This window comes from Mustela erminea, chromosome X, assembly GCF_009829155.1.
Source record: "Mustela erminea isolate mMusErm1 chromosome X, mMusErm1.Pri, whole genome shotgun sequence".
NCBI classification, from domain to species: Eukaryota; Metazoa; Chordata; class Mammalia; order Carnivora; family Mustelidae; genus Mustela; species Mustela erminea.
In genome coordinates this window covers 121,269,027-121,341,115 of record NC_045635.1, presented here as the reverse complement: position 1 = coordinate 121,341,115, position 72,089 = coordinate 121,269,027, and positions in this window count along the sequence as shown.

Genomic DNA, 72,089 nt, shown 5'->3' with positions numbered 1-72,089 from the left:
ATCTTGGTTCTTTCCACAGTTTGGCGACCATAGCCATTGCTGCTATAAACATTGGGGTACAAATGACCCTTCTTTTCACTACATCTGTATCTTTGGGGTAAATACCCAGTAGTGCAACTGCAGGGTCATAGGGAGGCTCTATTTTTAAATGCAAGACAACTCCTCCATCAGGTATTCAGCCAAAGAAATAGAGAACTGTTTCAGTAAGGGAGAAAGAGATGGCTATGATTTGGGCCTTATTAGCTTGCTTCAGAACTTAACTTATGCTGTAAGATGAAGTCTACTGTCTATCTGGTACTGAATGCTAACTCATGTTCTCATCATGGAATAATGCCTAGCAAGCCCACTATTCAGCCTATGATGAACTTTTCTTAGAAAACTATATTCATAAGTCAGACATTATTTAGGCCTAGAACTTAGCATATGAATATGTCCAAACATGGCTTCTGGATGGGAAATGCAGGGTCTGTGAAATCTAAAACTATTTTCCTTTTCTTAGTGATGACTACAACCATGGATTGAAGGAAAATCTCCTTGGTAAAAAAAAAAAAAGCAGTTTGCACAGAATATCAATCAACTATTATTTTTTTTAACTAGCTGGTTATCAAGTTAAGAAAACAAAACAATAATGAATAGGAAAAAAAAAACCTTCAGATGTTTTCTTTTTTGGGAATATAATTTTAAAAGTGAACTTTTTGAAGTAAAATAAATAAATTACAAAAGTAACACATGACTTTTAACCCCTCAAATGAAATCATAAGTCAGTAATATAGAGAGTTAGAAGGGAAAACACCCTTTGCCTTATCCCAAATCCAAATTCTCTCCTTAGATAACCACTTAAAACATGCTGGTTTGGAATATTCCAGATCTCTTCCCAGGCATCTACTTACACATACCTACATCTGATAACTATGTCTCTCTATAACTAAGCATCCTTTTTCCTATTTTAAACAAAAATGACATTGTATGACAAACAATATTCTGCGGGGATTAGTAAATGTTGTCCTCAGAGAGGTCCAAATGGTTTTCACTCTCGTATCACTACTCCATATTCAGATTCTTGGGAAATGATAGATCAGTGGGTCACAGGTTCTCCCCTTCCAGGAGATAGCAGACTACCTATATTGATCATTCCACCAAGACTTTCTGAAATGATAGAGAGGTACTTGTCCAAAAGAAAATTGAAGTATCAAAAGGTGGTAAAATAAACATCAAATGGGCAACAATGACAGAAGGCTACATCTCTGTACTAGACTTGTTCAACTGACTGGGGAGAACATAAAGAAAACAAAATAGACTGTAAGAGAGAGGGGGTTCCTGGTTGGCTCAGTTGGTTAAGCATCAGACTCTTGATCTCAGCTCAGGTCTTGATCTCAGGGTCATTAGTTCCAACCCCTTACTGGGCTCCATGCTGGGCATGGAGGCTACTTAAAAAAAAGAGAGGAGCATATTAAGTGTCATGGTGCAAACATGAAAAAGCAACTAACTTTCCCTGTAAATTTAGAGAAATATTAATGTGGCTTAAGGGATGATTAAGAATTTTCTAGTTAGTGATTGGAATTCCAGGCACTGAAGCATGAAGCTAGGATAAAGTGATTATGCAGAATGTATCCCTCCTTCAAAGTCCAAATCAATTCCCATAAATTGCTTGTTATTATCTGATATTCTAACTACTCATCATGTGACTTAGAATTTCATCAAATAATATGTTACATTTATCCTAAAGCTTTTCATGTGCATGTACCATGTTTTGGTATTAAGCAGAAATAGATGTTTCATTTGTTATAAAAACTAAGATAATTTAAGAGACTAAATGTCTAGTCTATATATGATCTGATATGTTTAAGACCTGAATTGCCACTGGTGTTACTAATTTGAACTCTTCCTTTTATGGTTAATGTTACTCTGAGGTCAAGAACAGAGACCTCTCTGATTAATTTTGTAACCCTTTAATTAATATTTCACTGTCTTATGACATGATTTTGTAGAAATATTAAATTGTCAATACAGTTGGTTAGTTTGTAGTTTTTCCCAAAATTGCCAGAGGAGAAGGATTTGGTTGCTGAAAATATCAGTGTCCCAACTATAGGATGATGAATTCTATTTCACTCACCTTTCCATCTCTGACCTAAGAAAATAATATTCTGTCACCTCTGATATCCTTGAGGCTTTTGAACAACTGTGCATTGCTTGCAGAGAGGGATTTGACATCTGAGATTAGGACAGGTGAATGGAATGGAAATAATATATACAGAAGCCCAATTAAGTTCTTCTCCCTTGACCTAATCTCAGAAAAAAGGGGTAGTGATGTTAAAAAGAGACACTAATAAATCCTACAGCTAATGGCAACATTTCCCAAGGCATAGTCCCTGAATTTTGACAGAATTTTTAAAGGGAAAAATAATAGTATCAATTATATGTTTATAATTTTTAAAGTGATTTAATATTTCTGATGCAAGGATAGTATATATTAGGGACTGAATGTTTGTGTCTTCTTTAAATTTATATGTTGAATCTATAATCCTTAATGTGATGGTATTTGCAGAGAGGTCTTTGAGCGGTGAATTGGTTTAGATAAGGGCATGAGAGTGAAACCCTTGAGGTGGAATGAGTGCCTGTATAATAAAAGGAAAAGACAGAAGAGCTTTCTCTTTCCCCTATGTGAAGATATAGCAGGAAAGCAGCAATCTGTGATCCAGAAAAGAGCCCTCAGCAGAACCTTACTGTGCTATGACCAAGGCTATGCACTGTGATCAGGGACTTCCAGCCTCCAGAACTATGAGATATAGATGTTTGTTGTTTATATCACCCAGTTTGTGGTATTTTGTTAAAGTAGCCAAAATGACTAAGATGTCATATTAAGGTACAAAATATAAGCTCTTCTCATATAAAGTTTATTTCAAGTCTTTGCAGATAGGGTTTGAGTAAAAATATCAGGACTTCCCATTTCAGCTCCAGTATGTAAAGAACATGGAAGTTGCCATTCCATCTTTATAATAAGAAAAAGCTGAACGTATTTAAAATCAATAAAATTCCTTGGAACTATTATGGAATTGAGCTATCAAGGCAAACTACTATCCTAAAACCTAGAGGGACAAGATAAATCCAAAGAGTTCTAGCCAATATTTTCTTACCTGGAGCACGCTACTGAAGCCATAACTGGTAACAATTAAATGGTAATTTGACAAGTTTCTGGAGGCTGGGTGTGGACTAGTTTGAGAATGAGAAACTCCTATTGGCCACAATCTCAGGGTATCACCCCCAACTTTGGTGGTTTTAATTCTTACCATGTTTTCATGATGTATTATTTTGTTCAGGCTTCTATAACAACAGACCACAGAATGGGTATGTTACACAGCAGAAATTCATTTTCTCCTAGTTCTGGAGTCTAGAAGTCCAAGATCAAGGTTCTAGCAGGTTTGGTTCTCTTAAGGCTCTCTCTTTGGTGTTTAGATGGACTGCCTTCTTCCTGTGTCCTTACATTGACTTTTCCTCTGTGTGCATGTGCCCCTGGTATGTTTTTGTGTGTCCTGATAATCTCTTATAAGGACACAAGTCAAGTTGGATTAAGGCCAACCCTAATGACTTCATTTTAACTTAATCAACTTTTTAAAGACTGTATCTCCAAACATAGTCACATTGTGAAGTACTGAGTGTGAAGGATTCAACAAAGGAATTTTGAAGTGGACACAATTGACCTATTACATATGGCAAACAACAAAGAAGAGGGGGGAAGAGGGGGGAGAGTAACCATTTTGAGATATATCCATAACAGAAGTCTACTATGCCGAGGAAAATTTTACCTATCCCATATCCCACCTTAGGAAGGGAATTTTTCCCACTGTATCCACCCCCCACCCCGGTTTCTGGTATCAGAAGATAGGGATTGAGGCAGGAATGGTAACTAAGAAATATTTGCAGAGTTTATAGCCCAGGGACACAAGATCTCTCAATGACTGAGATTTAACCAAAAGATTATAGAATGCTTCCCTTCTCCAACATCTTACCAGTACACCAATAGGGCTCCAGTATTATAACTTTGGTTTTAATGCTGGAAGAATTGCAAATTGCAGACACTCTTTTGAGGAGTACTTAGGGAAGTCAAAAGTCAACAGAGGAGACAAAAACAAGGACAATAAAAGAATTCAAAGGCTTTGGAATCTACATCTATCTATAGGAACTTTAACCATAGCCTAACTCCTGTCCATAATAACATAATACTTCACAGTAACGGTCCTTTTATCTCAGTTCCTATTCCAAGTACATCATGGCCACCTTTCAACATAAAAATTAAAATGTGTACTAAAAGGCAAGAGAAACACAGCCTGAAGAGACAAAGCAGGCATCAGAATCAGATATGACATATAATTAGGAATTATCATATGAGAAACTTAAATTAACTGTGATTAATATGATAAGGGCTCTAATGGCAAAAGTAGATAAAATGCAAAAACAGATGTTTAATGTAAACACAGAGATGGAAACTCCAAGAAAGAATCAGCAGGAAATTATAGAAATCACAAACACTATAACAGAAATGAAGAATGCCTTTGATGCCTTATCAGTAGGTTGGACATAGGCAAGAATCTCCCCAAACTGTAATTCAATAATAAAAAGAATGAAAAGAGAAAACAGAGAACCAAGAACTCTAAGGAAATTGTCAAAGGTGTAATATACATTTAATTGAAATACTGGGAGAAAGGAACATGTGGAAATGCAAAATGGTAGACTACCTTGGAAGAAACTTCGGTGGTTTCTTACAAAGCTAAATATTATGTCCATACAAAAACCTGTGCACAAATATTTATAGCAGCTTTGTTCATAATTGCTAAAACATGAATACAACCAAGATGTTCCTTAAATGGTAGGTGGATTAAAAAACTGGTATATTCATTAAATAGGATATTATTCAGCAATAAATGAAATGAACTAGAAAGCCATAAAAAGACACGTAACAACCTTAAATGCATATTACCAAATGAAAGAAGCCCATCTTAAAAGGCTACGTGCTGTATTGTAGGATCATAGACCTAATGCAAAATACGAACTTACAAAACTTTTAGAAGAAAGTTAGGAGAAAATCTAGATAACCTTGGGTTTGAAGGTCAGTTTCTAAAAACAGTTTCAGAAGCATAATCCATGAAAGAGAATACCGGTAAATTTGACTTTATTAAAATTAAAAACTTCTGCTCTGCAAAATACACTGTTAAGAATATGACAGACCAGCCACAGACAGGGAGAAAATATTTGCAAAATACATATCTGATAAAGTACTTCTTTTGAAAATATAAAAAAATTTAAAATATCAACTATAAGAAAGTAAGCACCCCAGTTAGAATATGGGCAAATATCTGAACATACATCTCACCAATGAAGAAAAACTGATGGTAAATAAGCATATGAGAAGGTGCTCGACATCCTTTTTATCACGGAATTGGCACTTAAAATAGCAATTAGATAACAGTACAATTATGGTTTAAATTGTGACTCCTCAAAGATATGTTGAAGTTATATTCCCCACTACTTGTGATTGTGATTTTATTTAGAAATAGGATCTTTCAGATTTAATCAAGTTGAGGTCATTAGAGTTGACCCTAATCCAGTATGACTTGGTGTCCTTAAAAGAAAGGAAATGTCAGGTAATCACAGAGGCATACAGGGAGAATGCTATGTGGTTGCAGTGGCAGAGACTGGAGTGATGCAGCTGTAAGCCAAGGAATACCAAGGATCAAAGCTAAGAAGAGGCAAGAAAGGATACGACTCATAAACTCAGTGATCATAGGCAGCTGACACCGTCATTTCAGACTTCCAGCCTTAAGAACTCTGAGAGAATGAGTTTATGCAAACTACCCAGTTTGTGATTTGTTACAGCAACCACAGGAAACTAATACAGATACACACCTATTAGAATGGCTAAAATTCAGAAAACTGACATTACCAGTTGTTTTGTTTCCAAGTTATTTTAATTCCAGTTAGTTAACATAGAATCTAATATTACACTAATGTTAACCAACTGGAATTAAGAACTTAAAAAAATGAATTTCATGTAATATTAGTTTCATGTATAGAATTTAGTGATTCACCACTTACGATACAACACCCCGTGCTCATCACAACAGGTGCACTCCTTAGTCCCCATCACCTATTTCACCCAACACCTCACCCACCTCCCCTCTGGTAACCAGCAGTTTGTTCTCTAGAATTAAGACTCTGTTTTATGATTTGCCTCTCTCTTTTTTCCTCCCATGTTCATCCTTTTGTATTTATAAAATTCCACATTTGAAATCATATGATATTTGCCATTCTCTAACTGACTTATTTTGCTTAGCATAGTACTAGCTCTATCCATGCCATTTCAAATGGCAAGATTTTATTCTTTTTTTATAGCTGAGTAATAGTCTCTCTCTCTCTCTTTCTCTCTCTCTCTCTCACACACACACACACATACACACACATACACACAAGCACATACCATATCTTCTTTATCCATTCATCAGTCAATGGACATTTGGGTTCTTTCCATAATTTGGCTATTTTTGATAATACTGTTGTAAACATTGGGGTGGATGTACCCTTCAAATTAGTATTTTTGTGTCCTTTGGAAGTATAATACACAAAGTATAATACCCACTACTGCAATTCCTGGAGCATAGGGTATTTCTATTTTTAACTTTTTGTGGTACCTCCATACTGCTTTCCAGAGAGGCTGCACAAGTTTGCGTTCCTGCCAGCAGTGTGAGAGGGTTCCCCTTTCTCCACATCCCTGCCAACACCTGTTGTTTCCTGTGTTGTTAATTTTTTTAGCCATTTTTTTGGGTATGAGGTGATATCTCATTGTAGTTTTGATTTGCATTTCACTGATTATTGAGCATCTTTTACAGTTTGGGGAGATTCTTGCCTATGTCCATCTGTATGTTTTCTTTGGAAAAACATCTGTTCATGTCTTCTGCCATTTTTAAGTTGGATTAATTGTTTGGGAGTGTTGAGTTGTATAAGTTTTTTACATATTTTGCATTCTAAACATTTATTACATATGTCATTTTCAAATATATTCTCCCATTCTGTTGTCTTTTAGTTTTGTTGATTGTTTCCTTTGCTGTGCTTGAGCTTTTTGTTTTGATGTAGTCCCAATAGTTTATTTTTGCTTTTGTTTCCTTTGCCTCAGGAGAAGGTGCTATAGCCAATGTCAAAGAGGTTACTGCCTGTGTTCTACTCTACGATTTTGGTGAGTTCCTGTCTCATATTTTGATCTTTAATCCATTTTGAATTTATTTTTGTATATGGTGTAAGAAAGTGGTCCAGTTTCATTCTTCCAAGTGTGGCTGTCCAATTTTCCCAACACCATTTGTTGAAGAGACTGTCTTTTTTCCATTGGACATTCTTTCCTGCTTTGTCAAAGATTAGTTGACCATAGAGTTTAGGGTCCACTTCTGGGTTCTCTGTTCTGTTCAATTGATCTATGTGTCTATTTTTCTGCCAGTACCATTCTGTTTTGATCACTACAGCTTTGTAATATAACTTGAAATCTATAATTATGATGCCTCTAGCTTTGCTTTGCTTTTTCAGGATTGCTTATGATAATTCCAGTTTTTAACTAAGTTACATAGGAACGACAACTCTCCTTAATTGCTACTGGGAATGAAAAATGATACAGCCACTTTGAAAACAGTATGGTAGTTTCTTACAAAACTAAACATTTTCTCACCATATAATCCAGCAATTATGCTCCTAAATATTTCTCCAAGTGGTATGGAAACTTGTACTCATCCAAAAGCTAGAAAATGAATGTTCACAGTAGCTTTATTCATAATAGCCCCAAACCAGGAACAATCAAGAAGTCTTTCTTTAGATGAATTGATAAATAATCTGTGGTTCATCCAGACAATGAACTATTATTCAGGGCCAAAAACAAGTGAGTTATCAAGCCACAAAAAGTCATGGCTGAATTTTAAATGCATATTGCTAGGTGAAGGAACCCAGTCTAAAAAGGCTATATACTGTGGTTCAAACTAGGTGACATTGGGGAAAAGGCTAACCTAGTCTGCAGACATATATTTCCTTGCACTGTTACCTGAGGAGGACTAGAAGCAATGATAACCCTAGCAGCAATTAGCAAACGCCCTGATCCTGGTTTCAAATGCTATTGTCCAATAAAAGGGCTCCTTGGAGAAATGGCTCATTCTAGGACTAGAGGAGGAAATACACAAAATGAATCTGGATCATCTTCTGGTTGCCAGAAAGTAAGTGTTTAAGACACACCACAATGCTGGGGTTATATTCAAGAAACAGAGAAGAAAACTGAAGACCTTTCAATGACCAAAGCTGAAATCTTTGACGAACAAATTTGGATTATAACCAAACATGCACAATAAATACCCATGACTTCATATTGGTATAAATGGTTGAATAAGTAAATAAATGAAGTGAATATGCAAATATCCCAAGCAGAATAATTCCCACAGATTTATGTAGATCTTCTGTCCTCAAGAAAGTCAGGCATAGTTCCCCACTTCCTAACTGTGAACTATGCATAGTGACTTACTTCCAAAGAGGACAGTATGGAAAGGGAAAAAAAGAGTGACTTTATAGTGGAGAATCCTGAAAAACACTATGTAGTCAGGTGATCAAAGTCAACATTAGCAGTAGTAACGACTGCAGATACGATGTAATGAGAATAGCTCCTTACCTTTCTGATCTTCCAAAAACACATAACCCCAGTCAAGTAGTCAGGAAATATATCGGACAAATCTCAGTAGAGTGTCATTGTACAAAGTGACTACTGTTCTCAAAACTGTCAAGGTCATCAAAAACAAAGAAGGTCTGGGAAACTGTCAGAGCAAGATGAGCCTAAGGAGATCTGATCTCTAAATGTAATGTGGTATCCCAGAGGGGATTCTGGAACAGAAAAGGGTAATTAGTTAAAAACTAAGGATATCTGAGTAAGGTATGGATTTTAATTAATAAAATGATTCAGTATTGGTTCATTAGTTATAGCAAATGAACCATACTAACAAAATATGTTAATAGCAGGGGTAAGTGGCTGTGGGGTGTTTGGGAACTCTGTACTATCTTTGCAGTTTTTCTGTAAATCTAAAATTGTCCAAAGTAAAGATCTTATTCTAAAAAAAAAAAGTATATCACACCAGAGTGGCAAGTTTAGAAAACTTAAAAATATCAATGGGAACAACATATATATGGCATCATCTCTAGAAGCCTTCTATTAACTCCACTTCTTCTCCACTAAAGCTAAACTAGATGTTTTTCTGTATAGTTGTATATTTCCCAGTAGTCATTTCTTTCATGACATCATGCATGGCAGTAAATGTATTACTTGATTCTAAGCTAATGAAAGGCATGGATTGTCTTAGTTATTTTTGTATCCCCGTCATTTACCATAGTGCACATAGTATGTCTTTCATAAATGTTTACTAATATATAAATAAATGAGAAGAACTATGATTCTCCTATAATAATTAAGACAACTTGATTCTTAAATTTGTCTAAATCGTTAGCATTCATAATATATACAGTACATACAATAAGTGGTGGCATTCAGAAGGGTTCTATAGCTAATAAAAATGAAAGTTCAAATAATTGTTGCTCAGTTGCTTTTTTATTAAAAGATTTTATTTATTTATTTATTTGACAGAGATCACAAGTAGGCAGAGAGGCAGGCAGAGGGGTGGGGAGGCAGGCTTCCTGCTGAGCAGAGAGCCTGATGTGGGGCTCGATCCCAGGACCCTGAGACCATGACCTGAGCCGAAAGCAGAAACTTAACCCATTGAGCCACCCAGGCACCCCTCTCCATTGCTTTTTATTGAAGAATTTTGATTATCCTCTTTGAGATCTTTCTCTCCACACTCTTCTACAAAAGCAAGGGGATATAGACATCCAGTCACTTGTTAAGGAAGAGAGGCCACTGAGGCTATCAAGGATTGCAACAAGACTCTTGACCCATTTCTATTTACAATCAACAAAAAGTTGATTAAAACCAACAAAAGTTGGTTTAAAATCAACTTCCTCTCTTTGGAATAGTTGTTCATTATCTTTTATTTATTATAAACCATGCCACTTAAAAAATATTTCAAATAAAATTATGGGTCTGTTCTTTTGAGATAATAGAGAACTAAATTTTCTAAACCATGACCTTTAGAAAGGTCTTTCTGTGCCATCAGCTTGTAATATTTAATTTGCTTTCAGCTTTGTACAGGGTCTCTCAAAACAAAAATCAAATCACTGTTATTATGATTCCTGTAAGTTTTGTTTTGATTTAGGCTTTTGATCTTGTTATTAAGCATTACTGATTATGTAGTCTCTTTATTGTACACTAGTCATTAATAGGCTACATTGTTGGGTGAGTACTAGTTTTGGCAAGTGAACAACAGATATTTTGTTTTAAAATAAATTGTTAAAGGGAACAGAGCAGAATAGTCACTTTCAATTTTTTTTCCTACCTGATATAAGCAGAACTCATGTCTTCTTCATTAAGTAAATATTAAATGTCATATAGAGTATTGTCTGGTTGCCTAGCACTGTGCTTTATAAGGTTGGTAATACAGAAGCTTTCAAGAGAACCATAAAATTGTTTTAACTGTTTATTAAGCATAATAAAGGATTTTTTATTAATTAACGTTATTCAGTTATACAATACATGATCGTGGTAAAAAATTGTAACAGTGAAGAAGGGTGGGTGGTGAAATGTCAGTCTCCCTTCTTGCTTTCCTGATACTGCCATCCTCCCTTCCTGGAGACAAATGCTAATCAGTGTCTTGCATATCCTTCTAGAAATCTTCTATGTATACACACACAGTTTCTACCATAAAAATAGAACCGTATTATGCATATTTTTCTACATTTAATTTTGCTTTTTTTTTTTTGCTTTCTAAATCAGTATTTAGGTGTTTACTTTATTCTTTTAAATGGACCTGTTCTGAGATTCTAAGAATATTAAATTTATGACAAATGCATTTCTATGACATATAAAATGAGATTTTTGTTCTAAACCAGACACACTGTGGAAAACTTATGTTTTGTTTATTCTCCTTAACAAATATAGCCCTTTACTATAACATGGGAAGAGACTTATAAAAATCTCTTGAAATTCTTTGTGTAGATTAATATTTATATATATTATTTATTAAGCACCCTTTATTGCCAGAACTCATGCTAGTTACTTAATACATATTATATTTAGTGGTCAGAAGAGGCATTATGACCAAGAAAATTTGGGTTTCATTCCCCAAGGGGCTTAATAGCTATATAATTTGGGGTATTACTGCCTCTATTTCCTAATCTTTAAGGTGAAAATAATGTTACATACTCAAGTGGGTGTATGTACTAATTAAATGATACACCTGTAGAAATGTAACTACCTTGAGGGTTGTAAGTTCCATGCAGGGTTACTAAATAATAGCAGACTATGTATTTAGCACATTACCCATAGCTCGTTTGATTAATAATGTGAGTCACTAATTATGCTAGAACTTAGATATATGATGGAATATTCTGGCCATTTGAAATTAATTTATATTTTACCAGTTGTATGTGCGTATAGTTTTTTTTTTAATTCTCAGCATAACAGTATTCATTGTTTTTGCACCACACCCAGTGCTCCATGCAATCCGTGCCCTTTCTAATACCCACCACCTGGTACCCCAACCTCCCACCCCCCGCCCCTTCAGACCCTTCAGATTGTTTTTCAGAGTCCATAGTCTCTCATGATTCACCTCCCCTTTCAATTTCCCTCAACTCCCTTCTCCTCTCCATCTCCCTATGTCCTCCATGCTATTTGTTATGCTCCACAAATAAGTGAAACCATATGATAATTGACTCTCTCTGCTTGACTTATTTCACTCAGCATAATCTCTTCCAGTCCCGTCCATGTTGCTACAAAAGTTGGGTATTCGTCCTTTCTGATGTGTATATGGACCACATCTTCCTTATCCATTCATCCGTTGAAGGGCATCTTGGTTCTTTCCACAGTTTGGCGACCGTGGCCATTGCTGCTATAAACATTGGGGTACAGATGGCCCTTCTTTTCATGACATCTGTATCTTTGGGGTAAATACCCAGTGGTGCAATCATGCCTGTAGTTTTTAAAAACAGAATACAAAATGCTTGTAGTAAGAATCTATCTCTGTCTATCCCCTCCTTCCCTGTCTCTTAGTTCTGCTTTTGAGAGGCAATCAATTCAACACTGTAGATGTTTCAGCTCGTATTAACTGCCATATATGCAAAGAATATACATGCATTGCTCTTTTTGGATACATCAGTTTCAGACATTATCTTCTGACTATTGAAAACACATTATGACTTTTTTAAAAAGTATTTTATTTATTTATTTGACAGACAGAGATCACAAGTAGGCAGAGAAGCAGGCAGAGAGACAGGAAGGGAAGAAGGCCCCCTGCTGAGCAGAGCCACCCAGGCTCCCTGCATTATGATCTTTTTATACTACATTTCTCCCCCCTTTTCCAAGCCAGTTTCTGCATGTGGATGTATCACTTTTTATTGTTGTTGCTGTTAAATCAATATTCAACAGTTGCATCAATGACATAAATACTGCTCATTGATGGTCCATATTTTGAACTATAATTATGTTTTCTTTTTCTTAAAACATTTCATTTGTCCTTGATCTCCACTATAGGATTGGCTTTTAAGAACCTGTTGCTCCTGGGGCGCCTGGGTGGCTCAGTGGGTTAAGCCTCTGCCTTCTGCTCAGGTCATAATCTCAGGGTCCTGGGATCAAGCTCCGCATTGGGCTCTCTGCTCAGTGGGGAGCCTGCTTCCTTCTCTCTCTCTGCCTGCCTCTCTGCCTATTTGTGATCCCTGTCTGTCAAATAAATAAATAAAATCTTAAAAAAAAAAAAAAAGAACCTGATGCTCCATTTTTCTCCACATACACCTGTTGGTGTAAAACACCTATTAACAGTATCTCCAAGTGTTCCAAAAACATCATATAACCCATAAACTTCCATTAAAAAAAAAACAAACTTAGCTTCCTCCCAGAGGTTTCAGTTCCCCCTTTCCTGACCAGGCTTAGTTGTCCTATGCCTGCTTCAAAAACTGTTATTCTAAGACTTCCCTTCACCATTCCCTAGGCTTGGATCTCCTATATCTAGAGTCCTATGTCTTCCTGTCTTAGTTTCTTCTTTTCTTTTCTGAAGTATATCCCCCAGTACTTTTCTCAATTAGAGTTCACAGTGTGCAAAATTTTGAGTCTTCCCAGGTCTAGAAGCATTTATCTTCCATTTGATTGATCACTGGATTGGTATAGGATGCAAAGTTGAAAATATTTAGTGTCTGAAAGTTTTCTTACTGGTTGTTCAGTGTCTTCAGAAAAGAATTTTTCAATGACCTGATTAAGGATATCTATGCCTGACTGCCTATATGCTGGGGTCAAGGTGGAAGATGATGGCACAGATATAATAGCTTAATTTTTACTTAATTTCCCTTTAGGTCTGTGTTACATTCAAGTTTTCTTTCTACTTGGCACCCCCAGGTTGAGAGACTCTTGGATTTATTAAGATTTAATTTATTTATTTGACAGAAAGAGGTCACAAGTAGGCAGAGAGGCAGGCAGAGAGAGAGGGGGAAGCCGGCTCCCCGCTGAGCAGAGACCCAATGTGGAGCTCTATCCCAGGACCTGGGATCATGACCTGAGCCAAAGGCAGAGGCTTTAACACACTGAGCCAACCCAGGTGCCCCAAGAGACTCTCAGATTTAATTTCACTCAGAAGTTGGAGGTCACCTACCTGACAGGTTAGGAGAGGAACTAATTTCTGATATTATCCATACAACTTACTTCTCCTTTTTGTATTACCTAAGAACTGTATCCCTAAAAACTGAGGCCCACAGGAGTCCTACAGGGTAAATTGTTCTGTTTTCATCAGTGCCCTCCTCTTTTGACACATTCTAGCTTCCTCTGTGATTTTTTTTTAAGATTTTATTTATTTATCTAAGAGAGGGAGAGACAGAGAGAAGAAGCAGAGGGTGAGGGGCAGAGGGAGAGAGAGAAGCAGACTCCCCACTGAGTAGGGAGCCCAATGTGGGGCTCAGACCCAGGACCCAGGGATCATGACCTGAGCTGAAGGCAGATGCTTAACTGACTGAGCCATCTAGGCACCGCACTTCCTCTGTCCTTGTAAATTAAGTATTAGGCCCCTGTCTTTGAAAAGAATTTAAATCTCTCATCTATTGTCTTTGTGTATGTGTGTGTGTGTGTGTGTGTGTGTGTGTGTGTGTGTGTGAGAAATATTTATGGGCTTATACCTTACAGTCCGTGGTAGGCAGAATAATAACCTCCCAAAAATATCCACATCTACTCCCAGCAACCTGTGTCTTTAGGTCACTTTCCATATTAAAAGGGATCTTGCAGATGGGATTGAATTAAGGATCTTGAGCTTGGGACATTGCAGCGGGTTATCTAAGTGAGCTCAATGTAATCACAGTGGTCTTTATATAAGGGCAGTAGGACGATCAGTCGGAACTAGTAAGAGTTAGGAGGGTGGAAGCAAGAGGATAGAATAATGGAATGAAGGGGCCAGGAGCCAAATAATACAGACCTCCTCTAGAAGCTGAAAAAGTCTAAAGTATTCTTCCCTGAAGCCTCCGGAAGTGTTAACACAGCCATGGATAACACCTTGACTTTAGGTTTCTGACTTCTAGAATTGTAACCAAATAAAGTTGTGTTGCTTTAAGCCACTAAACTTATGGTAATTTCTTATAGCATCAGTAGGAAGCAAATATAGATTTTGGCACCCACTGTGGGATTCTGTAACAAATATTTAAAAATGTGGAAGTAGGTTTGGAACTGAGTAATTGGCAGAGGAGGGAAGAATAAGAAAAGCCTCCTTTGCCTTGAATAGACTTTTAGAAATATGGACATTAAAGGTGTTGCTGGTGAGGACTCAGAAGGAAAGGAGAAGCATGATAGAGAAAACTTACATTGTCTGAGAGAAGACCTAAGTTGTCATAAAGAGACTTCTGGTGGAAGTATAGATGTTAATAAAGGTGCTACTGCTAAGGGCTTAGAAGGACATGATGAACATGTTATTGGAAACTGGAAGAAAGGGGACCTTTGTTATATCATTGCAGAAAGATTTGCTGAATTGTGACATACAGTTGCATGGAAGGTGAAACTTGTAAACAATAAATTTGGATATAGTCAAGATTTCCAGGCCAAGTGTTGAAAGTAAAGCCTAGTTTCTTCTTGCTTCCTATAATAAAATGCGAACCAAAGATTAAGGGAAGAACTATTATGCAAAATGGAACCAGACTTGATGATTTGTGAAATTCCCAGCCTATCCAGATTATAAAAGATGCTAAAAGTAGGAGATTCCCTGCCAGAAATTGTACTCTGGAGAGAATATGAAGGCTGTGGCTAGACACCTTTTTGCTTGTGCCTCCAAAGGCACAAGAGAACAGAGTATTTACTCAGAGGGCTCTTTGAAGAGATTAGTCATGTGATTCATGAATCCGGTCAGCCATCTCAGCAGGAGTCAAAAATAGATATGGGATTATCTAGGAAAGACCTTTGGAGAGGCCTCTTCTCTAACAGAGTAAATCCTCCCTGTTTTCAGTCTCTGGTCACTGGTTCTTTCTTTTTTTAAATTACTGAACTATAATTGACATACAATGTTATGCTGGTTTCAGATGTATAATTTATTTGGCAATTCTATGCATTACTCAATGCTGACTACAAAAAATGTAGTCAGCAAACAATATTACTATAATATTGTTGACTCTATTCCCTATGCTATGCTTTTCATACTCATGAGTACTTTATTTTATAACTGGAATTTTGTACCTCTTAGTTCCCTTCATCTATTTTACCCATCTCCTCACCAACTTCCCTTCTGGCAACCACCAGTTTGTTCTCTGTATTTAAGAGTCTGTTTTTGTTTTTTAGATTAGACATGTAAGTGAAATCATATGGTATTTGTCTTCCTCTGACTTATTTCACTTAGCACTGTACCCTCTAGGGTCTAGGTTTATCCATGTTATCACAAATGGTAAGATTTTATTCTTTTTATGGCCGAGTAGTATTCCATTGTATGTATATGACACATCTTACTTATCCATTCATCTATTGATAGACACTTGGATTCCTTCCATATCTTGGCTATTGTTAATAATGTTGCCATAAATGTAAGGGTGCATATATCTTTTCAAATTCATGTTTTTGTTTCCTTTGGGTAAATATGGAAATGGAATTATTGATCATATGGTATTTCTGTTTCTATTTCTTATTTTTTGAGAAAGTTTCATACTATTTTCCACAGTGGTTGTACCAATTTATATTCCTGCCAACAGTGCAGGATCTCCACATCCTTACCAGACTTGTTATTTCTTATCTTTTTGATATTAGCCATTCTGTCTGGTGTAAGATGGTATTTCATTATGGTTTTGATTTGCATTTCCCAGTGATGTTGAACCTCTTTTCATGTGTCTGTTGGCCATCTTTATGTCTTCTTTGGAAAAATGTTCAGGTCCTCTGCCCATTTTTTAATCATATTGCTTTTTCATGTTGAGTTGTGTAAGTTTTTAATATATTTTGAATATTAACCCCTTATCAGATTTATCATTCATAAATATCCTCTCCCGATCAGTAAGTTGCCTTTTTGTTTTGTTGATGGTTTCTTTGTTGTGCAAAAGCTTTTTTATTTTCATGTAGTCCCAATAGTTTATTTTTGCTTCTGCTTCCCCTGCCTGAGGATACATACCCATAAGTGGAGTGAATCCCCTTGACGTACAAAAGAGACTTTTTGTGATTTTTTGTGAATGTTATATCAGAAGAAATATTGCCATCTGTACTGAAAGGGACAGGGAGAAGATGAATTGAAAGACAGTTAGCAGTCTCCCCAAAATCTATAGGCAAAGAGCATAGTGGTAAAACTGCTTAGAGGCAAACGCATGCTATGATTCATAAAAAAAGAAGGATGATTCCAAAGCCCAAGCCGAGGGCCCTGAGGGTAGAGCTATAGGCTCAGAAGGAGGAACCAGGACTCACAGAGGATTAATTCCCAGGCCTCAAAATCTAGTGTAGTCTGCCCAGTTGGATTTTAAATTTTCTTGAGACCAGTGACTCCTTTTTTCCTTTCATTTTTTCCCATTTTGAATGGAAAGGTACATAACTGTTATCCTGTGTCTGCTCCATTATTGTATTTTGGAATCAGATGACCTGTTCCCTTAGTTTCAGAGATTCACAGATGAAGAGTAATTTTGCACCAGGATGGATTATTCTGATAGCCTTACTCATAACAAATTAGGTGATTTAGATGATGAGATTTGTGATTTTTAATATCATGAAGACAGTTGGATGAGATTTTGGACTTCAGTTGATACTGTAATAAGTAAAAAATTTGTGGGCCTTGATATAAGACAAATACAGTTTATATGTAAGTTAGATACGAATCTTTAGGGCCCAGAGGGAGGACTGTGGTAGGCTGAATAATGGGCCTCCAAAGATGTCCATGTGAACATGTGAATATGTTACCTTACATAGTAAGACTTTGCAATTGTAATTATATTTAGGAAATTATAACACAGGAATAATAACCCAGGAAATTATCCTGGGTTATTCAGGTGGATCCAGTGTAATCACAAGAGTCCCTATAAAAGGGAGGAAGGAGGATCAGATGCATTACTAATATATGTGAGGATGGAAAAAATAGGTTGAAATGAAATGAAGAAAAAGCCATGAGCCAAGGAATGCAGATAGCTTTTAGAAGATGAAAAAGGTAAATAAGAAGATTCTTCTGTGAAGCCTTCAGAAGTAATGTTGCTGACACCTAGATTTTAGAGTTTGCACCTCCAGTACTATAAGATAATAAACTTGAATTGTAGTAAACCACAAAATGTGTAGTAATTTGTTACAGCAGCAAAAGGAAAGTAGTAAATATTTTAACACATTTTAATGGAATTTTGTGAAGGATTAGAGAAAAGTTATATTTGTGTTTAATATCTCATATTTTAACTAGGATTATTTATGTTATTACTACTAAAAAATATTTAAGGGGTGCCTGGGCGGCTCAGTTGGTTAAGTGTCTGATTTCAGCTCAGGTCATGATCCAAGTGTCCTGGAATTGAGCCCTTTGTCTGGCTTGCTGCTTAGTGGGGAGTCTGCTTCTACTTTTCCCTCTGCCCCTCCCAACCCCCACTTGTGCTCACTCTCTCTCAAATAAATAAATAAAATCTCTAAAAATATTTAAAATATTTTCTTTTTGATAAAACCCTACCTGCCCTTTATAATCTAGCTAATGTCTCACCACATCTGTGAAAACCTTTTTTTTAAACTTCTTTAACACACAGTGGCTTATCTTTTTTGAATCTTTGTAGTATTTATTTCTTATTTTTATACTTGATCGTGTATGGTATTATCTTAGTGTCTAAAGACTTCATATATTATATTCCTTAACCATTATCAACATATTTTACCTATATTAATATTTCTTAGTGCCAGGCACCATGTTAAGTGTTAAGATGCAAGATTCAAAGAAGAATCAAAGAGACAAATCTTACCCTGAAAAGAACACATAATGTCCACTGTTCTCATTTTCTGTTAACTTGTAAGTCTGTTACTAGACTATAGACACCCTGAAGACAGGGCATTTTACATTCCTCTACTATGCTCAACATGATATTAGAACCTTAGTAAAAATTTATTCATGAAAGAAAGAGAGGAAGAAAAAAGGGAAAGGAAAGAAAATACTGTAACTTCTAGGATGGGATAGAATTCTTTCTCCTTCCCACAATCAAAATGCCATCTAAATACTATTTTCTAGGATAGGATAATCTATTAAAATAGTTTATTTTCTTTGTGGGAGACTCTAAACAATAACAAAATTAGCCTAAAATCTACTGTGTAGATTAAATTAGAATGAGTCTCCTTGATTCTTGATCTGTGAGTTAAAATTAAAACATTTGCAGCCATTTTGTACTCATGGTAATTTAGAATTTTTGATTTGGCCTTTTATAATAAAGGTGATGTGTTTAAAGTCAAATTGCCTAAAATATATTTTATGTTTCCTCCCTTAACCTTTAAGAAATTTAGTTAGGCTATTAGTGCCTGTAATTAATGAAGTTAGTGATTTTAGCACTTGTGCAGCAGAATTTCTAAGAAGATGCCTCATACCTATCCAGTTGTGGGGGGCGGAACATGTTTTAATTTTCAGTACATGCCTTTGGTTCCCATGGAAACAGTTCAGGTAAAAGAAGTTTGAAATGTTACATATTATTTAATATCTTATATTCATATAAATATTGCCAGAAGATATGTCATATCTATTCAGGTGTGAAGTATCATGGGAGTTAAGCAGAGGAATATATAAATTAGAACTCATTGTGGTCTATTGCTGTTGACATTGCTGGCCTGGAAGGAACTTCAATAAGAATCTCAAGGACTATCTTGAAAAAATAATCAATACCTTCAGTAGGAAGGTGTACTGATTTTGTTAGTGAGCATTCTTAAAATAACACCATACTTTTCTATTTTGCAGAGAAAGATTTCAGAACTTGAATTTAGCTTAGGTTTTGGGAAGATATCAATTTCAAATTTATTTACATTTATTCACTTAGATTTATGTGCAGACCATTAAAACTGGATGGATCCCAAATAAAAGAGGTTATTGTCTTTGCATTATAATGTAAAGTTTCAAAATGTGAACTATTCCAATGAATAAGTTTTTCACTTTCAAGCAGTTCCATATGGTATCGGCCAATCTCAGCTATTGAGCCTAAACATCTAGTTGGTTCAGATCACTAAGAATTCTCATTTTTTGACCCTACAAACCTTTTATATTATAATAACACTGCTGGAGGGAATTTTGGAAGATACTCAAACATTTTCTTTCATATTGGGTTTTTCAAAAGTCTTAGAACATTGAGGAAGTTGGACATGATGAAATCTATATGTCACACTTTTTTTCTGTAGCATCTTTATATTGAGCATCACATGCAACTTCTAGTTCTGGCTGCTACACATCAGCTTGACCATTCCCTAAGGAATGGCACCCCCCACCCCACTTTCCAGTAGTACCTTAAACTCTTATGTTTGCTTCTTTGTATGTCAGTCTTGTTACACTGTAAACTCCCTCAAGCTGGGGGTCACATCTTACTGGTTTTTAATGTATCCTTGTCTAGCCTTTCTGAGATGGAACTTGATAAATTAATATTAAATTAATAAATCTAGTCTGAAATATGCTTTGCTTAGAGAAATATATTCTTATATTTAACAATGTATATACTGGATAATTATTCTAAATAATTCATGAAATAATTCTTTGCATATATTTGAGTGTGTGGCACATGCGAAATTCCCAAACAGCAAATTAGCCTCTTGCTACCCACACAAAAATGCCTATGTGACTTTTCTGTGAGAATGATGTTTGACTTGGCTTTCAAACAGCTCAGAAGTTAAGAGATACCTGGTAGATTATTATTTTCTTAAAAATCCATGTGATTGGGCACCTGGGTGGCTCAGTGGGTTAAGCTGCTGCCTTCGGCTCAGGTCATGATCTCAGGGTCCTGGGATCGAGTCCCGCATCGGGCTTTCTGCTCAGCAGGGAGTGTGCTTCCTCCTCTCTCTCTCTCTGCCTGCCTCTCTGCCTACTTGTGATCTCTCTCTGTCAAATAGATAAATAAAATTTTTAAAAAATGATTGCATTGTCTAAGAAAGAGATAATTTCAAGATATCTCCTTAAGTAAATATTGCCAAGTTTTTTTTTTCCAATATAAAACACTGTGATTTGCAAGTGAAGTGGTATCGCTGACAAGATCTAATGGTACCCAGGACCCTTGATACTCTCTGACTCACTGCCTGACCTTGTCAGTAAACTTTTTGTGCCTGTCAGTATAGCAGTAAAACTAAAAAAAACTAAACAAAAAACAAAACAAAAATAAAAGACAGTCTCCCCTAGAAAAGACTCTTTACTGAGCTGTTCTGAGAAGTATATATCTTAAAAATGGGAGTAATTGTAAAGAAAATGCCGTAAGGAATACTGTTGATCTCAGTAGCAAAAATTGCCCAAATATATACTGAAATCCTTGAAACAAAGAATTTTTAAAACATTCTCTTTTTAAAAGATTTTATTTATTTATTTGACACAGAGACAGAGATCACAAGTAGGCAGAGAGGCAGGTAGAAAAAGAGGGGGAGGCAGGCTTCCTGCTGAGCAGAGAGCCAGATGTGGGGCTTGATCCTAGGACTATGAGACCATGACCCCAGCAAAGGCAGAGGCTCAACCCACTGAGCGACCCAGGCGCCCCTAAAACATTCTTGACTCACCTGTCTTCCTACCCCATTCCCTTAGAGTGTGGACTCACGAAATAGTTTATTGACACTGACTAAAGTCAGTTGAGTGATAAAATAGTATATGGTATCTAAACCATGCTCTCATATGCAGATTCAGTACAGTTCCTTTTATGTATAATTTAAATCTCTCTATGATCTTACAGTTTATTGAACAAGACCTTACCAATTTCCAAATTCCTTACCAAATTCCTTACCAATCTTTCCACGAAGGTGGAATGGATTATATTTTACTATAATTACTGATCAGCTTTTTGATTACTATTTACTTCATTTGAATAAACTATTCTTCACTATATTGTAAATATAAAAGCGGCAAGAAATAGCCAAGGCAAGTAGGGTGGGGTCCATGCAGTTCAGTCTTAGTTATAACTTCTGCTTAATTTGATCACACTCAGCTGTGTTGTTGACTTGCCTCACTTCTGTGGCTATAAAAATGCAAATGCTCTGCTATCTCTTCCTTTTCCTGTCTGCTCTTCTCCAGTATCTTACCTGTACATATGCCTAATTTCACTAATCTGACACATTCTATTTCTACTAGCTAAAGTGATGTATTTTCCTTATCCTATGCTAGAGGTATCTGTTCTGCTTGGAAAACCTGTCTAATTGTCTAACAACCATTAAATCAATTCTATGCTCTGGTGAGACTGTCTCAACTAGGCACTATAAGGAGGGTATTCAATACTGTTTCCAACTTCACCACACTCCTCACAAAGCAGCATCCAGTGTTTTATATCTCTCCCACTTTGGCATACCATTCAGTTGAAACTGCCTTATTCTGGAGAAATCTGAGTATCATTCTTCTGCATGTTGCTGTCCAGTTTTCCCAACACCATTTGTTGAAGAGACTATCTTCTTTCTTACACAGAACACAAAAATAAATTCAAAATGGATGAAAGACCTAAATATGAGATAGGAATCCATCAAAATCCTAGAGAACACAGGCAGCAACCTCTTTGACCTCAGCCACAGCAACTTCTTCCTAGACACATCGCCGAGGCAAGGGAAACAAAAGCAAAATGAACTATTGGGACTTCATCAAGATTAAAAGCTTCTGTTGAGTGAAGAAAACAAACCACAAAACTAAAAGGAAGCCTACAGAATGACAGAAGATATTTGTAAATGATATAACCAATAAGGGGTGAGTATCCAAAATCTATGAAGAACTTATCAAACTCAACACCCGAAGAACAAATAATCCAGTTAAGAAACAGACAGAAGGCGTGAACAGACATTTCTGCAAAGAAGACATCCATTTGGCCAACAGACACATGAAAAAGTGCTCAATGTCACTCATCGCCAGGGAAATAGAAATTAAAATGATGACAAATCAAAATCAAAACTACCTCATACCTGTCACAATGGCTAAAATTAACAACACAGGAAACAACAAATGTTGGTGAGTATGCAGAGAAAGGGGAACCCTCTTGTACTGTTGATGGAATATAAACTGGTAGAGCCACTCTGGAGAACAGTATGGGGTTTCCTTGAAAAGTTAAAAATAGAACTACCTTATGATCCAGCAATTACACTATTAGGAATTTACCCAAAGGATACAAAAATACAGATTCAAATGGGTACCTGCACCCCGATCTTTATAGCAGCATTAACAACAATAGCTGAACTATGGAAAGAGCCCAATGTCCATTGACTGATGAATGGGTAAAGAAGATGTGGTTTTTATATATACACAATGGAATACTACTCAGCCATCAAAAGGGATGAAATCTTCCCATTTGCAATGATGTAGATGGACTTAGAGTGTATTATGCTAAACAAAATAAGTCAGAGAGAGAAAAATACCATATGATTTCACTCATATGTGGAACATAAGAAGGAAAATGGATGGGCATTTGGGAGTGGGGGAAGAGAGGGAAACCATAAGAGACTCTATAAACGATAGAGAGCAAAAGTGAGGGAAGGAGGTGGGTGGGGGAAGGACTTGATGAGTATTAAGGGAGAGACTTGTTCTCATGAGCACTGGGTATTGTATATAAGTGATGAATCACTGAATTCTACTCCTGAAACCAATATTGCTCTGTATGTTCACTAAATAGAATTTAAATAAAAATTTAAAAAAGAAATCTAAGTATCATTGCATTTCTCATAGGTTATACTATAGACAGTTTTTGTTAACCTTACAAATGTTTTTAATAAAATGAATTGTCTCAGCTCTCATTGATTAAAATTTAGTTTAGTTGGCATGATAAAATATCTTTGATGTGAACATTCTGATGGTTATCTCACACTGTTCATAATTTGGAGGTAAGATTATTCACATATAGAGATATATTTTTAAAGTCATTATTGTTTAAAAACCAAAGTTGGCTCTAGCTCTATTATACATTCTGAAGAGAAACTAAGTGTGATTGAATAATGGAGGCTTTTCTTTCTTTAGGGAGTATGTCATGTTTGTTAAGTTTTAAAGTGTTCTTTTTGATGTAGAATAAAATTGAGAAATAAATTACCCAGAAAAAACACTAAGTATACCATTAGGTTATTCCAGGAATATTTTAACTCCAAAAAATGAGTCACAAAAGTTCACAGTAAAAGTATCATTAACACAAGGTATGTTTTAACACCATGTGCATTTATTTTAAAGGGTAAGTCTTTTATATCAAATGGCAAATATAGTCACCAAAATGAAATCTATCCATTAATGAACATTTAGTAAAAAGAAATTTAAGTACAGAAAATATTTTCCATCCATTTCAGAGTTTCTATGTCTTATAAATCATTTCAACAAAAATCCACAAATATAATTCAAAGTAACTATAATATAACCAAAGTATTTGAATTAAAATACAGTATTTTAACCATCAAAACATAATATTCTGGTATAATTAGATTTTCTCATATTGCTAGAGTCAGGAGGCATATTTTGTTTATTTTAGTATATCCTAAATCACTTAGTACAGCTCAATAAAATTGATTTAATGAAGTAATTCTCTTCCTTTTTCCTGTTAATTTTCTTTCTTGGTTTTGAAATTCAAAGGTCATCCTAAATGAGAAAAAATATAATGGCTTGGCAAACCCATTAAAATTCATCCTTTTCCTCTGAATAGTTTTGCTGAATTAATTAATCTATTCATTGATCAAACATATATTGAGTGGAAACTATGTGTTACAATATGCCAGGCACCATGCAGGAACTGGCAAAGATGAATAAAACACAAGACTTCTCAAAATACAAGCTAGTGTGGAAGTCACATAATCAGATAATTAAAATATAACAAAAATAATTTATGCATAACCAATATGATCTATTTTTATCAACTTTGGGTACAAATCAATAAAATCTCTCTTCTAAGTATCTATCATCTGATGTTAGCAGAAATTCCATAGTTTCTCCTTTAATCCCTGCCCATCCCTCTTGCTTTCATCTTAAAACCCAATAACCCGGGATAGTTACTCAGTACAAAGAGATCATTTTTGCTTCTAAATATTAGGAAGAGAGAGAACTGAGAAAAGGTATTTTAAGGCTATCAAGGTTTTCACTTTTGTTATTGCCACAGTGACCTGAATTTCCTGGATTTTATGGTTGAAGTCTTATTCTTTTGGTGTGTACTTACATGTTCAGCTATTAATCCAGAAACATTGGTGCAGACATTCTATGTCCCATTCTGCTGCACAGTTATTGTGTAAGCTCTGGTCATCAGTCTAGACAACTTCTAAACTCAAGTTAAGGTCTAATTTAGAAGTCTTGACATCCTTTCTTTTCAATGAATCTCAGGAAATTATCAGTGCAATCAACTAGATTTCAGATAATATTGAAACTCAAAAAGGGATAAGAAGGATATCTGGGTGGTTCGGTCAGTTAAACATCTGCCTTCAGCTCAGGTTGTGATCCCAGGGTTCTGAGTTTGAGCCCCACACTGCTTCTCCCTCTGCCTGCCACTCCCCCTGCTCATGCTCACTTGCTCTCTCTCTCTCTGACACATAAATAAGTAAAATCTTTAAAAAATAAGGGATAAGAATTATAGCAATTTCTTTCTTTTTTGGATTAAACTTGACTTTTTTATTTTTTTAATTTAATTTTAATTTTTCAGTGTTCCAAGATTCATTGTTTATGCACCACACCCAGTGCTCCATGCAATATATGGCCTCCTTAGTACGCACCACCTGGCTCACCCATCCCCTCACCCCCAAAACCCTGTTTGTTTAGCAATTTCTTAAGTGTCTACTTAATCTTTATGCAAATTTAATGTTTTTATTAGATTATTTTTATTTTTAAAGGGTATTATGATATTGGGAAGGGCTGCTTTTTCAAGATACACATAACACACCTTTCCTTTAAAGCATCAGGTACCTATAAGCCTTTTATTTCTATGACAGTGGTAGGGAACACACACACACACAAAATATGGGTTGTCTCCACCTCTAGACACAGGAAAACATCTCACTTATATTTAATATTTATTTTTATTTTGATTCCTGGAACATGAGGACATACTCTGTAATATATACAGAAAGTAATCTGGACATATTGGGGAAACCCCTTCAATTTAATGAGACCTAGAGTAATATATTAGTTCACCCAATAAATATGTATTGAGGTTCTACAGGTCTTTTTTAAAAGAATTATTTATTCATTTTAGAGAGCGAGAATGGATGTGTATAAGTGAGGGGAGAGGCAGAGGTAGAGGGAGAGAGAGAAACTCAAGCAAACTTGTGCTGACCTTGGAGTCCAATACAGGGCTTAATCTCACGACCCTGAAATCACAACCTGAGCTGAAACCAAGAATCCAATGCTTAACTGACTATGGAAACCTAGGCACCCCTGTGTCTACTATTTTCTAAGTGCTGGGGGCATAGCAGTGTATATAAAGCCCTAGTTCTTATGGAATAAGATTTCTGTAGTTCTTATGGAATAATATTTTAGTGGTTGGAGACAAAATTACGAACAAATACATGTAATATGGTAGATAGTGATGTGTTTGAAAATAAAAATTAGTGTAAAGGAACAGAGGCTGAAGGTGGAGAGGATACTATTTAGAAAGCATTTAAAATTTTTTTAAAAAATATTTTATTTATTTATTTGACAGAGATCACAAGTAGACAGAGAGGCAGGCAGAGAGAAGAAGGGAAGCAAGCTCCCTGCTGAGCAGAGAGCCTGATGCGGAGCTCGATCCTAGGACCCTGGGATCATGACCCGAGCTGAAGGCAGAGGCTTAACCCACTGAGCCACCCAGATGCCCCTAGAAAGCATTTTAATATAGCACTCAAGGAAGGCTTTTCTTCAAGGTGACCTTTGGACCACCGTAGAGTGAAGAGCAAACCATGACAATATCTATACTAAGAGCATTCTATGTAGAGAGAACAGTAAGATAGGAGCATGTTTTGTTTGAGTCAGGATAATTGGCCAGCTATGAAAAGGGTGAAGATGGGGAGAGGGTGTTTAAATATTTCTTTAAAGTTTTAGAAAATTGCATGATATATTAGTCTTCTACTGCAGCCGTAGTAAATTACCACAAATTTAGTGGCTTAAAACAGCACATATTTATTATATTAGAGTTCTGGAAGTCAGAAGTCTGAAAATGGATATTATGGAGGCTAAAATCAAGATGTCTGCAAGGCTGTATTCCTTTATGAAATCATTAGGGGAAACCTGTTTCCTTACCTTTTCCAGCTTTTGGAGTCTACCTGCATTCTTTAGTTCATAGTCACATTCCTTTATCTTCAAATCCATCAGTGTGGCATTTCTCTGATTGTTCTTCTGTAGTTGCATCTCTCTCTGACCTCCTCTTCTGCCTCCCTCTTCCATTTAAAAAAAAAATAATAATCTCTATACCCAACTTGAGGCTTGAAATCACAACACTGAGAACAAGAGTCAGATACTCTATTAACTGAGCCAGCCAGGTGCTCCCTCCTTCTTCCACTTTTTAAGGACACTTGTGAATTCATTAAGCCCACCTAGATAATCTAGGATAGCTTCTCTATTTGAAAGCCAACTGATTATCATTCTTAATGTGATCTGCAACCTTAATTTCCCTTTTGCCATGAACTATAAAAAAGTCACAGGTTCTGGGGATTAGGATATGGACATCCTTGAGGAGCCATTCTGCATATATATGTGTGTGTGTGTATATGAATATATGTGAATTTTCACACACATATACACATCAGAGAGTTGGGAAGAGCTTTCCACGCATGAGAAAAAACGCTGCTACCATATAAGAAAAGGTGCATTCTGTAATTAAAAATGAGAACTTTTGGGGCACCTGGGTGGCTCAGTTGGTTTAGCATCTACCTTTGGCTCAGGTCATGACCCAGAATCCTGGGATTGAGCCCAGTGTTGGGCTCCCTGCTTGGTGGGGAGCCTGCTTCTTCCTCTTCCTCTCCCTCTGCCTCCTCCACTCCTTATGCTATCTCAAATAAATAAAAATAAAATCTTTTTAAAAATGAAAACTTTTGGGTAAAAATACAATATGCAAAATTAAAATTAGAGGAAGAATTGCATCTTATATGACATATGAAGGACAGTTTTCTTACTAATATGTATTGAATATGTATTGAAGCAGCAATAACCTAAAAGAAAAATGGTCAAAGGACATGAACAGGCAGTTCTCAGAAAAAAGATATACAAATAGATGATAAATATATAAAGAGATGCTTAAACACTGCTCATAATTAGTGTTGCCAGATTTAGCAAATAAAAATACAGGATGCTTGTTAAATTAGAATTTCAAATAAGGAATGCATACTTCCCAAACATCACAAGGGCCATACTTACACTAAAAATTATTTGTTGGTAACAGAAATTCAAATTTGAGTACCTTTTATCTGACAACTGTACTTATAATGGAAGAAGTATAAATTAAGGAAGCAATGTGATTCCATTTTAATAGCACCTGGAAAAATTAAAAATGGTTGTACCCTGTATGTGTAACCTTGTCTGAATTCTGAGTCACAGTAGACCTAGTCAAGAAGTACCTCAGTTAACCCAGTGCCTAGCGGTCATGGCCCAGAATGTTTTGTTTCCTTAAATCTGAGTTACAGTCACAGATGAACGTTGAGGTACTATGTTGCACACCAAAATGCAATTTTTCTTGTTCACTTTGTCAGAACAACCAGGTTCTTCTTCTTTGGTATTCTACAGGTACTGTAATTCATTTGGAGCATAGATCCATGTTCTTTTTTTTTTTTAAGATTTTATTCATTTGAGAGAGAGATCATGCACAAGTTGGAGGCAGAGGCAGAGGGAGAGGGAGAAGCAGACATCTGCTGAGCAGGAACCCAACACAGTTCTCAATCTCAGGATCCCAGGAGCCTGAGATCATGACTTGAGCCAAAGGCAGACTCTTAAATGACAGCCACCCAGGCACCAGTAGAGCCACATTCTTAATCCCAGCCTGGGTGCTTGAGTTTTAAAAGCCCTTACCTAATCTTACCAGCTCTCTCATCTTTGGAGCTGAATTCTTTTCACTATGTCCCCAAGACTTATTACCATGTATTGCTCTACTTGAGACAGTATGACCTGGAACCAAAAAAAGCTGGAGTTTTTATTGCCTTACTGTCAAGCATTCTTATCAAGGGAACACAGGCTTAGTTTAAAATGAGTTTCTGAAGGGTCCCTGGGTGGCTCAGTCAGTTGGGCATTCAACTTTTGGTTTTGGCTCAGGTCATGATCTCAGGGTTATGAGAATGAGCCATTGCATGGGCTCAGTGGGGAGTCTGCTTGAGATTCTCTCTCTCCCAGAGTGCTGGGTGGCTTAGTTGGTTAAGCAACTGCTTTCATCTCAGGCATGATCTCAAGGTCCTAGGACTGAGCCCTGCATGGACTCTCTTCTCAGTGGGGAGTCTGCTTCTCCCTCTCCTTATGCCCCCCACCCCCAATTGTGCTCTGACTCTCTCCTTCTCTCAAATAAATTGTCGCCCTCACCCCGCAAGGACGACAAGACGCCCTGGTTCGGATGCATCTTCTCTCTCTTCTCTCTCTCTTTATTTCCCCAAGTCTACACACTTATATACGCGTATGTGACCAATCAGCGAGCAGGGTACAGGAGGGAGCGAATCAGGCTGTGCACCTAAACGAACAACTTCGCTAGCAACCAATGCTGTTTACTTCCCCTTTGGGCGTTTCGCTTAGTCTCACGAGGCAATCCTAACCTGGCAACTAGCCAGCCGCCATCTTTTAATGGCGGAGGCAGCCCTGGCCAGGGGCCTGCCTCTGATAATAAATAAATAAAATCTTAAAATAAATTCTCTCTCTGCTCCTCCATCCCCACATTCTCTCTTTCTCTTTCTCTCTCTAAGAAAAATAAAGTGAGCTGCTGAAATGAAAGTTATGCCCATTATTAGTAAATCCCCTTTTCAGTTAAAAAGATAAATAAACTCTAGAGAGCTGCTGTAGAATATTGTATCTGTAGTCAACAATAATGTACTGTACACTTAAGAAATTGTTAAGAGGGTAAATCTCATGTTAAGTGTTTTTACTACAATGAAATACAGTTAAAAATAATAAAGTGAGTTGTTGAGTGTTGTAGCCACTCAGACATTTTGCATGTCATGTTTAGCTGAAGAAGGACCCTTACAGGGGTGCTTGAGTAGCTCAGTTGGTTAAGTGACTGCCTTCATCTCAGGTCGTGATGCTGGAGCCTCGGGATCAAGTCCCACATTGGGCTCCCTGCTCAGCAGGGAGTCTGCTTCTCCCGCTAACCTCTCTCCTCTCATGGTCTCTCTCTCTCTCTCTCAAATAAATAAATAAAATCTTAAAAAAAAAAGAAAAAGTCTCTTACAGACTTATTACACAGGACAGGAAATATCCAGACCACTATGAGAACAGAGGCAAAAGTATAATCATAACCCTACAACTCACTGGGAAAATCACTACTACTGCTGGTAGTAGTAAAATCTTGCTATTGGGAAGGTGAATCTACTTTATTTAATTTTTTTAAAGATTTTATTTATTTGTCAGAGAGAGAGAGCAGCAGAGGGAGAGGGAGAAGCAGGCTCCCAAGTGGGTAAGGAGCCCAATGAGGGACTCAATCCAAAGACCTGAGCCAAAGGCAGACGCCTAACTGACTGAGCCACCATAGGTCCCTGGTGCATCTACTTTAAAAAGGAAAATGCATCGAGAGTAAACTGTAGGAGCTTCTGTCTTATTATATACTCAGAAGTGTTGTTAGCAGAGCCTCTCTGATTATGCAAAATATCTTGAGAGATAAGTGAATTGGGAGGTACAAGATGTTTCCAGGACCTTATTATCCAAAGCAATTGATGTTTAAAGAAGACTACTAATTTTTATGGAATAATCCTTGGCCTTTTCAAAGGCCAAGATAAGTTATCACAAAATGAAAAAATACATGTGATAAGGATAACAAAGTTGTAAGAGCCTTAGTAAATAAAGAGCTCTAAAAATCAAATGTTAACAGTTGAATACTTCTGTGTGTTGCTGTTTGCTACTTTACATCCATTCTTTTCTTTTTTCTGCTCTGCTTAGTATTCTGAGGTGCTAACCTATGAGAACCATATCATTAAGATTCCCTCAAAAGCTGGTTTCAGTTGAGTCCATCCAGTGGGACACAGTGGTACAAGAGCTGAGTGCACTGAAAGTGCACTCTCATTTTACCTTGGAGTAGCTGGGTCCCTAAAGAATTCCTTCAACAACTACATTTGGGAAACCATAACATGTTTTAGGCCAAGATGTATGAACACCCAGGGAAAACAACAGATTAGTAGGATATGTACTTGACTCTTCAGATTCTGCCTTCCTGAAAGTCACATTTTCTGTCCTCAGTAAAGAGAACAAATTCTACACATTTCACTAATCAAAACATAGTTGGGACAGTTCCTCATTTTGTAAATTCAATTTGTTAACTTTTCAGTTCTAAGGCTTTAGATATTTAGTTTCTACCATGTATTGAAAGGATTTATGGAGTTTTAAACTATTGTCACGTTTTCATGCACAGCATTATTTTTGCCATACTTTCTTTGTCCAAAACTTTTTCTTCCACTTAATAAAAATTATTTCTTAAAGATGAAGCATCCATGATCCAGGCTTCTCCTCCTTTAAAAAAATGAACATGATGAGGACTCTGTTAGTCTCAACAGGACAGGCATGTTCTCAGATGTAGAAAGGTGGCCCTCACAACAGCCCCTGCCCTCATGCCACCAGTGCAGCCCCCAAGTCTTTCTTGTGGAATTCGTCCATTTTACCGGAGGTGGCATTGGAGAGGGCTAGAGTAGTCAAGGAAAGGTGGTGATTGTTAATAACTTATATCCCATCTACTACTAATATTAATTAACATATATAAAACATGGATAAAAAAGAATGATAAACCATTAAGAGAGGGGAAAATAAGTGTACAAAAATTGGGAAAATTACTATAAGTATTACATTTAGTTCTGTACCTTTGGAGAGTTAAAAAATGGAAAGAGAAATATAACTCTCATCATCTGTTGAAAGGCAGGGAAGTTTTTCATAAATAAGGAAACCTGTATTTTGCTAATCTACCTCTGCTCCTCACCTGCTACAGATCTGGAACTAGTCACCTGACAATCTTTGCTTAATATTTGCATCAGAATAATGGATCACAGTAAAGGATCAATTTCTATGGACTGCAAAGGATTGTTGCAAGGGGAAAATAATCAAATGTAGAGAAAATATTTTGTGTATTGTAAAATCCTTTAGTGGGAATCATTAACCTAACTGTAGGTAGGAGTAACCAAGTGTTCTTTGACCTTCATTTCTAGGATAAAATTGTATTGCGTGAGTATTTTTACAAAGGACATTAAGTTAGTATTTTAACAGCAGTTTTGAAGCAGCTATACTAATGTTTTCAACTGATTGACTATATGTTGAGCAACATGTAAGCATAGTGCTTTTAAATCATGGATGTTTGGTGCAAATTTGAAAACTGTGACAAGGAATATATGAATATATTAATTAACTGTGTATACATGTATATGTGTGTATATCTACATGTATATTCATATTATGTGTATTTATAAGTATATATGAATAAATGATTATACATTGTAAGTGGGAACATATGGGCTTATTTGGATATTCCTCAATCAGAAGAAAAAGATGTGAGGGTGGTTATAAATCCTCAATGTGGGCAAGGAAGGTTATTTTGATTCTTCCTGGGTGTATCTTGATAACTTTGTTAAAGGACTCAACTTTCCAGAGATAAAGGGAGATTAAAACTTGTTTATATATAGGGGTAGTATTGATTAGGGAAAGAGGATTACCTTGAAGCTTATATCTATATGTGTATTTTTAAAAAATAGAAAAGAAAAAGGAAAATACAGGTATATGTATGAAAAAAGTTCAAGCTAAAAGGTTATTACGGAATATGTTGTATTCAACCTCTAGTTGTAATGGTAAGTAGGTTAAAAAAGATTAAACAGAACAATAATAGTGAGAATGAATTAAAAATAAAAGTTGTATCCATGAAATTTACAGGCTCTAGGGCAATACTGGGCACTTAATATCTTCTTTTCCCCTGATATTGGGGTTTTATGGTTTTATGGGGACCCTGTGGTGCTTGTCCTCTCGTTTCCCCCCCCCCCGCCCCGCCCCCGGCTTTCTGGGGGAGGGGCCTGTTGCATTGTTTTTCAGTTAGTCTTGCTTGGGTTGAGAGCTCCTGCCCCCTACCAAGGGGTAGGAGGGGTCTGGTCTCTGTGGAAACCAGTTTTTCAGGCTTTTGTTCTCTGGAGGTTTTTTTTTTTCTCCCCCTCCTCTTTAGGGGCTTTTTGCAGCTTTTTGGAAAGTAAACTGCACCCAGTCCTCTACCTCAGAGAGAAGCCTCAGTCTGCTACCCTCTCTGTGGTCCAGAGTACACAGACTCCCTCTCTACAAGTTCTGTTAAGTGGTGCAACCTCCTACAGGCAAAACATGTCCCCAGCCACCATCTCAGGGGTTGCCTTAAGCGCCCACTTGTCTCTGCACCTCCTTGCCAAAACTGCAAGTGAAATTGGTCCAGGGAGCCCGCTTCTGGTGGCTGCCTTTGCCTGGACTGCCAACCTCAGCTTGCCAGCTCCAGTGATTGCACTGAGGCTGGGAGAGTCCAGACCCTTGGCCAGTCCTAGAAATCACTGGTTAGCTCCAGGATGGAGCTTTCTCAGGGCCAGCGGGGAGTGGATCAGTTCCTGGTCGCACAGTGCAAAAAAGTTCTAGGTAGCACAGGCTGGCACTGTCATCGACTCTCATGCAGGGGCGTGAGTGGCCGTGATGGAAGCCACGCAACCCCGGGGGCTCAGTTGCACTCTGTCTGACACAGGTGGTCACTGGCGGTGGTTGTCCTGGGTCCGTGGGTTTAGGTTGGTGCCCCTGACCTCCCAATTCCACCAGTTGCCCATTAAGATCTTTTGCTCTTTTTGAGTGCTTTTAACCAGACTCCAAGATAATGCTGGTCCCCAATCACAGGGTGCTCTCATATTGGGGTATTACTTTCCAATGGGTCACTTCTGGTGGCTCCCCCCGCTTCTGATTATCCTCTAATATCAGTCCAATTGAGATCGTTCCCAGTATGCTTTACCTCTCGACTGACATCTTCTGCCCCCGTAGAGATCCAGAAGTGTATAATCCTACATCTTAGGCTGATATCATGGGTGTTTAGAGTGTTCTGGTAGATAATTAGCTCACTTTAGGGACTGGTTGAAACAGGCTCTTCTAATTCTTCACCATCTTGCCCCTCCTCCAAAAAAAAATGGGCAGAAGATATGAACAGACACTTCTCCAAAGAAGACATACAAATGGCTAACAGGCACATGAAAAAATGTTCATCATCATTAGCAATAAGGGAGAGTCAAATAAAAACCACATTGAGATACCACCTTACACCAGTTAGAATGGCCAAAATTAATAAGACAACAAGTGTTGGGGAGGATGTCGAGAAAGGGGAACCCTCTTACACTGGTGGTGGGAATGCAAGTTGGTGCAGCAACTTTGGAAAATTTTTATTTTCTTAATGTAAAATCTTTAATTTCTTAATTTCCTTAAGAAGTTAAAAATAAAGCTTCCCTATGACCCTGCAATTGCACTACTGGGTATTTACCCATCTGTACCCCAATATTCATAGCAGCAATGACCACAGTCACCAAACTGTGGAAAGAGCCAAGATGCCCTTCAGTGGATGAATGGATAAAAAGATATGGTTCATATATACAGTGGAGTATTATGCCTCCATCAGAAAGGATGAATACCCAATTTTTATATCAACATGGATGGGATTGGAAGAGATTATGCTGAGTGAATTAAGTCAAGCAGAAATAGTCAAGTATCATATGGTTTCACTTACTTGTGGAGCATAAGGAATAACATGGAGGACATTGTGAAATGGAGAGGAGAAGTGAGTTGGGGAAATCGGAGGGGGAGACAAACCATAAGAGACTGTGGACTCTGAGAAACAAACTGAAGGTTTTGGAGGGGAGGGGAGTGGGGGGTTGGGTGAGCCTGGTGGTGGGTATTAAGAAAGGCATGTATTGCATGGAGCACTGGGTGTGGTGCACAAACAATGAATTTTGGGACACTGAAAAGAAATACAATAAAATGGATATTCCTCAGTCAGCTAGATGCCTTGAAATGATTTTGGTTCTTTAGGCTAAAAAGTGCTGTGATACCTTCTTAAAGTTTGTTTCTTGTTGTGATTTATCCCCTCTAGGAAAATGTATTTGTGTAGAAGAGCAAATGCAGTGTTTTTCTTTTTTAAAAATATAGGTCAATGAAGTTCTGATGATGCTAAAATTAGACCTGACACTGTATGCGCCTATCACAATGTTTTAATTCTATTGAAATAAAGTTTGGCAGAGATTTCTAGAATGGCATTCTTTTCTTTGTAACAGCCAGATTATCAGCACCATTGTTAAAAGTTAATAATTTTTGCCTCTCCAGTGTGTCTGTGATATTGCCCTAGGTATTTGTGAAGAGGACACAGAGATTAATTAGAAAAGTCACATCCCTGTCCTTGCAACCTACATTTTTTAAGGCAACATCAATATAGTCTCACTAAGAATAAAAGAAACAAGATTGAACAAGATATGGACACATCGATTTCATTTCTTAGTGTCTAAAACATTCACTAAGAGTAATGAGGATTTTACGAAAGAGCATTAACTATTTCAAGCCACAGAGGAGATCTCATGGAAAATAGCTGATGGAATTATGTCCTGAGATGTCTAAATTATCCTGTTGTTTCATCATTTCTTCAACAAATATTTGTTTTTATGTTCCAGGCATTGTTACCAGCACTGGGAGTACAATAGTGGAAAAAAGAAAAGGCAAGGTTCCTGCTTACATGGAAGTTTATGTTATAAAGTAGAAACTAAAAATAAACAAACAAATGAAGGAGATTGTTTAAGATAGTGTTGTTACAAAGAAAACATATGTGAAGATGAGTTAGTAATGGTGAGCAAGTGAAAGTTTAAACATGAATGGAAGCATGAAACTTCACCTTAATAATTTGGAAATGCATTTAAATAAGCACACTGATAAGAATCAATATGCTAATATTAAATCTCATTGGTAAATGAACTTTTAAATGAGATATTATATTGTATCTATTATCTGAATAGAAAAAAATCAGTGTTTACTCAGGATTGGCAAGGATTCGGTGAAGCTGGGAACCCCCACATGCCTATTGGCAGATTTCTTGGCAGAAATCTACAAAAGAGTGGCATGATATATTCAGAGTGCTAAAAGGAAAAAAAACTGCCAACCAAGAATACTTTATCTGGCAAAGTTGTCCTTAAGAAATGAAATAAGGTAAAGATTGTCCCAAACAAAACAAAAGCTGAAAGGAGGGTCTGGCCTGCTTAGTTGGTAGAGCATATGATTCTTGATCTTGGGGTCATGAGTTCAAACTTCAGATTGGACATAGAGCTTACTAAAAAAAATATTGAGGGAGTGCCTCACCACTAGACTTGCCTTATAAGAAATGCTGTAAGGAGTTAATGCTGAAATGAAAGGAGGCTAATTAGTAACATGAAAACATATAAAAATGTACTTCACACTGAACCAGTAAGAATATAGTCAAACTCAGAATACTCTAACTGTGATATGGTGGTGTGTTAACCACTTATACTAATGTAAATGTTAAAGGACAAGACATTAAAAGTAACTATAGCTAAAATATTTTTAATGACTAAACAATATAAAAAGATGTAATTATGACATCAACAAAATAAAAGGGTGGGAGTAAAAGAGGAGAGTAGAAGGTAAGTTTTTGTATACAATCAATGTTAAGTTATCAGTTTAATGTAGAATACCTATACAATGCTTCATAGAAGACACAAAGCAAGAAACCTACAGTATATATACAAAAGGTCAAGGGAAGGTGATCAAAGCAGACCATGATGGAAAATTATCAATTCACAAAGAAAGACATCAAGAGAGGAATAAAGGAATAAGACAACTACATATAAACCAAAAAACAATGGGATGACCTTACCTATCAATAATTATTTTAAACATAAATGGGTTAAATTCTCCAATCAAAAGGCATAGATTATCTGGCTCAATTAAAAAAGTAAAACAAAACAAAACAAAACAAAAAAACAAAAAAACGGGACCGAGCTATATGTTACCTTTAAGAAAGTCACTTCAGCTTTAAGGACAGACATAGGCTCAAAGTGAAGGGATGGTAAAAGACATTTCATGCAAAGAGAGCAGGGATAGCAAAACTTTATTAGACAAAACATACTTTAATTCAAAAGCTGTAATGAGACAAAGAAGGTCATTGTGTGATATAAAAGCATCAATTCATCAAGGAGATATAACAATTATAAATACAGATGCACCCAACATCAGAGCACCAAAATATATTAAATAAATACTAACAGATCTGAAGGGAGAAAAAGACAAAAATACAGTAATAGTAGGAGATGTCAAAACTCCACTTTCCACAATTGATATATCATCCAGACAGTGTATCAATAAGGAAATGTTGGGTTCGAGTTACACTCTAGGCCAAATGGGTTGAACAGACATGTGCAGAACATTCCAGATAACAACTATAGAATTCATAGTCTACTCAAACACAACAGAACATTCTCCAGGAGAATATGTTAGGGCAAGTCTTAGCAAATATAAGAAATCTGAAATCATACCAAGTACCTTTTCCAAAAATAATGGTATGAAGCAAGAATTCAAAAATAAGTGCACTCCTGGGTATTTAGCCCAAAGATACAGATGTAGTGAAAAGAAGGGCCATCTGTACCTCAATGTTTATAGCAGCAATGGCCACGGTTGCCAAACTGTGGAAAGAACCAAGATGCCCTTCAACGGATGAATGGATAAGGAAGATGTGGTCCCTATACACTATGGAGTATTATGCCTTCATCAGAAAGGACGAATACCCAACTTTTGTAGCAACATGGACGGGACTGGAAGAGATTATGCTGAGTGAAATAAGTCAAGCTGAGAGAGTCAATTATCATGTGGTTTCACTTATTTGTGGAGCATAACAAAAAGCATGGAGGACATGGGGAGTTAGAGAGAAGGGGTTTGGGGTAAATTAGAAGGGGAGGTGAATCATGAGAGACTATGGTCTCTGAAAAACAATCTGAGGGGTTTGAAGTGGCGGAGGGGTGGGGGTTTGGGGTACCAGGTGGTGGGTATTATAGAGGGCACGGATTGCATGGAGCACTGGGTATGGTGAAAAAATAACGATACTGTTATGCTGAAAATAAATAAATGGGAAAAAAATAAGTGAACAATTGGAAAATTCACATATATGTGCAAATTAATCAGCACACTCCTGAACAAACAGAGTCAAAGGAGTCAAAAGGGAAATCTCATTGATCTCCTTGTAGCTTTGATTTGCATTTCCCTGATGATGAGTGATGTTGAGCATATTTTAGTGTGTCTGTTGGCTATCTGGATGTTTTCTTTGGAGAAATGGCTGTTCATGTCTTTTGCCCATTTTTAATTGGATTATTTATTTTGGGGGGGTTGAGTTGTATACGTTCTTTATATATTTTAGATACTAACCCTCTATCAGGTAAGTCTTTGCAAATATCTGCTCCCATTCTGTAGGTTGACTTTATTTCTGTTGATTGTTTCCTTCACTGTTCAGAAGCCTTTTATTTTGGTGTAGTTCCAATAGTTAATTTTTGCTTTTGTTTCCTTTGCCTCAGGAGACATACCTAGAAAGAAGTTGCTACGATTAATGTCAAAGAGGTTACTGGCTGTGTTCTCTTCTAGGATTTTTATGGTTTCAGGTTTCATATTTGTGTCTTTAATCCATTTCAAATTTATTTTTGTGTATAGTGTAAGAAAGTGGCCCAGTTTCATTCTTTTGCATGTAGCTGGCCAGTTTTCTCAACACCATTTGTTGAAGAGACTGTCTTTTTCCTATTGATAATCTTTCCTGCTTTGTCAAAGATTAATTGACCATATAGTCATGGGTTTATTTCTGGTTTTTCTATTGTATCCCATTGACCTGTGTGTCTATGTACCATTTGTACCTATGTGTCACAGGTCTATATACCATTCTTTTTTGATCACTACAGGTTTCTAATATAACTTGAAGTCTTGAATTGTGATACCTCCAGCTTTGCTTTTCTTTTTCAAGATTGCTTTAGCTATTTGTGGTCTTTTGTGGTTCCATGCAAATTTTAGAATTATTTGTTCAAACTCTGTGAAAACTGCTGGTAGTATTTTGATAGGGATTTCATTAAATGTGTAGACTTTGGGTAATATAGACATTTTAATAATACTTGTTTTTCCAATCTATGAGCATGGAATGTCTTTCCATTTCTTTGTGTCTTCAATTTCTTTCATCAGTGTTTATTTCAGAGTACAGGTCTTTTACCTCTTTGGCTATGTTTATTCCTAGGTATCTTACTGTTTTTGGTGCAGTTGTAAACGGGGTTGATTCCTTAATTTCTCTTTCTGCTGCTTCTTTATTGCTGTATAGAAATGCACCAGATTTCTGTATGTTGATTTTGTATTCTGTGACTACTGAATTCGTTTGTCAGTTCTAGCATGGTTTTGGTGGAGTCTTTCAGGTTTCCTTTATATGGTATCATGTCATCTGCAAATAGTGAAAGTTTCACTTCTTCCTTGTCAATCTGGATACCTTTTATTTCTTTCCAATGTCTGATTTTTGTGGCTAGGAATTCCAGTACTATTTTGAATAACAGTGGTGATAGTGGACATCCCTGTCTTGTTTCTGACCACAGAGTATGAAAAGCTCTCAGTTTTCTCCCCATTTAAGATGATACTAGCTGTGAGTTTTTCAAATATAGCCTTTATTATGTTGAGTTATGTTCACTCTAAATCTTTGTTGAGGGTTTTTATCATGAATGGATGTTGTACTTAAAATGCTTTTTCTGTGTCTATTGAAATGATCATATGATGATCATATGATCATATGATCTTTCTTTTAATAATGTGATATATCACATTGATTTGTGAATGTAGTATCACCCTTGAAACCCAGGAGTAAATCCTACTTGATCATGGTGAGTGATTTTTTAATGTATTGTTGGATTTGGTTTTGTAATATTTTGTTGAGGATTTTGCATCTCTGTTCATTCAGAGACATTGGCCTATAGTTCTCTAGTTCTCTCTCTCTCTCTTTTTTAAAATTGTGTCTTTTTCTGGTTTTGTTATCAGGGTAATGCTGGTCTCATAGAATGAATTTGGAAATTTTCTTTCCTTTTCTATTTTTTGGAATAGTTTGAGAAGTATAGGTATTAACATATACGTATTAACACTTCTTTAAATGTTTGGTAGAATTTTCCTATGAAACAATGTGGTCTTGGACTTTTGTTTGTGGGAAGTTATTTTTTTACTGATTCAATTTATTTCCTGGTTATCAGTCTTCTTAAATTTTCTGTTTCTTCCTGTTTCAGTTTTTGTAATTTATCCATTTCTAGGAATTTATCCATTTTTTCTAAGTTGTCCAGTTTGTTGGCATATAGTTTTTCATAATATACTTTAACTTTTTTTTTTTTGTATTTCTGTAGGTGTTGGTTGTTATTTCTTTTCTCTCATTTGTGATTTTATTTGGGTTCCTTCTTTTTTCTTTTTAATGAGTTTAGCTGGAAGTTTATCAATTTTATTTATTTATTTTTTCAAAGAACCAGGTTCTGGTTTCATTGATCTGTTTTATTGTTTTTTTTTAAGTTTCTATATTATTTATTTCTGCTGTAATCTTTATTATTTCCTTCTTTTTGCTAGCTTTAGACTTCATTTTTTTGTTCTTTTTCTAACTCCTTTAGGTATAAGGTTAGGTTGTTTATTTGAGAGATTTCTTGCTTCTTGAGATAGTCCTGTATTGCTATATACTTCCCTCTTGAAGCCACTTTTGCCACAGCAAAGGTTTTGGACCATTGTGTTTTCATTTTCATTTGTTTCTATGTATTTTTTATTTTCTTCTTTCTTTATTGATTGACCCACTCATTGTTTAGTAGCATGTATTCGTGGTCTTTCCGGATTTTTCTTGTGTTTGACTTTTAATTTCATAGTGCCATGCTGCATGATATGACTTTGATCTTCTTGAATTTGTTGAGGCCTGTTTTGCGGCCTAATGTGTGATCTATTCTGGAGAATGTTCCATGTGCCCTTGAAAAGAGTGTGTATTCTGCTGTTTTATGATGGAAAGTACTGAATATATCTGTTAAGTCCTGGTCTGGTGTGTCATTCAGAGCCATTGTTTTAAGAAGGAAGTTTATAGGTATAAATACCTGCCTTAAAGATGACCTCAAATAAACAATTTTATACCTCAGGGAAGTAGAGGGGCACCTGGGTAGCTCAGCTGTTAAGCATCTACCTTCAGCTCAGGTCATGATCTCCAGGTCCTGGGATTGAGCCCCACATTGGGCTCTCAGCTCAGCAAGAAGTCTGCTTCTCCCTCTCTTTCTGCCCCTCCTAGCCTGCTCATGTTTGCTCTCTCTCTAATAAATAAATAAATAAATAAATAAATAAATAAAATCTTTTTAAAAATTAGGAAAAGAAGAACATGCTAAGCCCAGAGTTAGCAGAAGGAAGGAAATAACAAAGATCAGAGAAGAAATAGAGGCCAGAAACAAAATAGACAAAGATCAACAAAATCCTACTATGTGTGACAACATGGATGGAGCTTGAGAACATTATGCTAACTGAAATAACTCAGAGAAAGACAAATATTGAATGATCTTATTGATATATGGAATCAATCCAAAAAAGCTGAACTCATAGAAACAGAGTAGAGTGGTAGTTATCAGAGACTGGGGAGTGGGGAATGTGGGGAGATGTTGGTCAAAGGGACAAACTTCCACTTATAAGATGCGTATGTTCTGGAGATCTAATATATAGCACAGCGACTACAATTAAGAATATTGTATTATATATTTGAGATTTGCTAAGAGTAAATCTTAAATGTTCTCAACACACACACACACAAAGATAATTATATGAGGTGATGGAAATGTTAACTAACCTTATCATGGTAATTATTCAGCAACATATACCTGTATCAAATCATCCTATTGTATACCTGAGACTTTTATAATGTTATATGTCTATTATATCTCAAGAAAGCTCGAAATAAAAAGAGAATTTAGTGAAACTGGTACTTTTAGTGGTGGTGGTATAAACTGATATAACTCTTTTGGGAACTAAATTGCCAATATTAATTAAGCCATAAAATATACATGCCTTTTGACCCAGTAATTTTGTTACTAATGTAATCTAAGTAAATCAAAAATAAAAAAGAAAATATCTAAGTCCAACTATGTATATTGGTACATTGTTTGTAACAGGAACAAATGGATCATGTCTGAGATGTCCAACCAGAAGAAAAAGGGTCAGTAAAAATTATAGCAAATCTCTACTGAATATTTGAATATTGTACAGTTATTAAGTATGGTGATTAATGACATTTTGGCACTAGGCCTGTAATTTAGAAAGTTTTAAATATGAACTGACCCAGTGACATTTTTTTAAGATTTTATTTATTTATTTGACACAGAGAGCGATATCACAAGTAGGCATAGAGACAGGCAGAGGGAGAGGAGGGGAAGCAGGCTCCCTGCTGAGCAGAGAGCCCGATGCCGGGCTCTATCCCAGGACCATGGGATCATGACCTGAGCCAAAGGCAGAGGCTTAACCCACTGAGCCACCCAGGTGCACCCCCCCGACATTTTAATGACATATAATATGTTCCAAATTCAGCACATGCAAATTATCTTCTCTAACTCCCATTTTAGTCATCCATAAGCAACATGTGTTCCCCCTTTGTTCCTTGTAATGATTAATGGCACCACTGTCCACTCAGGCACCTAAGCCAGAAACTTGAGAATTATTTTCAATTCTGTCTTTGTTGCTCATAATCGATCAGACATCTATACTTCTTACAATGCACACTTTTTTCTTTGCATCTACTTTGAATCAGGCTTTCATTGTCTCTCAACAAAACTTTTAAAAATAGTCTTTTGTTTTTTTTTAGTTTCCCAATCTAGGCTTTCATTCTCCAGTTCTTCAAAAAATCTGCTATCAATCTTTGTACCAAAATATAAACTTGATTATGCCATTCCCTAGTTCAAAATCCTTCAGTGACTTCTCATTCCCTGTAAGAGATTTTCTTAGTACATTATTCTGATCTCTGCACCTTTTGACTCAAATGCAGGAGCATGCTGAAACTGGATCATACCAGCTTTCGGGAGCCCATTATATGCATCTCTTCCCAACCCTGTGTTCACTGACAGATGTTGGAAGCTTGAAACTGGCCATAGTGAGAATATTCTATACCATATAAATTGCTCAATCTTATATATCAGGGCTTCCTAGAGAGCTGGTTGTTAATTTATGAGCACACCATTGCCCAACCTGTTTTCCCAGGTTTCTCTCTCATTCTACTTTTCCAGTGAAACCTCTTCCTTGTTCGTTCCAGTCTTTTTTCCTTTACTTATCTTTCCTAATTCTTGACCTTTCCTCAATTTGTTCATTTTGTTAGGAATGCTCTCCTCCTACCTCTGGTCCTTACCTATCTATGAAAATCATATCCAAGTCAAATCCTTCATCCATGAATATTATAATATATCCCTCCCAACAATCTCCTTCCATACTCACAGAGTATGGAAAGCAAGTAGAATTTTTGATATTATTTGATGCTTAATTGTCCACATAGCTGCTTCCTTTATAAGTGTGTGAATACTAGTTCAGCATAAACAGTTAGTTTTATACTTGTCTTGCTTTCTTCCAGCAATTCCAACAGAATGCTTTGTACCATAGAAAGTCATTAGTAATAATAATAATAATAATATAATAATAATTAAAATGGACTGAAACAGGATGGCTCATGATCTTGTGGTACAAGTGCTTGAAAATCTTCTAAATGACTTCTGGATCTTTAGAATTATTGAAATAGAACAAATATTCACTTACTAAAACTGTACATTGATTTCTGAATAGAGTCAAATAGCATATATTTCAACTTTTATGATGCAATGGAGTATTAAATATTTTTAGTGAACTTGTTAAAGACTTCTTTATATCACAAAATATTTTTTGTAAACAATTTGGCATTTATCCAGGCTTATATAATTTACTTGGGTCCCTTCCCATTTAAGTTATTATTGACATCTGCATGATATTTAAACAATTTATACTTACCTTTATTCATATTTCCATTTATCATTGTCAATTGTTCAATCAACTTGCCTCTTTTATGACAGTGTTGGCTTCAGAAGTACAGAAAATTGATTCATAAGTGGGTTACTAATACACTGACTTTTGGACTTAACTACTTTATTCACTTGAGAGTATGGTCTGTGAATTTTTTTTTTTTTACCTTCACATTCTCCTTTTTATTTTTTTTAAATTTTTTAAATTAACATATCATGTATTATTTGCCCCAGGTGTACAAGTCTGTGAATCATCAGGCTTACACATTTCACAGCACTTGCCATAGCACATACCCTCCCAAATGTCCATAACCCCACCACCCTCTCCCTACATCCCTCCTCCCGGCAACCCTCAGTTTGTTTTGTAAGATTAAGAGTCTCTTATGGTTTTTCTCCCTCCTGATCCCATCTTGTCTCAATTTTTCCTTCCCTACTCCCAAATCCCCCACTCTGCCTCTCAAATTCCTCATATCAGAGAGATCATATGATAATTGTCTTTCTCTGATTTACTTCTTTCACTCAGCATGATACCCTCTAGTTCCGTTCACATCATCGCAAATGGCAAGATTTCATTTCTTTTGATGGTTGCATAGTATTACATTGTATATATATACCACCTCTTCTTTATCCATTCATCTATTGATGGACATCTAGATTCTTTCCATAGTTTGGCTATTGTGGACATTGCTGCTATAAACATTCGGGTGGACGTACCCCTTCGGATCACAACATTTGTATCTTTATGGTAAATACCCAGTAGTGCAATTGCTGGGTCATAGGGTAGCTCTATTTTCAGCTATGTAAGGAACCTCCATGCTGTTTTCCAAGGTGGCTGCACCAGCATGCATTCCCACCAACAGTGGAGGAGGGTTCTCCTTTCTCCACATGCTCACCAGCATCTGGTGTTTCCTGACTGGTTAATTTTAGCCATTCTGACTGGTATGAGGTGGTATCTCACTGTGGCTTTGATTTGTATTTCCCTGATGCAAAGTGATGTTGAACAACTTTTTATGTGTCTGTTAGCCATTTGGATGCCTTCTTTGCAGAAATGTCTGTTCATGTCCTCTGCCCATTTCTTGATTGGGTTATTTGTTCTTTGGGTGTTGAGTTTGACAAGCTCTTCATAGATTTTGGATACTAGCTCTTTATCTGATATGTAGTTTGAAAATATCTTCTCCCATTCTGTCAGTTGGCTTTTGGTTTTGCGGACTGTTACATTTGCTATGCAAAAGCTTTTGATCTTTATGAAGTCCCAGTAGTTCATTTTTGCCCTTGCTTCCCTTGCCTTTGGCAATGTTTCTGGGAAGAAGTTGCTGCGGCTGAGGGCGAAGAGGTTGCTGCCTGTGTTCTTCTCAAGGATTTTGAATGGATTCCTCTCTCACATTGAGGTCTTCCATCCATTTTGAATCTATTTTTATGTGGTGTTAGGAAATGGTCCAGTTTCATTTTTCTGCATGTGGCTGTCCAATTTTCCCAACACCATTTGTTGAAGAAACTGCCTTTTTTTCATTGGACATTATTTTCTGTTTTGCCAAAGATTAGTTAACCATAGAGCTGAGGGTCCATTTCTGGGCTCTTTATTCTGTTCCACTGATCTATGTGTGTGTTTTTGTGCCAGTACCATACTGTCTTTTTTCATTTTTTTTTTTAGTACCATACTGTATTGATGATGACAGCTTTGTAATAGGGTTCAAAGTCTGGAATTGCGATGCCACTAACTTTGGCTTTCTTTTTCAACATTCCTCTGGCTATTTGAGGTCTTTCCTGGTTCCATATAAATTTTAGGATTATTTCTTCCATTTCATTGAAAAAAATGGATGGGATTTTGATAGGGATTGCATTAAACATGTAGATTGCTTTAGGTAGCATAGACATTTTCACAATATTTGTTTTTCCAATCCATGAGCATGGAACATTTTTCCATTTCTTTGTGTCTTCCTCAGTTTCTTTCATGAGTACTTTATAGTTTTCTGTGTACAGATTCTTTGCCTCTTTGGTTAGTTTGTTCCTAGGTATCTTATGGTTTGGGGAGCAATTGTAAATGACATTGACTCCTTAATTTCTCTTTCTTCTGTCTTGTTGTTGGTGTAGAGAAATGCAACTGATTTCTGTGCATTGATTTTATATCCTGACACTTTACTGAATTCCTGTATGAGTTCTAGCAGTTTTGGAGTTGAGTCTTTTGGGTTTTCCACATAAAGTATCATATCATTGGCAAAGAGTGAGAGTTTGACCTCTTCTTTGCTATTTTGGATGCCTTTAATTTCTTTTTGTTGTCTGATTGCTGAGGCTAGGACTTCTAGTACTATGTTGAATAGTGGTGATAATGGACATCCCTGCTGAGTTCCTGGCCTTAGGGGAAAAGCTCTCAGTTTTCCCCCATTAAGAATGATACTCGCTGTGGGTTTTTCATAGATGGCTTTGATGATTTTGAGGAACGTGTCCTGTATCCCTACACTTTGAAGATTTTTGATCAAGAAAGGTTGCTGTACTTTGTCAAATGCTTTTTCAGCATCTCTTGAGAGTATCATATGGTTCTTGTTCTTTCTTTTATTAATGTGTTGTATCACATTAGTTGATTTGTGGATGTTGAACCAACCTTGCAGTCCTGGAATAAATGCCACTTGGTTGTGGTGAATAATCCTTTTAATGAGCTGTTGGATCTTATTATTTTGGTGAGAATTTTTGAATCCATGTCATTAAGGATATTGGTCTATAATTCTCTTTTTCATGGGGTCTTTGTCTGCTATTGGGATCAAGGTAATGCTGGCCTCATGAAATGAGTTTGGAAGTTTTCCTTCCATTTCTATTTTTTGGAACAGTTTCAGGAAAATAGGTATTAATTGTTCTTTAAATGTTTGGTAGAATTCCCCTGGGATGCCGTCTGGCCCTGGGCTCTTGTTTATTGGGAGATCTTTGATGACTGCTTCAATTTCCTTACGGCTTATGGGTCTGTTCAGGTTTTCTATTTCTTCCTGGTTCAGTTTTGGTAGTTTATAGGTTTCTAGGAATGCATCCATTTCTTCCAGATTGTCAAATTTGTTGGCGTAGAGGTGCTCATAGTATGTTCTTATAATTGTTTGTATTTCTTTGGTGTTGGTTTTGATCTCTCCTCTTTCCTTCATGATTCTATTAATTTGGGTCCTTTCTTTTTCTTTTTGAGAATTCTGGCCCGGGCTTTATCAATCTTATTAATTCTTTCAAAGAACCAGCTCCTAGTTTCTTTGATTTGTTCTACTGTTCTTTTAATTTCTATTTTATTGATTTCTGCTCTGATCTTTATTATTTCTCTTCTCCTGCTGCATTTAGGCTTTCTTTGCTGTTTTTTCTCCAGCTCCTTTAGGTATAGGATTAGGTTGTGTACTTGAGACCTTTCTTGTTTCTTGAGAATGGTTTGTATGACTATATACTTTCCTCTCAGGACCACCTTTGCTGTGTCCCAAAGATTTTGAACAGTTGTGCTTTCATTTCACTTGTTTCCATGAATTTTTTCTATTCTTCAATTTCCTGGTTGACCCATTCATTCTTTAGAAGGATGCTGTTTTGTCTCCATGTATTTGGGTTCTTTCCAACTTTCCTCTTGTGATTGAGTTCTAGCTTCAGAGCATTGTGGTCTGAAAATATGCAGGGAATGATCCCAACCTTTGGTAGCAGGTAGCAGACCTGATTTGCGACCCAGGATGTGATCTATTCTGGAAAATGTTCCATGTGCACTAGAAAAGAATGTATATTCTGTTGCTTTGGGATGGAAATGTTCTGAATATATCTGTGATGTCCATCTGGTCCAGTGTGTCATTTAAGGCCTTTATTTCCTTGTTGATCTTTTGTTTGGATGATCTGTCCATTTCAGTGAAGGGGGTGTTAAAATCCCTTACTATTATTGTATCATTGTTGATGTGTTTCTTTGATTTTGTTATTAATTGGTTTACATAGTTGGCTGTTCCCATGTTAGGGGCATAGATAATTAAAATTGTTAGATCTTGTTGGACAGACCCTTTGAGTATGTTATAGTGTCCTTCCTCATCTATTATAGTCTTTGGCTTAAAATCTAATTTATTTGATATAAGGATTGCCACCCAAGCTTTCTTTTGATGTCCATTAGCATGGTAAATGGTTTTCCACCCCCTCACTTTAAATCTGGAGGTGTATTGCCTCTAAAATTAGTTTCTTGTAGACAGCATATTGATGAGTTTTGGTTTTTTACCCATTCTGATAACCCTGTGTCTTTTGATTGCGGCATTCAGCCCATTTACATTCAGGGTAGCTATGGAAAGATATGAATTTAGCCATTGTATTGCCTGTAAGGTGAATGTTACTGTATATTGTCTCCATTCCTTTTTGGTCTGTCACTTTCAGGCTTTCTTTTTACTTAGAGGACCTCTTTCAATATTTCCTGTAGGGCTGGTTTGGTATTTGCAAATTCTTTTAGTTTTTCTTTGTCCTGGAAGCTTTTTATCTCTCCTCCTATTTTCAATGACAGTCTAGCTGGATATAGTATTCTTGGCTGCATGTTTTTCTCATTTAATTCTCTGAATATATCATGCCAGTTCTTTCTGGCCTGCCAGGTTTCTGTGGATAAGTCTGCTGTCAATCTAATATTTCTACCATTGTATGTTACAGACTTCTTGCCCCGGGCTGCTTTCAGGATTCTCTCTTTGTCACTAAGACTCATAAGTTTCACTATTTGATGATGGGGTGTGGACCCATTTTCATTGATTTTGACGAGGTTTCTCTGTGCCTCCTGGATTTTGATCCTTGTTCCCTTTGCCATATTAGGGAAGTTCTCTACAATGATTTGTTCCAATATACCTTCTTCTCCCTCTTTCTTCTTCTTCTGGAATCCCAATTATGCTAATATTGTTTTGTCTTTTGGTATCACTTTTCTCTTGAATTCTCCCCTCATGGTCCAGTAGTTGTTTCTCTTTTGCTCAGCTTCTTTATTCTCCATCATTTTGTCTTCTATATCACTAATTTTCTGTTCTGCCCCATTTATCCTAGCAGTAAGAGCCTCCATTCTTGATTGCACCTCATTAATACCTTTTTTTATTTCAACTTGGTTAGATTTTAGTTCTTTTATTTCTCCAGAAAGAGCTTTTATTTCTCCAGAAAGGGATTCTCTAATATATTTCATGCCTTTTCCGATCCCAGCTAGCACCTTGATAATCGTCATTCTGAACCCTAGATCTGACATATTACCAATGTCCGTATTGATTAGGTCCATAGCCATTGGTTCTGCCTCTTGTTTGTTTGTTTGTTTTCTGTGGTGAGTTTTTCTGCCTTGTCATTTTATCCAGATAAGAATGTATGAAGTAGAATAAAATATTAAAATGAGGCAAAGCCCCCAGAAAAATGTTTGGAAAGCAAATCAGAAGAGACCCCAAACTGGGGGGAGAAGAAAGGGTATAAATATATATATATAAAATAACAATAAATATGTATATATATTAGGCTGTATAATATATATACATATATATATTAGACTGGTGAATAGAACAGAGTCACCCACTTGATTTTGGGTGTATTTTGGTCTCTTAGAAGAAACTACCTCCCAAAATTTTAAAGAAAGAGAAACTTATATATATACAAAAATAAGGGTAAACACAATGAAGGGATGGAATATGACTGTAAAGATGAAAATTTAAAAAGTATTCTAAAAAAGGAATTGATAAGATAAGTTGGTTGGAAAAGGAAAGAAAAAGAAAGTGGAGAGAATTTCCTCATGCTGGGGACGAGATTAAAACCCTGTGCTAGATTTAGGGTATATTTTGATCTATTAGAAGAAATCGTACCCCAAAATTTGTTAGAAGAAAAAAACCCTATACTATACAAAAGTAAAGTAGATACAATGAAGGATAAAATATGACTATAATAATGAAGGTTTAAAAAGATTTTTTTGGAAAGGTATTGTTAATATAGCAAGTTAAAAAATATTGAAAGAGCAAAGAGGGTAAAAAGAGGAGAGGGGAAAGGTTAAAAAATTAGAATAAGAAAAAAATAAAATTTAAAATATTTAACTTTGCAAGACTTAAAGACCATGTGGAAAAAGCCTTATGCGTTACTTTCCCCTAGCTCTGGAGGTCTGCTATTGTCCTTGATAGGTGATCTTGTTCTTGGCTGAATGTTCTTGTTGATTTTCTGGGGGAGGGGCCTGTTGCAGTGATTCTCAAATGTCCTTGCCTGGAACAGAATTGCACCACTTGATTTGGTCCCTTGCCAGGGACTAGGCTACATAATCTGTTCAGGTTTGCTCTCGGAGCTTTTTTTCCCTGAATGCTTTCCATAGAGCTCTGGAGGACAGGAATGAAAATGGCAGCCTCCCAGTCTGTGGCCGAAGGAGCCAATAGCTGGTGCCCCACTCCTCAGTGCACCCTCAGAGAAAAGCAGTTAGTCCCTCCCTTCTCCCTGGTCTCCAGCCACACTCTGAGTTCACCTGGCCTGTAACCAAGCATTTCTATCTCTGGTGCTAGGCACTGTTTAGAGTCTCCAAACCCAGCAGATTCCTGCCATGCTGTTCCTCTGGAGGAGGAAGGTGAGTCTCCCCGGATCTGCCACTTGTGGGGTTCCTGCTCAAAGAACAGTGGCCCGACTGTGCTGCAGATCACAGTTTAAGGTAACCCTGAGCTGAGAGCCCACTCCTCATCTCTGTCTCTTTAGCCGGCTTCCCTGCTCTGATACCTGGGAGGTCTGCCATCCTCAGACACCCCCAATCTTTCTGTGACCCTGTGGGACCTGAGACCACAATGTCCCTGTGAGGGCTCCATCCCCGCTTAGCCTCTGGAGCAATGTCCCCCATTGGTCAGACTTCTAAAATTTCAGATTTTATGCTCTGTTGCTCCACCGCTTGCTAGGAGCCGGTCCCTCCTCCTGTGGTCTATCTTCCCATCACTTTGGATTCACTTCTCAGCACGTCCTCCCTTTCAGAAAGTGGTCGATTTTCTGTTCCAAGAATTTCTGCCCTTATTCTCTTCAATCTCCTGTTGGATTTGTAGGTCTTCCAAATGGTTTGATAACTATCTAGCTGAACTCCTGCGACCTGATGTCATCTCAGTCTGCTACTCCTCCACTATCTTGACTCTCCCTGGTCTGTAAAATTTTTAATGGAAAAGAATTTCAATTACATTTTTCCTATAGGAAAATCAACAGGTTCTCATTAACAAAAAATCAAAGATGCAGATAAGCAAAATGAGGTAACAAAATGACTCATTTCATCTACCCAGTGAGAAATACAATTGCTGTATATCCTTTCCCTTTATATGCATATATTTACTCATTCTTTGATCAGTCATTCAATCATTCATCAAATATTTATGTGCCAAAAACATTTCTAGGTCTTGGAGATAGACAATTGAATAAAACCAACAAAGTACCTGCACTAATGAAACTTAAACTACAAAGATAGATACAAAAAAATAAATTATGCATATATTTATAAATATTAGATAGTTTTTAAGAGATAAGACTAATCCAAGTAAAGGAATAAAAAATATGGTGATGGAGGTGTTATAATTAAATAAAGTAATCAAGGAAGTCCTGTTTCAAAGGGTGACATCAAAGAAGAGGTTTGAATAAAGAGAGAAAGAAGTACATGTAGATATCTGAGGTAAGGGCACAGTAAGCAAAGAGAACATCATCCCGCAAACACAAAAATGAACTTATATTTAAGGAGGCATAAAAAAAATCAATTATGTTTGGAGCACAGTGAGTGAAGGGGTGACTGATATGAAACAAAGTCTGGAATATGCATGGCATCAGAATATATAGTGCCCTGTCTGCCATTTGAAGGATTTTGTACTTTGAATATTAATATAAAGACATTTCAGAGTTTTAAATGGGCATGAAACATAATGTGATATATATTTTTAAAGGGATTGTTTGGTTGGTGTGTAGTCCAAATGTGGGCAAAGTTGAAAGCAGGGTGATAAACCCTCTTTGGATGCATTTTGGAAGTAGAGTTGACAGAATTCAATAACTGGCTGGGCATGGGACATGAGAAGTGCAGGGAAAGTCAAAGATAAATTCTGGTTTTTGGTGAGAACAACTGGTAAAATTGAGTTGTTGGAGGAGTAGGTTTGAGTGAGAAAATCCTGAATTTGAATTTTGAGCATGTTTATGATGTTTATTAAACATACAAATGAAAATATTAGCTAGATACTTGGATATAGGGACACGTATTTGAATGCAGTTTGAATTTCAGCACTAGCTGAAAATAAAAAAATTAAGAATCACAAAAGGATGCAATATAAAGTCATAGGACTCAGTGACTTCACCTAGGGAGGAGGAATAAACAGAGATGATAAAATTTCCTGGGATGAGCCTTGGAACACTCCAACATTTAGAGATCCAGAAGAAATTAGAAGGGGAAAAAAAAAGACTAAGGGAAATGGTATGAAGTGGGAGGAAACCAATTTAATGTCCTAGAAGCCAATGAAGAAAATATTTTAACAAGGAATTGATCAATTCTATTAAAAGTGTTTAGACTGGCAATTGGATTTGACAATTATGGCACTCATAGATGAAATTTTCAAGATTATTTTAGAGTTAGTATGGTTTTTTTCATGTTATATTTAAATGTGATGAGATTGGATATAATAAGTAGACATATTAGAGCCATGCAGTTTTGTCAATTGCTTTAGTAGGGTTAGACAGGCCCCTATTGTATGCTCTTTAAGTGTTTGAAAACAGAGAAATAACTCCATTCATTCAACAAATAATAAGTGCCATATATTCTTCTGAGTGCTGAGGGTGGGGCCGATGCAAATAAGACAAATTTCTTAATGCAAGGAGGTCATATTTTAATGGGTAGAGATAGTCAATGTGCTAAATATATGGTGTGTCAAATGGCAATATATGTTACAGAGAAAAATGAAATGAGAAAAGAGTGTAGTTCATGCTGGGGTGGAGAAAAGGTTACAGGTTATTTTTTAAAAAATTTTCCAGCTGTATCAATTGAGAGGACTATGTGGTTCTTGTCTCTTCTCTTATTTCTGTGTTCTATCACATTGATTGATTTACAAAAGTTGAACCACCCTTGCATCCCAGGGATAAATCCCACCTGGATGTAATGGATAATCCTTTTAATGTACTGTTAGATCCTATTAGCCAGGATATTGTTGAGAATTTTGGCGTCCATATTCATCAGGGATATTGGTCTGAAATTCTCCTTTTTGATGGGGTCTTTGCCTGGTTTTAGAATCAGTGTAAGGCTGGCCTCATAAAAGGAGTTTGGGTTTTCCTTCTATTTCTATTTTTTGTAACAGTGTCAGGAGTATAGGTATTAATTCTTCTTTGAATGTTTCATAAAATTCACCAGGGAATCCATCAGGCCCTGGACTCTGTTTTTTGGGAGGTTTTTGATCACTGCTTCAATCTTGTTACTGGTTATTGGTCTATTCAGGTTGTCAGTTTATTCCTGTTTCAATCTTGGTAGTTTATATGTTTCCAGGAAGGCATCCATTTCTTCCAAGTTGCTTAGTTTATTGGCATATAGTTGTTGATAATAAATTCTGATGATTGTTTCTATTTCTTTGGTGTTAGTTGTGATCTCCCCTTTCATGTATAATTTTATTAATTTGGGTCCTTTCTCTTTTCTTTTGGATAAGTCTGGCCAGTATTTTATCGATCATAATTCTTTCAAAGAACCAAATCCTACTTTCATTGATCTTCTTTACTGTATTTCTGGTTTCTAATTCATTATCTCTGCTCTAATCCTAATTATTTCTCTTCTAATGCATGACGTAGGCTATATTTGTTGTTCTTTCTCCAGTTCTTTAAGGTGTAAAGTTAATTTGTGTATTTGGAATTTTCTGGGTTTTTTGGGGGGGGTGAGGCTTGGATGGCTATATATTTCTCCCTTAGAACCACCTCTGTCATACCCTATAGGTTTCAGACTGATGTGTTTTCATTCTCATTGGTTTCCATGAATTGTTTAAGTTCTTCTTTGATTTCCTGGTTGACCCAAACATTCTTAAGCAGGATAGTCTTTAGCTTCCAAGTGTTTGCATTTCTTCCAAATTTTTTCTTGTGATTGAGTCCCAGTTTCAAAGCATTTGGCAAAATACATCATTCTTTCCTGATTAAAACTCTTCATAGTGTAGGGATAGAGGGAACATTCCTAAATTTCATAAAAGCCACCTATAAAAGGCCCACAGCAAGTATCATTCTCAAGGGAAAAGCTAAGAGTCTTTCCCTTAAGATCAGGAACACAACAGGGATGTCCACTCTTGGCACTACTGTTCAACATAATACTGGATGTCCTAGCAACAGCAATCAGACAACAAAAAGGAATAAAAAGTATTCAAATTGGCAAAAAAGAAGTAAAACTCTCTCTCTTCACAGATGATATAATACTTTATGTGGAAAACCCAAAAGACTCCACCCCCAAATTATTAGAATTCATACAGCAATTCAGGAGTGTGGCAGGATACAAAATCAATGTACAGAAATCAGTTGCTTTCCTACACACTAACAATGTAACTGTAGAAAGAAAAATTGGTAATTGATTCCATTTAAAATAGCACCCAAAACCCTAAGATATCTTGGAATAAACCTAACCAAAGAGGTAAGTGATCTATACTCTAGAATATACAGAATATTTATGAAGGAAGTTGAAGAAGACACAAGGTTGGAAAATATTCTGTGCTCATGGATCAGAAGAATAAACACTTAAGATGTCTGTGTTGCTGAGAGCCATCTATACTTTCAGTGCCATCCTGATCAAAATACCAATGGTATTTTTTCACAGTGCTGGAACAAATAATCCTAAAATCTGTATGGAACCAGAAAAGACCCTGAATCACCAAGGAAATGATGAAAAAGAAAAACAAACCTGGGGCATCACATTGCCTGATTTCAAGTTATATTACAAAGCTGTGGTCAACAAGATAGGATGGTTTTGGCACAAAAACAGACACATAGACCAATAGAATGGAACAGAATGGAGAGCCCAGATATGGACCTTCAACTCTATGGTCAACTAATCTTTGACAAAGCAGGAAAAAATATCAATGAAAAAAGACAGTCTCCTTAATAAATTGTGCTGGGAAAATTGGACAGCTATATACAGAAGACAGAAACTTGACCATTCTCTTACACAAACACAAAGATAAAGTCTAAATGGATGAAAGACCTCAATGTGAGACAGGAATCCATCAAAATCCTAGAGAATGTGGGCAGTAACATTTTTTACATTGGCCACAGCAACTTCTTTCAAAAAATATCAACAAAGGCAAGGGAAACAAAAGTGAAAATGAACTTTTGGGACTTCATCAAGATCAAAAGCTTCTGACATACAAATGGCTATCAGACACATGAAAAAATGTTCATCATCACTAACCATCAGGGAAATTCAAATTAAAACCACATTGAGATACCACCTTACACCAGTTAGAATGCCAAAACTAGGAAGACAGGAAACGTGTGTTGGAGAGGATGTGAAGAAAGGGGAACTCTCTTACACTGTTGGTGGGAATGCAAGTTGGTGCAGCCACTTTGGAGAATAGTGTGGAGATTCCTTAAGAAATTAAGAATAGAGCTTCCCTATGACCCTGCAATTGCACTCCTGGGTATTTACCCCAAAGATACAGATGTAGTGAAAAGAAGGACCATCTGTACCCCAATGTTCATAGCAGGAATGGCCACAGTTGCCAAACTATGGAAAGAGCCAAGATGCCCTTCAATGGACGAATGGATAAGAAAGATGTGGTCCGTATACACTATGGAGTATTATGCCTCCATCAGAAAGGATGAATACCCAACTTTTGTAGCAACATGGAAGGGACTGGAAGAGATTATGCTGAGTGAAATAAGTCAAGCAGAGAGAGTCAATTATCATATGGTTTCACTTATTTGTGGAGCATAACAAATAACACAGAGGACATGGGGAGATGGAGAGGAGAAGGGAGTTGAGGGAAATTGGAAGGGGAGATGAACCATGAGAGACTATGGACTCTGAAAAACAATATGAGGGTTTTGAAGGGGCGGGGGGGTAGGAGGTTGGGGGAGCCAGGTGGTGGGTATTGGGGAGGGCACGTATTGCATGGAGCACTGGGTGTGGTGCATAAACAATGAATTCTGTTACACTGAAAAGAAATTAAAAAAAGAAAAAAAAAAAACAAAGCAAGCATTAAAGGGGAAGAAAAAAAAAGAGAGAGGCAAACCAAGAAAAGATCTCTTAAGTTTGGAGACCAAATGGATGGTTACCAGAAGGGAGGTGCGTGGGGGGAATGGGTTAAATAGGTGATGGGGGATTAAGGACTGCACATGTGATGAGCACTGTGGGTTGTATGGACAAATCACTATATTATACACCTGGAACTAATAACTATATAACTATAATAACTAATAACACTATATTATACACCTGGAACTATATGTTAACTAAGTGGAATTTAATACAATATTTTTTTAAAAATTGCAAGTTCAATAATGAATAAATCTTGTTCAACTTAAAAAAAAAAAAGAAGGTGGGCTCTGGAGCTAAGCAACTTGGGCAAAACTGTAGTTAGGCCAGTTACACACTATGTGAAGAAACTACTTAATTTTTCTGTACATGTGTTTTATATTTTTAAAATCACAACAATGTTTTAAGGAGTAAATTAATTGTTATTTAGGTAGCACTTCAAATAATTCCAGGCACATAGGGAGTTCCATTAATTTAATGGCTCTTAATTTGATTTTTACACTTAAATTCTTAGCTAGTTTTAGGACTCTTACATCCGTTATAATTTAATCAATGCAAACCCCTGTGTTTACTGCTCTATCCCTTAAGACCCTTCATATAGTACATGCTCTGTAAATATGTGCTTAATAAATGAACTTAATTTTGCAGAGAAAAAAAAAGATCAAAAGCTTCTGCATAGTAAAGGAAACAGTCAACAAAACAAAGAGGCAACCAGTGGAATGGGAGAAGATATTTGCAAATGATGCTACAGATAAAATGCTTATGTCTAAGATCTATAAAGAACTTCTCAAACTCAACACCCCCCCCAAAAAAATAATCAAGCCAAAAATGGTCAGAAGACATGAACAGACACTTCTCCAAAGAAACATACAAATGGCTAGCAGACACATGAAAAAATGTTCATCATCATTAGCCAACAGGGAAATGCAAACCAAAACCACATTGAAATACCACCTTACACCAGTTAGAATGGCAAAAATTGACAAGACAAGAAACAACAAATGTTGGAGAAGTTGTGAAGAAAGGGGAACCCTGTTACATTGTTGGCGGGAATGCAAGTTGTATAGCCACTTTGCAAAACAGTGTGGAGTTTCCTCAAAAAATTAAAAATAGAGCTATCCTATGACCCAGAAATTGCACAACTGGGTATTTACCCCAAGGATACAGATGTAGTGAAAAGAAGGGCCATCTGTACCCCAATGTTTATAGAAGCAATGGCCATGGTCGCCAAACTGTGGAAGGAGTTGATATGCCCTTCAGGAGATGAATGGACAAAAAAGATATGGTCCGTATATACAATGGAATATTACCCAGTCATCAGAAAGGATGAATACCCAGCTTTTGCATCGACATGGATGGAACTGGAGGAGATTATGCTAAGTGAAGTACATCAAACAGAGAGGACAGTTATCATATGCTTTCACTTGTTTGTGCAATATAAGGAATAGCATGGAGGAGATTAGGAGAAAGAAGGGAAAAATGAAAGAGGGGAAATCAGAGGTGGAGACAAACCATGAGAAACTATAGACTCTGGGAATCAAACTGAGGGTTTTAGAGGGGAGGGGGTATAGGGGATGGGTTAGCCCAGTGATGGGTATTAAAGAGGGCCTATATTGCATGGTGCACTGGGTGTTATATGCAAACAAGGAATCATGGAACACTACATCAAAAATGAATGATGTATTGTATGGTGATTAATATAACACAATAGAAAAAAAAACACTCTGGCTGTTTTTAAAATTTTTCATTATTGGTGCACCTGGGTGGCTCAGCCCATCAAGTGTCCTCCTTCAGTTTGGGTGATGATACCGTCCTGGGATCCTGGGATCCTGGGATCAGGAACCCTGTGTCAGACTCCCTCCATCTCCCTCTGCTCCTCTCCATGCTTGTGCTCTTTCTCCCTCACTATCAAAGAAATAAAATCTTTAAATGAATAAACAACAAAAAGTAAATTCTCATTATTACTTGTTTTTAGTAATTTGATTATAATATACCTTGATGTGACTCTCTTTAGGTTTATTTTTCTTGGAGTTCATATTTCTTAGATCTGTGAATGTATAATTCTCCTCAAATATAGAAAATTTCTAGGCATAATTACAGTTTGATATTGTTTTACAGTTCAGTGATGCTCTATTCATATTTATAATTCATTCTTTTTTTCTCTATGTGCCTTAATTTGGATAAATTCTATTGTCATAGCTCCAAACCCACTGATATCTCCTTTTGCAAGTCTAACTTGCTAATAATTATATCCAGCATTTTTAAAATTTCACATATTTTGTATCTCTACAAGTTTCGTTGGGTACATTTTTCCTCTTCTCCTCTTTATGTTCCTATTTAGCAACACCCTATTTCTGTCTACCATCTTGAGCACATGAGGCCGATATACTAATATACACATATTAGTTATTTTGTTGTCTCCTTCTGCTAGTTCTACCATCTTTGTTGTTTTTGGATTTGTTTCTATTGGTTGATATTTTTTCTCCTCATTATAATGGGTTATATTTTCCTGCTCCTTTGCACCATTGAGAAATTTTCTTTTTAGATACTAGAATTTGTTGCAATTTAAAAACAGTTCGGTTTTATTCTGACTTCACTTTAGTTACTTTGAATCAATTAGGTCAGTTCAAGGCTTGATTTTAACTTGTTAGGTATGTTCCAGAGCAACTTTTTTTTTTTTCAGAGCAACTTTTAATCTAGAGATAATATAGCCTCACTACTAAGGTGATAGCATTCTGAGGATTCAACCAATATATGATCCATATATTCCATATATTACAAAATCTTTTCCCTCTGTTTGTGGGAGAACGAACTGTTCCTAGATGTGTGTGGACTTTAGTAACTGCCCTACCTAGTCCCTTCTGCTTGTTCCATTCAAAACCTCAGGTAATTTCCTATCATGCAAGCATAGTTCAGTACTCAGCCAAGGACCTGAGGATCCCCTCTGTGTAAATCCAGAGACCCTTCTTTCTTTTTGTGCAGCTCCTTATTCTCCAGTAGTACGTCCCACAAATTTTTGCCTCTTTGGTCTTCCCAGGTTTCTACTTATATCTTTTTGACTCAGGATTACTGCGGGCTCTGATTGGGTTCTCCCTCCCTGAGATGTAGCCTACAAAGGGCTACAGGGAAATAAGCTGGTAAAATAATAGTGCTTATCTGTTGTCCTTCTGTCAGGGATACTACTCCTGTTTGTTGTCCAATACCCGAAACCCTTGCTTTTTTTCTGGTTTCCTATTGCTTAAAGCAGGAGGGTCAATCCAATTCTTATTACTTCATCTTGACCAACATTTAGGTTTTGAGATCCCTCTGGGTGCGGCTATGTGGAGAGTAGACTGAAAAGGGGCAACAGGGAGACCAATTAGGAAGCTACTATGCAAAAAGTCCACTAGATAACATGATGGCTTGGATATGGGTGGCCCAGGGTGGATTGAGGGGCATGGTCACAGTTTGGATATACTTTGAAGGTAGAGGCAATAGGATTTCCTTACAGAGTAAGTGTGAGTTATGAGATATAGAGAGGAATTAAGAAAGACTAAAATGTTAACATTTATTTTCTCATTTATTTCATGGTTATTAGTTTGCTTGATTTTCTAGCTCTCTAACTTCAGTCACCTGCTTTCTTAAAATATTGTCCATTTGACTGAGATTTTGAAATGTATTTCCATATAGTTATAAATATTATTGGGGCACCTGGGTGGCTCAGTCATTAAGCATCTGCCTTCCACACAGGTCATGATCCCAGAGTCCTGGTATGGAGCCCTGCATTGGGCTCTCTGCTCAGCGGGAAGCCTGCTTCTCCCTCTCCCAATCCCCCTGCTGTGTTCCCTTTCATGCTGTGTCTCTCTCTGTCAAATAACAAATAAAATCTTTAAAAAAAAATTCTTTACTTCTTCAAATTCCTATGTAAATATACCCACTTTTTTATTTCTAAAAATGTATAGTTTTTTTTTCTTTTTCTTGTATTTTCAACTGGATTGCCAGGGGTGTGACTATTTTTTTTATTGAAGTATAATTGACAAATAATAATCTATTAATTTCATGTGTACAACATGGTGATTCAAGATTTATATACATTATGAACTGAATCACTACAATAAGTCTAGTTACTGTCACCATACAAAGTTAATACAATATTATTGACTGCATTCTCTGTGCTGTACATGACATGCTCATGAATTATTTATTTTATAACTTGAAGTTTGTACCTCTTGATCCTCCAAAAATCTTATTTTAATCAAGTCTACACATGCAGCTAGTGGATATTACTATTTTAACTCAAATCTGTCACACGGAAAAGTTACTAATTGCAATAGAATCAGGATTCCACAATATGATGTGGGAAAATTCATCACAGTTATATAGCCAGTAAAATTGTGTCTTATCAATGCATAGATTCATTCTAGAAATGTTTATTTATTTATTTATTTTTTAAAAGATTTTTATTTATTTATTTGACAGACAGAGATCACAAGTTGGCAGAGAGGCAGGCAGAGAGAGAGAGAGGAGGAGGAAGCAGGCTCCCTGCTGAGCAGAGAGCCCGATGCGGGCCTTGATCCCAGGACCCTGAGATCATGACCTGAGCCGAAGGCAGAGGCTTTAACCCACTGAGCCACCCAGGCGCCCTAGAAATGTTTTTTTAAAAGATTTTATTTATTTGACAGACAGAAATCACAAGTAAGCAGAGAGGCAGGCACAGAGAGAGGGGGAGGCAGGCTCCCCACTGAACAGAGAGCCCGATGCGGGGCTTGATCCCAAAACCCTGGGATCATGACCTGAGCGGAAGGCAGAGGCTTTAACTCACTGAGTCACCCAGGCACCCCTAGAAATGTTTTTGAGCTGACTCTATATCCAGAATTTTGGAAGAGAAGGGCAGCAAAAACAAAAATCTTCTATACGTATAGCACTTTGTACTTTCTACAATGAACATTCACATTATTTTCTTTGATTATCTTAACTACAACATGAAAAAACCCTCATCAGTGTTTTACAGGGTAGAAAATACAACTCAGAATGGTAAATTCCTTTGCCTAATATTATATTTAGTAAATGCCAAAGCCAATGCTCTTTCCCCCCCAATGATATTCTGCTTTTTGTATAAGGGCATTAGGTATATGTTGATGTGTGTATGTATGTGGGGTGGGGTGGTGAAGTGTTTGTAGTCATTTTTAGTTTCCTTGTGTTTTTGCCATTAAATTTGGATTGATATTATGGCTTATAGAGCCACAGTAAGGATGAAAATAAAAAGTGTCTGATGTAGTATAACATAATTTTCATGTATTATACCCTCCCGAAATCTCTACTTTGTTTTCATTTTTTATTTAAAAAACTTACCTATCCTAAAATGCTTTTTGAATATTAAATTGATAATTAGGTATAATGAAGCTATTTGTCATGAAGTTGGAGTAATTTAAAATAATTATTTAAACTTCCACTTTATATGTGTTTATTTCCCCATAGATCTGAATGGGGATATTTGTAAGTGAAATGAAAAGAACACAAATTATTTTGAAGCATATTAAACTAAAATATGATTCTGATGACAGAGAACAGTGTAAAATAAAAGGAGAAAAAGAAAGAACTGCCTAATTTTTATCAGCCCTCTGTATACAGTTGTTCTTACTGAGTATTGGAAAAGAGTGATCTAGGCATAGGACTGGATATCATACATCCACAGGTGTGGTAATGAATCAAAATTTAAAAGAAACTTTTTATAAAAAATACCTTTTGAAATGACAGCAGTCTTGTATCCAAAGGCACAGTTTGTTTTCCATGCTTATTTTCTGGTTGTTGAAGTTCAGAATTTCCACATAAGACTAATTCAATAGCAATTTTAATTTATGAAAAAAATGCTATATACCAGACAGATACTGCTTCCTATTCAGCCATCACATAGACGATTTTTATGCTATCACAAGACATCAAACAATAAAATCATTGTAGTATATTTTAGAAAAGATAGATAACATACTGGAATCTGTGAGTCAGAGAATACAGTTTGCAGAGGGCAAAGCATTTTACAAGGATTCTCATATATTTTCATGCCAGTCTAAGGGTGTTTCCACAAAGTAAAACACATGACCCTTATTTTATATTGTGCCATGTATATCTGGCTTATGTTTAGTTTCACGAAGAGACCAAAGTGACCTAAAATTCTTTGTATTGGACACAGAGATATTATTGAGAATCTTTTTTTTTTAAAGACTTTATTTATTTTAGAGAGAGAGAGAGATCACAAGTAGGCAGAGAGGCAGACAGAGAGAAAGGGGAAGCAGGCTCCCTGCTGAGCAGAGAGCCCGATGTGGGGCTCGATCCCAGGACCCTGGGACCATGACCTGAGCTGAAGGCAGAGGCTTTAACCCACTGAGCCACCCAGGCGTCCCTATTGAGAATCTTTTAATTGAAAAGTTTTGCTATTCCAGGACAGTAAACAAGACCCACTCACTTACATATTCAGTAGCTGGAAGCCAGTATATTTTGCAAACCCTAAGAGGAGATTGATTTACATAATGATGGCTATCATACCACTAACTATTTTAACTGAGATGACTACTTTGCATTAGATCAAGCATAGAGAATAATCAGTCATTCTCACTAGCACCATGTCACAGCTGGAGGGATGATAGGTAACAGTTTTCTGAAACATTTCATTAGGCTAATTTCTATTATAAACAGATTCCTGGAAACACACATGCACATGCGCATCCAAACACACACACACACACACACACACACACACACACACACACACTTCACTTTTTTAAAAAAAAATTACATTTACCTCGACTTGCCTGTGCTTTTGCCAATAATTCTACTGGCTGGCCTGTGGGGGATGTTTGTAAAAATATTTGCATTTCCCTCCTGTCCCCTTCCAAACCTTTGTTTCACCACAATTATGAAGAGAACAAATGTTCACATTTTCCAAAGGTTTACCATTTTCAAGAAAAACACAAAAGCTCAACTGCAATGAGTGTTCACTTGCTGGGAGGGAGCCAAATACAAACAGATGTTTAGTTTTTATGCGTTGAACTTTTTTGTTTCTGGGCTTGCTACTTAGAAGAACACATTTTGTTTCTAGACATGAATTGATTCCTAGCATCAGAATTCTGCATCATGAAAGGGAGAATTAACCAGCCATATTCTGGCTTATCCAGAAGGTAGTGCACTTCCTGACGTTTGAGATTTTAAGAACAAATTTTTGTGTCCTCCCAAGTGGCTATAGACAGAGCAGCCTTAGATAGGAGGCCTAGATCCTACTTGTGTGACCATGAATAATCATCTGTTTCTCTCTAAGTCTTGGTTTCTTGTGTGTATGAGAAGAGATACCATCTAAGATTAAGTAAGTTTAAATAAAGCCTTAATATTCATGGGGAAAATATTGACAGTTTAAAGTTTGTTAGAAGTAAATTCTTTTTTTTTCAACCTTTAATTTTTTTTTTATTTTTTATAAACATATAATGTATTATTTGCTCCAGGGATACAGGTCTGTGAATCGCCAGGTTTACACATTTCATAGCACTCACCATAGCACATACCCTCCCCAATGTCCATAACCCCACCAAACTCTCTCTACCCTCTCCCCCCCTGCAACCCTCAGTTTGTTCTGTGAGGTTAAGAGTCTCTTATGGTTTGTCTCCCTCCTGATCCCATCTTGCTTCATTTATTCTTTTCCTACCCCTCAAACCCCTCAGGTTGCATCTCCACTTCCTCATATCAGGGAGATCATATGATAGTTGTCTTTCTCTGATTGATTTATTTCGCTAAGCATAATACCCTCTAGTTCCATCCACGTCATCGCAAATGGCAAGATTTCATTTCTTTTGATGGCTGCATAGTATTCCATTGTATATATATACCACATCTTCTTGATCCATGCATCTGTTGATGGGCATCTAGGTTCTTTCCATAGTTTGGCTATTGTGGACACTGCTGCTATAAACATTCGGGTGCACGTGCCCCTTTGGATCACTACGTTTGTATCTTTAGGGTAAATACCCAGTAGTGCAATTGCTGGGTCATAGGGCAGTTTTATTTTCAACATTTTGAGGAACCTCCATGCTGTTTTCCAGAGTGGCTGCACCAGCTTGCATTCCCACCAACAGTGTAGGAGGGTTCCCCTTTCTCTGCATCCTCACCAGCATCTGTCTTTTCCTGACTTGTTAATTGTAGCCATTCTGACTGGTATGAGGTGGTATGTTTTGTGGTTTTGATTTGTATTTCCCAAGTATATGTATGCCAAGTGATGTGGAGCACTTTTTCATGTGTCTGTTGGCCATCTGGATGTCTTCTTTGCAGAAATGTCTGTTCATGTCCTCTGCCCATTTCTTGATAGGATTATTTGTTCATTGAGTATTGAGTTTGCTAAGCTCTTTATAGATTTTGGATACTAGCCCTATATCTGATAAGTTGTTTGCAAATATCTTCTCCCACTCTGTCAGTTGTCTTTTGGTTTTTTTAACTGTTTCCTTTGCTGTGCAAAAGCTTTTGATCTTGATGAAGTCCCAATAGTTCATTTTTACCCTTGCTTCCCTTGCCTTGGCGATGTTCCTAGGAAGAAGTTGCTGCAGCTGAGGTCGAAGAGGTTGCTGCCTTGTGTTCTCTTCAAAGATTTTGGTGGATTCCTTTCTCACATTGAGGTCCTTCATCCATTTTGAGTCTATTTTCATGTGTGGTGTAAGGAAATGGTCCAATTTCATTTTTCTGCATGTGGCTGTCTAATTTTCCCAACACCATTTGTTGAAGAGGTTGTCTTTTTTCCATTGGACATTCTTTCCTGCTTTGTCAAAGATTAGGTGACCATAGAGTGACCATCTATTTCTGGGCTCTCTATTCTGTTCCATTGACCTATGTGTCTGTTTTTGTGCCAGTAGAAGTAAATTCTTCTATTTATTTATTTATTTATTAAATTTCTTTTCAGTGTAACAGTATTCATTGTTTTTGTACCACACCCAGTGCTCCATGCAATCCGTGCCGTCTCTGATACCCACCACCTGGTTCCCCCAACCTCCCACCCCTCACCCCTTCAAAACCCTCACATTGTTTTTCAGAGTCCATAGTCTCTAATGGTTTACCTCCCCTTCCAATTTCCCTCAACTCACTTCTCCTCTCCATCTCCCCTTGTCCTCCATGCTATTTGTTATGCTCCACAAATAAACAAATTTACTTTTATTCTCTTTGTCAATATGGATAACAACTTGATTTATATACCTTGTAAAGAGTTTTTTTTAAGGCTCAATGAAAGGGGTGCCTGGCTGGCTCTTTTTTTACCGTTTGTCCTCAAAGGGGTGCCTGGCTGGCTCTTTCAATCAACATTGGACTCTTGATTTTGGTTCAGGTCCTGATCAGGGTGTGGAATTCAGTCCCAGGTCAGGCTCCATGCTCAGCACAGAGTCTGCTTGGGATTCTCTCTCCCCGTCTCTCTGTCTCTCTCCCAACTCACACATACACACTCTATCTCACTCTAAATCAATCAATCTTTAAGAAAAATAATTAATAAAAGTCCCAATGAAAGAGATGATATGGGTGAGAAAAAGGGGCAACTAGAATGCTATAAGCAGAGACTTTAGAGCAAGACCGTTGGACAAAAATCTCTGTCTCTGTGTGACCTAGAGGAAGTTTCCAGAATCTCAAGACATCTCATTTCCTTCATCAGTAAAATGGATATAGTGGTACAAGTAGCCACCACATTTAGTTGTGAAGATTAAATGAGTGGATAATGAGGACAAACGGTAAAGTCTTAGAAGATATAGCTGTAATTTCTCCAAAATATTATTTTGATAATATTATTTGATATACCAAGAAATTAGAAATCATATAGAGCATTATGAAGAAAAGATGAGCTCCAAGAAGTTAAAGTGATAAATAAGTGCAATTATGTTAAATACAGTATCCTCCAACAATAGTATATTTGTACCATGATCTAATATTACTGCTACTACTTTCTCACAGTATACATTAAACATTTCTTTTGGATATACTATGTTTCAGGCCCTGGCCCACCATTCCCGTAACAAGGGAAGTTCAGAGTATCAGTATTCTACTACTGACCCTAAAAGTGTGCGAATGCTCCCAGAATAGTTCAATACACAATCCAATTAAATTTATTGAATTTTATGTACAATTTAATCTTCATTTGGCACCCCAAACTGCAATACTACTGATTAAACCTCAGTTAACAAGAGGATCAAGAAAGCAAAGTAACTGAATTTTATTACTAATATATTTTTATAAGTTATATATTTATAATTAATATATATTCAGTGTACTGAATATTAATCAGGATGCCCTTTCAGTTTTACTCCAGAGCTAATAAATTGGTCATAATAAAGATAACAAATATAATATTTTCCCCCATACTTCAGCAATAGCCGGTTAAAGTATCCTTTCAAAATTCCATTTAGGGGAACCTGGATGGCTCAGTCAGTTGGGTCTGATGCTTGATTTCTGCTTGGGTCATGATCTCAGGGTCATAGGATCAAGTTCCACATGGAGGTCTGTGCTCAGTGCAGAGTCTACCTGTCCTTCCCCCTCTCTTCTCTTTCTCTTTCTCTCCCTGTCTCTCTCTCTCTCTCCCTCTAAAATAAATAAATAAAATCTTTCAAAAAATTCCTTTTATAGGAGAAACCTAAACTCTAATAAATAACAAATAAGCTTAATGCATGTGTGAAACCTGTATGAGGAAAGCTATAAAACTATTTGAAGTCATCAAGGAAACTTTAATAAATAGAGAAGCATATTATGGTGCTGATTTGGACGTCTAAATATTATAAAAATGTTTCTTTCTTTCCAAAGTAAGTAATGAATTTAATGGGATCCCAATCAAAATTGTAACAGATGTTTTTAAACTTGGCAGTTACATTCAGAAATCACTGGGAGAACAAATGTGTTCAAACTGGGAAAAATATTGTTAATGACTTTCCCTCTAAGTATCTACCTTTATATCTATATCATCTATATATCCTATTGGTTCTGTTTCTCTGGAGAACCCTAATAGAAGGGCCTGATAGAAGACAAATAGAATAGATTGTTATCACAACTGCTTTCCTGCTACTCTCACATTGTTTTCTCTACTTAAGAAAAGTATAAGAGAAACAATAGATAAAACATGGATATATCTGCAGCTGGTGCCAAATTGTTGGCAGGTGGCACTTTCTTCCAGGGCAGATGAAAGGCTAGAGGCTCTTAGTGACCAGCTTTTTTTTTTTTTTTCCAAATACTTAGAAAAGAGCTGCATGTAATCTGCTTTTGATTTTCAATTACTTTATCAGAAAGGAAAACTGAAAATGTATCCTGGCGTTCTAATCTTTTTTCTGTAACTTATTTTAAAATTATTTTATACATTTGCTACCTCATTTAATTAACCTCTTCATTTCTTTTGTTAACATCTTAATTTTATTTTTTCAGTGTTCCAAGATTCATTGTTTATGCACCATACCCAACGCTCCATGCAATACATGCCCTCCACAATACCCACCACCACACTCACCCAACCTCCCATCCCCCTCCCCTCCAAAACCCTAAGTTAGTTCCTCAGAGTTCACAGTCTCTCGTGGTTTATCTCCCCTCCGATTTCCCCCAACTCCCTTCTCTCCATATCCCCATGTACTCCGTGTTATTCCTTATGCTCCACAAATAAGCGGAACCATATGGTAATTGACTCTCTCTCTCTCTCTGCTTGACTTATTTAACTCAGCATAATCTCCTCCTGTCCCATCCATGTTGATACAAAAATTGGGTATTCATCCTTTCTGATGGCTGCGTAATATTCTGTTGCAAATGTGGACCATATCTTCTTTATCCATTCATTTGTTGAAGGGCATCTTGGCTCTTTCCACAGTTTGGCTATTGTGGACATTGCTACTATGAACATTGGGGTGCATATGAACCTTCTTTTCATTAGGGTAAATACCTAGTAGTGCAATTGTTGGGTCATAGGATAGCTCTCTTTTTAATTGTTTGAGGAAACTCCACACTGTTTTTCAAAGTGGCTGCACCAACTTGAATTCCCACCAACAGTATAAGAGGCTTCCCCTTTCTCCACATCCTCTCCAACAGTTGTTGTTTCCTGTCCTGTTGATTTTGGTCATTCGAACTGGTGTAAGGAGGTATCTCAATGTGGTTTGATTTGAATCTCCCTGATGGCTAGTGATGATGAACATTTTTTCATGTGTCTGTTAGCCATTTGCATGTCTTCTTTGGAGAAGTGTCTCTTCATGTCTTCTGCCCATATTTTTTTTTTGACATGATTATCTGTTTTTTGGGTGTTGAGTTTAAGGAGTTCTTTATAGATCTTGATATCAGCCTTTGGTCTGTATAGAAGAATGAAACTCGACCATTCTCTAACCTTTTCATTTCTGTTTGGCACTGAAAAGACTGTATGGCCCTTCCTGTGTCTTCCTCTTAGGTCTTAGCCCTGAGATTCTGGACAGTCTTTGCAAGAAACCCTCTACCTCTGAGGTCTGTGAGTAGGCAGCAGAGTCACCCTGTACATGGGCACTGCCATTCCTTTCATAGCACAGCACTCATCCACTATGAGCTCGCTTTCCACAGGATTGCTAAGAGTCTGTATGGTTTGTTGTGTGCCATATAGATCAGCTCTCAGTCCTCTCAGAGCAGAGTTCATCTCAGTTTTCCCATGAGTGAATGTAGCAAATGTAAGTCTCAGCTCAAACTTTCAAGTATGCAAGAAAAATGACCTTCCTAATTTCTTTTTTTTAATTTAAATTTATTTATTTTCAGCATAACAGTATTCATTATTTTTTCACCACACCCAGTGCTCCATGCAATCCGTGCCCTCTATAATACCTACCACCTGGTACCCCAACCTCCCACCCCCCACCACTTTAAACCCCTCAGATTGTTTTTCAGAGTCCATAGTCTCTCGTGATTCACCTCCCCTTCCAATTTACTCCAACTCCCTTCTCCTCTTTAACACCCCTTGTCCTCCATGATATTTGTAATGCTCCACAAATAAGTGAAACCATATGATAATTGACTCTCTCTGCTTGACTTATTTCACTCAGCATAATCTCTTCCAGTCCCATCCATGTTGCTACAAAAGTTGGGTATTCGTCCTTTCTGATGGAGGCATCATACTCCATAGTGTATATGGACCACATCTTCCTTATCCATTCGTCCGTTGAAGGGCATCTTGGTTCTTTCCATAGTTTGGCGACCGTGGCCATTGCTGCTATAAACATTGGGGTACAGATGGCCCTTCTTTTCACGACATCTGTATCTTTGGGGTAAATACCCAGGAGTGCAATTGCAGGGTCATAGGGAAGTTCTATTTTTAATTTCTTGAGGAATCTCCACACTGTTCTTCAAAGAGGCTGCACCAACCTGCATTCCCACGAACAGTGTAAGAGTGTTCCCCTTATCTCTTTTAAATCAACTTAATGCTGACCTTGAGGCCACGTGTTTCTCAGTTGGTATGAAAATCCATCTCAGTCATTAGTGTGATGCTCCCCACCCTCAGAATAATAGAATGTGAATGTGATAATAATAGACTGTGAATGTGATTCTAATAATAGAATGTGAATGGCTTTAGATTTTGCCCAGAAAATTATCATTATAACCACCACGTCACATGGGTATATAGCAATCACTTTGTTTCAGGAACCATTGTGTGTGTGTGTGTGTGTGTGTGTGTGTGTTGAGGGATTATAACTCAGGTTATTTGGGCTCTTTTATGGGCTGAATTGTGTTTTTTCCCCAAAATTCACATATTGAAATCCTAACCTCCAGTATTTCAGAATGTGACTGTATTTGTAGATAGAACTTGGAAGAGAAGATTAAGATAAAATGAGGTCACTAGGGTAGGCCATAATCCATTTGAACTAATGTCCTTATAAGAAGAGGAGATTAGGACAGACACACGGGGATGACCATGAAATATGGACATCAACAAGCCAAGAAGAGAGTCCTTGGAAGAAAGCAACCATACCAACACCTTGATCTTGACTGCTAATATCCCGAACTGTGAGAAAATACTTATCTTGTTTAACCCTCAAATCCAGTATTTTGTTATACCAGCTCTAGCAAACAGGCTTTTCAAAGCCTGTGTGCCTTTCATTTACTACCTGTAACCCCATTCTTGCCCCTTCTTTTTCCAAACAGAATGGTTATTACTTATTTTAATGATGGTCACAAAGAATCAAAGAAATTTTAGCATTATTTTAAAAATAAGCTTTATTTTGGAATAATTTTATATTTACAGAAAATAATGCAAAAATAGTACAGAGTTTCCATATACCATGTGTTCCTAATGTTAACATCTTACGTTATCATGGTACATTTGTAAAAACTAGAACCAACATTACTACTAACTAAACTTCCATTAATGTCCTTTTTTTCTGTCTCAGGATCCATTCCAGGATAGCACATAGTATTGAGTCATCGTATCTCCTTAGGCTTCTCTTAGTTGTGATTGTTTCTTAATCTTTCCTTGTTTTTCCTGACATTGCCAGTTTTTTAAAATGGCTGGTCAAGTGTTTTTAATATCCCTCTGTTGAAATTTGTCATATTTTTCTTATGATTAGACGGAAGTTAGGGGTTTTTAGAGAAATACCACAAACGAAACTGCCTTTTCCATCACATCATATCAGAGGGTACATTTTGTCAACATGATCATTACTGGTGATATTAACTTTGATCATTTGGTCAAGATACAATGGACCGTATGTGTCCCCACAAAATTCATATGTTGAAATGTTAATTCTTAATGTGGTGGTATTAGGAGGTGATTAGGTCATGAGAGTAGAGCCTCTATGAATGGGATTAGTACCCTTATAAAAGGAACCCAGTGACATTCTTTGCCCTCTTTCCTCCATGTGAGGATCCAAAATGAAGTTGATAGTCTGCAACCCACAAGAGGGCTCTCATAAGAACTCAACCATCTTCTCACTCTGATCTTGGACTTCCAGCCTCCAGAACTGTGAGAAATAGATTTCTGTTATTTATAAGTCACCCAGTATATGGTATTTTGTTATAGGAGCCCACACTGACTAAGACAGAAGTTTTTGTCAAGTTTCTTCATTATAAGGTTTCCCCTTTTACGCTGTCCTTTGGAAGAAGTCATTAAGTGCAGTTCATACTCATTTGAAGGTTGGGGATTTAATTCCATCTCCAGGAGGGAATAACATCTGCATATATCATTTGGGCCAACCCTCTATGTGATACCTTTCTACTACCATGTTTGTCCAAGTGCCTATATCATGCTCCTGCTTCTTGTCTTTAGTAGCCTACCTCCCTGGACCATAATTTAGATCATTTCCTCATCAGAGATCACCTATCTCATCATTATCTCAATACCTTTCTCTATGTTATGTGAAAGCTAAACAATATGACACTGATCACTCCTTCGCTGTTACTGGTGATTTACTTTGTTAGCCTGATCACACCACATTTGAATTTTAGAAGATTTTTAAGGATATCATTTGATAAACAAAATGAGCAGTTCTAATAATAGGCACTTCAATCACAATGACAGGAAAACAGGCTGGTTCCAGGCAGCAAAACATTTATTTTCTTCATCATTTAAGAATCTTGGAAAATTTGAGAATTGTCTTGCCTTTTCTCTAGTAAGACATTATTACATGAGTGGTTTGTTTTCTAAAAGAAAAAAAATCATTTGTATCTGTCACTATGTATTTATGATTTCTCCTTCTTTTCCTAAGAGTCTTGTCCTTTAATTCTGTTTTGTGAACCTTACTGTAAGCTTAGAGAAATGTGAAAAACTTCAACAGGATGTGGTATACAAGCTACATCATTCTTGTAATGATTTAGCTGTGAGTAGCTCTTGATTGCAAGTTAAATCTATATATATGGCTGATGTGCAGTTCATTGTATGTTCTGTTCAGCAAATTTTAACAGATACCTTAAGGTATTGCTGATTGACAAATGAAATGTTGCTTCTTTGAAGGAGAAAGCTATATCAGACTGCTGTTAGTGTCAGGATAGTGAAGGACCATTTTAATTACATATATAAAGAGATACCTGATAACAAGGAATAACTGAGAGAAGATGGGAGGGAACAATTTACAAGTA